At 42.2% G+C, this 71,585-nt stretch overlaps 2 protein-coding genes, 2 long non-coding RNA genes and 1 pseudogene across 6 annotated transcripts; 1 reads left to right on the top strand and 4 right to left on the bottom strand.

The window, feature by feature from the left end:
- Window positions 1-30,548: 30,548 nt before the first annotated feature.
- Window positions 30,549-34,489, top strand: LOC113037168 (uncharacterized). Its single transcript, XR_013901623.1, has 2 exons — window positions 30,549-30,654; window positions 33,645-34,489. It is a non-coding gene; the product is annotated as an uncharacterized LOC113037168 (long non-coding RNA).
- Window positions 34,490-39,875: 5,386 nt separating this feature from the next.
- LOC113037160 (alpha-1-antitrypsin homolog) lies at window positions 39,876-49,466 on the bottom strand. The gene is made up of 5 exons (XM_026193916.2): window positions 49,341-49,466; window positions 45,241-45,853; window positions 44,788-45,058; window positions 40,852-40,999; window positions 39,876-40,728 (listed from the first exon to the last, which is right to left on the bottom strand). Exons 1-5 carry the CDS (start codon window positions 49,347-49,349, stop codon window positions 40,537-40,539), a joined length of 1,233 nt encoding a protein of 410 aa, XP_026049701.1. The 5' UTR covers window positions 49,350-49,466; the 3' UTR covers window positions 39,876-40,536.
- A 5,914-nt stretch (window positions 49,467-55,380) lies between these two features.
- Window positions 55,381-61,904, bottom strand: LOC113037162 (alpha-1-antitrypsin homolog; annotated as a pseudogene). Its single transcript, XR_013901622.1, has 6 exons — window positions 61,079-61,904; window positions 60,370-60,573; window positions 57,532-58,040; window positions 57,022-57,287; window positions 55,739-55,886; window positions 55,381-55,634 (listed from the first exon to the last, which is right to left on the bottom strand). The product of XR_013901622.1 is annotated as an alpha-1-antitrypsin homolog (transcript).
- A 748-nt stretch (window positions 61,905-62,652) lies between these two features.
- Window positions 62,653-66,020, bottom strand: LOC113037161 (alpha-1-antitrypsin homolog). 2 transcript variants are annotated; one of them, XM_026193917.2, is made up of 6 exons: window positions 65,833-66,020; window positions 64,777-64,820; window positions 63,980-64,605; window positions 63,543-63,813; window positions 63,305-63,452; window positions 62,653-63,216 (listed from the first exon to the last, which is right to left on the bottom strand). In XM_026193917.2, exons 3-6 carry the CDS (start codon window positions 64,593-64,595, stop codon window positions 63,028-63,030), a joined length of 1,224 nt encoding a protein of 407 aa, XP_026049702.1. In that variant the 5' UTR covers window positions 64,596-64,605; window positions 64,777-64,820; window positions 65,833-66,020; the 3' UTR covers window positions 62,653-63,027. The 2 variants fall into 2 exon arrangements, with proteins under 2 accessions (XP_026049702.1, XP_080145574.1); XM_080289448.1 differs by lacking the exons at window positions 64,777-64,820; window positions 65,833-66,020 and having other exon boundaries at window positions 63,980-64,766.
- A 3,082-nt stretch (window positions 66,021-69,102) lies between these two features.
- Window positions 69,103-69,873, bottom strand: LOC145420324 (uncharacterized). The gene is made up of 2 exons (XR_013901621.1): window positions 69,724-69,873; window positions 69,103-69,562 (listed from the first exon to the last, which is right to left on the bottom strand). It is a non-coding gene; the product is annotated as an uncharacterized LOC145420324 (long non-coding RNA).
- Between the last annotated feature and the right edge of the window lie 1,712 nt (window positions 69,874-71,585).

Genomic DNA, 71,585 nt, shown 5'->3' with positions numbered 1-71,585 from the left:
ATAAACAGGATGTAAAAAAAATAAAAAATCTTATTAAATAGTCTTTTATTTTACTTTCTTTAAACTAGTGTCTATTTGGGGCTCTAATGTGTTTCTAAAACTTTTTCGCTGTAAAAGTTTGAATAATATTTTCTATTCGGTTTAAAGTTGTTCCCCAGTTCTTCAAAGGACACGATAACATCAGAGTTTGGATCTTTGGAAGTTTAAATGTAGCTTCTGCTCCTTCTGGGGTGAAAAACTGAATCCTAGGAAACTCCATATTAAACTATAGCGTAACACCTCATACCAAAGTTTAAGCACAAGTTTAAAAAATAGTTACTTGTCTCATTTTGCAGCTATTAGTCACCATGTTAGGAGATAAATATGTGAGAAGAGGTAAGTTGGGACCACAAAAAGTTCCAAGGATTCTCATTTGTGATAGATAAAAACCTAATGGAGCCCATGCACACAGCCAGATAATACGCTTAGAAGCCCTGTAACGCTCCGCCTTCAAAAGGCATGTAAGCAACAACTGAAATCAAAACAGAGATTTGTGTGTAACAGCCTGCATCCAGTACCTGAACTGCCACTGTAAAGTTCAGAAAAGCTTGTTCCTATTAAAATGTTCAGTAGCAGAAATTGCAGCACATAAGTGCAAAGCACATCTTACTGGGCCGTCACCATAACCAGAAGTCTGGACAATCAATCCAGATGTCACCCACAAACACACAAAAGGTTTGCAGAAAGAAGTGCTGCCATTATCATTATACATTAGACGGGGATCTTCAAATGAGCGTCTGAAGAGCAGTGTTATGGTCGCAAAAGTGCTTCACATGAATCAGGAAAAGAAAGTGCCTTACTCACTCACTTAATCAAGCCTGACCCTATTTACCATCCACCGTCCTGTTGCTGCTGAAGTTGAACCAACCCTCCCTCTGCTGAGTGGATTCAGTCCTCTCGCTCACTCTGAGATAAAAAATCAATGGTCCCCCACAGAGCAGTAATCAATAGCTTAGCTTCCACCACAGAGCCAGAGAGGCCTACAGGAAGCTCTCTCATTATCTGTGTCTGCCACAGATCTTATTCTGGGATAGTTGGACATCTCGATTGACCAAAAATATTACCATAATTTTTAGCTCAACCAGGGTGAAAAAAAGAAGATGAGGATGTTTGCTTTGAAGAGCTGCTTCACAGCAAGAAACAGTTTGGTAAACGTGGACGAGGGAAGTTATTACTCAGAAAGCCTTACATACTGCTTGTTGCTCATTTTTAAGGTAATCATATTTGATAAGGTGACACGTAAGCAGATGCTTGAAATAATTTCAAACAGTTACATTCGACATGGTAAAATCAGCAGGAGAGAAAGTCTTAAGGAACATGTTTGATGTTTGAAGTTATAGGTTTAATCATTCATTCATTTTTCTATATGCATGTTCTTTGCCGTCAAGCTCGTGTTGTCACGTGTGCCTCCCGTTATGTTTCCTGTTTCCTTTTGAAGAGGTCTGGTTTCACTTCCCCTGTGGCGTCGTTATGTTTGTGTCAGCTGTGTTTCCACTTATTATTATTATTATCTTGTGTTTAGCATTTCGTTTTTCTCAGTTTACTTTCAGTTAGTTTTGCCTTTTGTTTTGTACCTTTTACCAGCCACAAATAAACGTCTCGCCTTTTGTTAAATGATTGTTTCGTTCTAAATGTGCATTTGCGTCGTCCACCTCCCTCCACACAAACCGTGACACACAGATTGATTTACAGCCTCAAAAATAATAAAAACGTTATTTGTGAAGTCGTTTTTAAAACACAGTTGCCTGTGCTTCACAGTCATATAAAACTAACAGTAGAGACGTGTATGTGCAGTTTATACAAACAGTCTAACATTATCTATTCACTTGGCAAAAACATTAAGGAAATTCTAGCTTATAAAATATGACTTGTGTCAATGAACTGCAGCTTATATAATGGACAAATCCACATTTTCTTTTGGGGGGAAATGTGGATTCAGGGGTAAACAACAAATCTCAAGTTTCATTTTGTAATAATTTTTTGTTTAATTTGAAACATGTTGGTTTCTGAATTTCCAGCTGTAAAACAAAGTAGCACCACTGTGGGTACAACGCTGCCGTTGTAGACACTTTGGTTGTATCAGTCTCACATCACCGTGGAGGGATTTTGGCTCAGTCTTATTTACAGTATTTCTTCAGTTCATTGAGGTTTGCAGGCTGTTCCTCTGCACTTCGACAGGGTCACACTGATTCTTTTCTTTTTCAGCCATTCTGTATTAAATCTGGTGGTGAGATTGGGATCGTTGTCCTGTTGTATGACCTAATTTGCCTCACATTTGACTCTAAATGACTCTGATATACAGAGGAGTTCATGATCCACTCAATGACTGTAGGGTTCCCAGATCCCGTGACTGCAAAGCAAGGCCAAACAGCTGGTACGAGGTCGGTGTGCTGATGTGCTGTGTTTGGTCTTCACCCAATTTGGCCTCGTGCAGCCAGACATCCGCTTTGGTCTCGTCTGTCCAAAGGACATTGGTCTAGGAGTCTTTGCAAACCTGAGCTTTGTTGCCGGTTCAGTCCTACTGGTTGAGTCTTTTTCCAGCTCTGATGCTATGAACTTATTTATTTTGGTTTATTTTTTCTATGCTGACTGAGCCCAGTAAAGTCTGAGATGTAATTCATGGATTTCTTTTGCAATTGCATAGTCTGACCTTGAGGTGAAAGGTAAGATTTTGTCATTGGGGTAGCACCTAATTTTCTAGAGTTTTCCAGACCAGCAAAGTGCTGAAACTTAAGCTTTTACAGGGATGCTCAGAGTTAATAATCAGTCAATCAAGTGCACTGTTATGAGCACCTGGTTGATACTCTTTTAATGTCTGTGGAAGCAGTAAGGGTGTGCTTCCTTTCTCACAGGGCCACAGACTGCAGACAAACTCAGCGTGCTGACATCATCGTTTTTCTCTCGTGTTAATATGAAGCCGAATTGTTATGAAAAAAAGAAATGAGCCATAATTATTAAGGTGCTTGTACAATTCAGTGTGATATGTGTGTGTTACAAACAGGCTTCAAAATCAAATGTATTTATCGCAGATATGCACTACGTGTCTCCTTAGGCTGTCAGGCAAACAGTGCTAGCATGGTCCTGATGAATGTTTATGATTCTGACCGTTTACATTGTAGTTTGTTGACATGCAAACACTTAACACCAGTGTCCACAAAGTAAAACTGGTGTTAATGTGAGTCGCTGTGCAGGTGTTAATAAAACGTCCCATTCAGATCAAAATCTGACCTGAGAACAGTTAATAAAGTCTTTGCATATCCACGTGAAATAGTTTTGTGGCCTCATCTGTAAGGAGGTAATGTGCTGCCTGACTGTGTGTTTGGTGAGTGCACGTACAGAACAGCCACAGTTTATTTGCTTTCATTGCGATTGGTGTCCTTGTACAGCTGAATAACAATAGTCCAGCAGTCCTGCATGAGTAGCAGAAACATAATGGAAATCCAAAGTGTTTCCATCGTTCCTGTAACAGCTGATGTCACACAGCAGCCTTTTCCTGTGAGATCCACACTCATTCACAGCACGACCGTGAGTTTAATGCTTCTATTCAAACTATAGAAAAGGCAAACAGGACACTTTCAAACACTTTAACAAGAGTCAGATCCGTTTCTGTTTTTCTTTTTCTTCTCATAAAATTGCTATTAAATGTGTAAGTAAAAGCTATTCTGGGCCAAACGAGCTCTTTCTGTTAAAAAAAATTTCTATTCTTTCAAATCGTTGCTGCCAAAACCTTTGGCCATGACTTCACTGGCGAGGAGGCTCTTTGTCTGGTGCAGAGAAGCTTCTTTGTGCTGAAAATTTAATGTTAAATATTCTTTTCGAAACCTTACCAAGTAGCTTTGGTGCCTAAAACAAATCAAGATTTAAAAAACAAAACTAAACAGTTTTTGTTTTTTACATTGTGTGATAACAGCTACAACTACAGTTGTGCTATAAAATGACAAACACAGCCCACCTAACAATGACAGTTACTCAGAGTATTGCAACCAGTGTTTGGTGTACTGCTGCATGTGTGCTGTCGGGAGGCTGCAAAGGTTTATTTGTTTGTTGCTTCGTTGATTTTTAGAGACTCGCTTCCTCTTCACCGTGCACTTTCACAAATTTCATCTTTAAGAGCTCTGAGAATCGTTTCAGCTGATATCCTAACACGCTGTTTGCACCAGAACAGAGGGACTGGTTGGGCCACCAGCATTAAACTTGAACTAAATTTAAAACAGTGCTAAAGGAAGCAAACACACTAATAAACCAGTGAAAACCACTATAATATTTTACAATAGTGAGGCAACAAAGTGGAAACAGGAAGCTAATAAATGGAAACAGCAAACTCTTAACTCTTAATTAGCAAAGTAACATCAAACATCCAAAACTATTAGTAATAGTGTAACAACATGAAAACAGTAAAATGGTGATATCTGTGATAGCTTCGAATTTCTATATACTGACTCATGATAGTCGGCTCCTGATAATTAGGTATTACTGGCAGAATCTCTGAGATATTAGGATAATATTATAATACTGAAATTATTCCTACTTTATGCTTCCAGAAGTCTCCTTCGCCTGGATGTAATAATATATAAGTTTAGTGTTGCGGTTTATCGCCTGAAAACGCGCCTTAGTTTATGTGTAATAACCAGGAATCAACAAGTAGCTCCAGGCAACAACGACTTAAAGCAGTAAATATTATGACTATGACTCCTTTAAGCATCTGAATTCAGAGCCAACAAAATACAGTAAGTTTTACGCGCTGCCTCGTTGTTCCTCAAAATATTGATCAGGTATTGGTGACCATCATTATCAAAGTGAGCTGAAACAGAGCTGAACTCTGTTGCGTCTCAGCTGTTGCATTTGCTTATGTAACTCGTTATGTGCAGTTATCTAATCAAACACAGCATGCGTCTCTTTCTGTCACTTCCTTGTCTGCTGAAAAATGGAGGCAGAAAAATCAGCCGCTCGCTCAAAGCTCCTCTTTAAAATAAGTGAGCGACATAAAACCAAATCTGTGCGTCTGAAATGACAGCTGAAAAAGAACGAATCGTTTTATTCCCTTCACATTTATATTTCACTGTTTCAGCAAAATTAATACAATTTGGAAACATTAAAGGCTCCCTAAAAACCATCAGGTACCTACAGTAGGTGCAGTTTCACAACCAAATGCAGAAATGATGTCTGACCAAGTCTTTTATTTTAATTATCCTCGTTTTGCTGTGAAAAAAAGAAAAGTTGTAGCAGTCTGTTAAAAACCTGAGAATGTTATCTAAGGAAAACACGCTGTGCGATTCAGAGCGTCAAAGGACTGACTTTCCCACCTGCTCCTTAGATATTTCAAATATATTCTTTTTCCCTACAATCGTAGATGTTTCGAGGGACGGAGCACGTGTGGGTGCCTTTAATGAAAGATGAGGAGGAAGAAAAAGAGGAGGAGGGCCACAAAGAAGAAAGAGAAAGGAGCCGCTGTCAAACTCGTAACTTTGCCTTTACACAGAGGGAGTTAATTAAGTACCGTAGCTGTAGCACATGGCTTTGAATTAATCTGTCCTCATTACTGTGGAAAAGCTTGTCAGTTTATTCCCATCTTTTCTCTTTCAATCCGTTTCACTTCATTTTTTCCCATCAGCGTGTAACTCACTCACTCACCATTTTTGTTATTTTTCCCACTCTGTCCGTGGAATCATTGCTCATCCAACCAATTTAAACGGATTTCTCTCCCATCATCTTGTCACCTCCAGTTTTAGCTGATAGCTTTTTGCAAGTTAGCCTATGAGTTGGTGTCACAGTAGATTTACTGTAAGTTATAGTTTCCTGGCTTATGGGCGTGTAAAATAGAAAGTCAGAACTTGGCAAAAGGAAAAATAAGCCGGTGCAGAAAATACTCAGCGTACGACGCTGGTTCTCCAACTTCCCCAGAGTCCTGCCCGACTCTCAGGGAAATTTGGTTTGTTTCAAGAATTTATTCAGCTTAGTTTCGCTCTGTATTTTCCACTGCTTGTCCAGTCCCCACCCAGCCTCCAGGGTCTGAGGACCACTCCCATATAACCCCATAACTCACGTATGACACATCATTTGTTTACACTGTCACTTGGCCAAGAGTTTTAGTTTCAAACATTCAAAAACTTACCTGTAATTATCAACAAAATGCAATATCTGGAAATATGAAAGACACCCATACACCCGAGGAGGTGAAACTGGGACATTGTTAGATTGGCCTCAGTACTGAAAGAGAAAGTAGTGCTGCCCACGGAGAGTATTTTTCTTTTATTCAGCCCTTTTCAGACATTAATCTAACAATCTGACGGCTTCTCAGAGTGTAGGCATTATGTATGAGTGTGCACCATTTATACTTTTCCATTAAAGTCCCAATGGCAATTTACTTATCACTTTCAACACAGTTTCAGTACATGCAGTCATGGTCAAGATGATTATAATCATGCCAGTGTCTCCAACTTTAAAGGTTTGCTATGAAACACTTTCAGTCTGTGTCTGACCTCCCAGAGGCCTCAAAGCTGCCAGCAACTCACCAATAACAGTCGTTTTTAAGGCTACCTTGCTGTTGCCTTAAAAACTACTTTATTCTACGATGTAAAATATATTTTATTCAACAAGTTGCTGGAAATATTCCTCGGGGGTTGTGGTCCACACTGACACACAGTCGCATCCTGAAGGTGCTCTATTGTGACAGGTCCCGGGAGGCAGCTGTGTTATCCTGCTTCCAGCAGTTAGCAAAAGATCCTCAGGTCTTTAAACACCACTCACTTGATAATAAGGGGCCCAAAACGTGAAGAAAGTATCCCCATTACACAACCAATCTCCGCGTGAACAACTGATACAAAGCTCTGACCTCTGACATCAACGAGGCATCTTCTCCCAGAGAAATGCTGCTGAGTGGATGTTTTCTCTTTTTCAGACCGCTCTCTGCACACGTTAGAGATGGCTGTGTGGAGAAAGCCCAGCAGATCAGCCGTTTCGCAGTAGATCACATCTGGCATCAACCACTATACTGTATTCAAAGTCACAATCTGATGTTTCCTGATCCACCCTGAACACAACATCCAGAAAAGTCTAATAAGACTCGTTTTTCATTTTTCAGTTTCAGAAACAAAAAAACAGAAATTTGTTAATGGAATAAACTGTTGTGTAGATATTTCTCACAAAAACTGCAGATGTGAGCCTTCCTGTGCTAGAACAGCCTCGGGTTGGAATTGGTCTGGGACGTATGGATGCTTGTATAAAATGACCTGTTAATATATCAAGTTGATGGTTCAATATCTCACTAGCTCAGCCAAAGGTTTGGTTGAATAATGGGCCTGGTGAAAAAGCAATTCAATTCTATTCAGACCAGTTCAGTTTTATTATGGTAGTATATAGAGTACATAGTACCACCTCACAACAACAGCCTGCAACATTCAAGGGACTTCAATTGAAGGTAAAACCCAAAAACTCCAACAATCAGTGGACGACTGTGGGCAGGAGAAATTTGCTCTCCTTCGGTCGACCCAGGCTTAGGGCGGGGCAGCACAGAGATGGGCAGTAATGCATTACTGTAATCTAAATACAATAGATTACTATTGCAAAAAAGTAATTAGATTACTGTTACTTTCCCATAAGCACGCTGCATTACTGCATTACTAAACCGTGATTTTGTGAGAGTGCAGCATGACAGTGACGCACGAGAGTGTGACGTCCGTCGTTAAAAACAAGTAATCAGTAATATAACAGGATTACTTTTTTGGAGAAGTAATCAGTAATAAAAGACTAATTACTTTTTGAGCAACACTGGTGTTGAGGATCCTTGCTGTCATGATATCACATCAATCTTTGTTGGTTTGTTAAGAAAAACAGCAAAAACAAACATAAAATCTGAAACCTCGGGGTTCCACTGGGAAACAAAAACCAGTCAGTCCTCCTTTAGTGAAAGTCCAGAAGCAGTATCTGTGTTGTGATGTGGACCACAGCGGCGGCAGAGGGGATTGTAATTGTGCTGAATGTATTTACATAATTGGTCCGACGTGTCTTTTCCTCTGCTTTCACCTCAACCTCTACTTTGACTCTCATCTCCAGCAGCAAAAGGTCTTCCTGCACAAAGAGCGTCCACTCTGCAGTTATGCAGGCTGATATGGCTGCAGAACGATTTTTATTGGTCCAATAAAGCTGTGGCTTAATAAGTGTAATCTGTCCACCAGCCCAAAGGTTAAAGCCCAGCAATATATCAGTGTCCCATCACTATATTGCTGATGTGTAATTGCCTTGCTGGTGGCTTAATTGTTGAGGTGTACATGGAGATCATTTGGAAATGATCCATCACTTAGCACTGTAATAATGAGTTTCCAATGGTTGCCTGGGCTGAGGCAGCCTCCCTCGCTCCCCACAGAGGGAGTTGTTGAACCAGAGTGCGGCACTGTGTGGTGAGGTGCAGCAGAGTGGAAATGTAAGAGTGAGACTATGTGTGTGTGAAGGGGGATTGTAGGTTGGGGTGTGTGTATATATGTGTGTGTGAGGGAGAGAGTGCTGCTCAGTGCACCATTCCTTATTCAGACTCTATCCCCTTGCGCCTCCTGATTTGTAAGCACAAGCCTGCATCGCACAGAAAGCAGGACACATCGTGTTCCTCATCCATGAAGCAGCATCTCTTCATTTCATTAAGAGAAGAGGCTGAACTCCCTCTGTTCTCCATTTTCTGTCTCTTTGCCGTGAAGCATCAAATAAAGCTAAAGTGCCCGTGTCTTGCAAAAAAAGGGTGAAAAAGGGCAGCGCCACTTTAAGCGAGCTGCCTCTGGGATGCAGGCTGAGATCATTTCGCAGCAGATGCTGGCCTCATTCGCCACCACCAAACACCACTTTCACCACTTACCCGGTGGACACACATCACACTCTGATTTGCAATTTCCACGTTTTTAAATGTCAACCTGCGGTTGATTATGCAGCCTGCTTCGCCATTAAAGGAGCATCTCAAAAGAATTTAAAGCACTCGGAGGGCAAAGGTTCCAAGGTGCTGTTTTTGAAAGGCATCCATTACCATAATAAAGAGCACACAATTTCTCTAATCAAACAAGCCTGCTGTCGCCGTGCGACGACGACACAGCAGGTAATGTGGGCCGTTTGAGCCGAGATTGAAATGACTGTAATGTTGACTGGGAAGGAAGGAAGAAAGAGGGGGAATAAAAACCCATCCTCTGCTGGAACTTCATAATGTGACAGTTAATGATGGATGGGACGTCAGGGGAAAAATGCCATGAAAAGCTTAGGGGCGAGCGATAGTAGTTGCTGCTGTCAGAGTGAAATATTGTGTTGAGCTGTGTCCCCAAAAACTATGAAGGTGTCTGCTCTGATTGGAGCAATTTGCATTTGTTCGATGCTCTCTACAGCAGCGAGCCATCGCGCGGAGACGGCAGCGCTGTAATGAGATATGCTGCTTTATTTTGTTTACAGTGATATATGATAATCAGCCCGCGTTTCCTTACTGTATGTGCAGTCAGAAGTGGTGTTCCTGTAATATTTTCCTACTCTGTTCCAGCTGCAAAAGTACACAATGATTCACTTGTTTTATTCAGCCGAGTGATGCACAGAAGCTGCTGCCTTCGCTGTATAAAATATATTCCAACTCTGCAGTGCGAAAACTTAAAATGAGGTGGGAGTATTACCAGGAAACACGTGCCGGAGTCTGCTGCTCCTGAATTTCATCGCTGTCATCTCTGAAACTTTTTGTCCTAATGTACTCGTGCGTCTCAGAAATGAATAAAAAAGCTAAATGTTTATATATTCTGTATTTGTTACATGTAATAAATATTTCAAGCCTTTGTTTTTATTTAATTTTCATGCCTGTGGCTCGTGGAAATCCAGAATCTCATTTTAGAATATTTTGAAATAGAGTCGGTTGTTATTCTAACAGTATAAACACCGTGTGTCTCCACAATCACGGGAGACTGTTGTCCAGATTACAATCATTAACAGAAGCTGTTTGCTGAGCGCTCTATCAAAGCATATCGACGGAAAGTGAACTGGAAGGGAAAAGCGTGGTAGAGAAACGTGCACACGCTGCAGCGGCGACCGCAGCCTTGACAGGACTGTCAAAAAAAGTGGATTTAAGAACTGAGAGTTTCATAAAGAATGAACTGATGTCAGTCTGTCAAGAGCCACCATTGACAGATGTCTCGAGCAAAGGAGATACCAACTGTCACATTCCTAATATCAACCCACTCCTGAACCACGAGGGTCGTTCCTGGGCTGCAGCAGTGCTTAAAAGTCCTTTTTCCAAATGAAACTAAATGTAGCATCTTTTAGCATTTGGAATTTGAGGTCCTGGAGGGAAAAGTATAGAATCCAAGGTGTGAGACGTTTCCACAGTCTGTGATCATTTGGAGTGCCATGGCATCAGATGATACAGATGGTGATGGTTCATTCAAAGTCAACATGTCTGTGAAGGTTCTCAGTCATCCAGGTCGTTCTAGTCTAAGGAGCTTGGAAAGAAGAGTGCCTGGACTTCTTTACGTTACTTGAAGACGTTTCACTCTCATCAGAGAAGCTTCGTCGGGGTTTGAGCTCACCCGACTGACCTACACCCGTTTTCACACATGGGTTTGTGTGACCGAACACTTTGCTGACCGTGCAGTCAAATGACCAGCCAGCTTGCCTGACCTGAACCACGAGGATAATCTATGCGGTCGTCATTGTGAAGAGGAAGAAACAGATCAAACGACAGCCTGATCGAAGTCACCTGATCCTGGCAGATTGTATCGCTGTAATATATTGTTGCTGGCATTTCTGCTTGTTTTGGTGCATTACATGTTAATCGCCGTGCAGCCATGATAGACACAAATAAAATGCTTCCTCAGACTTTTCCCCTCCTGGGTGAAACAGATTTAACCCTTAGGTTGCCTCACATCCATGCTGATAGCTCCAGTAATCTCCCTCAAGGAATTTGTGACATTTGAGAGTCTTTATATTTATGTCACGATTATTATTCATTATGCCGAGAAAATGATTGTTATTCTCACTGACATGCACGGGAGGAATCGGCGGTATTAACCAATCACAGTGGTTGCAGGTGCTTGGACCAACGTGTAGTTACATTTCTAGGCAGGTGCACGTCTTCATTAAATATTATTCAACTGTTTTATGCACAGTCAGTATATTTCGGTCTCTTTACAGCCAATTGTTGGAAATAAAAACCATGTTAAACCTCCTTTGCTGTCCTTCACCAGCCCCAGTCCCTCACCCACATCAAACCTGCATTAAACCTGTATTTCAGCCTTTACAATACATCTTTATTTGGCCACTGTATGCTCTCTGAACCACGGCTACGTTCTGGTCAAGCCACTCATCTCTCTGTACAATTTAACTGTCTCATTTCTCCACCAAAAAACTGTGGCCATCGCACGAGTGATTTATATCTTCCATGTGTGTGTGTGTGCGTTTCTCTCTCTCTCCCCTTCCTCTGACTTTTCTGGCAGGCTGAAATTGCTTTATTATTCCCCCAGAGTCTGTCAAATCCCCCAGCAGCTACAAACTCATCACCCATCACTGGCTCTTTGTCTGAAAGGAAATAAAGTGTCGGGATTTCCTGGGTGACAGATTTGTGTAATCGTCCTTTGTCCAAGCTGGGGGAACAACTCAGTGGACACAGGAGGAGAGAAAAGGAGAAAAGGAGGGAGAGAGAAGGGCGATGTGACAGGGTGGCAGATCAGTCTGCCTTTTTAAGTGAAAATTGAGTTTCTTTGAGAGGAGGCTCCTCGGGTAGTGGAGGTCTAAGACCTATTCTTTTGACTCCAGAAAAGTAGAAAGTCACCCTTCCAGTCCCTGGTTTAATGCAACACTTTATTATAGACTGACTGGAAAAAGAAAGAAGAAAGGAAAGCAGGGAAAAGCAACATTCGCTGGGACTTTTCTCTCTGCAATCCTGGGTGATATCCAGCAATGCAGATCAGTCATGTGTTACTGCAGTCTTATATTTTTTTTGTTGTTTATTATCTTCATCCTGTAGCTCAGACGAGGAGACGGGTAAGTCAGAGTTTGTGTTTATTGTTTAATAAACTAGGAAATATATTTGGAGGTAGCAGAGCTGAAGATTTTCATCAGGACCGATGATGATGGACAAGATTGGAAAAGAGTGCATCAGAGAGACAGCTCATGGTCATCAGCTTGGAGACAAAGTGCAGAGGAGGGACAGCTGCTGAAGATGGAGCTGCCAGGCACGAGGAGAAAAGAAGAGAAGGAGGACATGCTTGGGTCGGTGTTACAGAGGAGGATGTTAGGGACAAGGTGAGACGGAGGCGGGTGATCCCTAAAGGAAGCTGCTGAAAGAAGAAGAAGGAAATATCCGGACATTCATTTCGTGAAATAAATATTTCTAGTAGAAGCTGCTCCTCTTGTCTTCAGTTTCTCATTTTTAAGAAACAGGTTAGCATTTCATCATCATTGATGGCAGGCTCATATCTGTCCAACATGAGTTGGAGCGATTAGCTTAGCTCGCCATGTGGAGAGGTTGTGGAGGCTTTGGCCTGGAGCTCTGCTTTGTAGCTGTGGTAGTTAAAGGAAAGTTTACATTTTTGGGCAATAGCTTCATGGAGCTACAGCTCATGAGAACTATTGATTACACTAATTATATTATATTATAAGAACTTATTATATACAAAACAGAGTTATAGCAACGGGTATCCTTCTTTTTCTAGGGCGGCCATTCTGCTCTATTTCCAACAAGACAATCCTGGCTGCTTTCTTACTTGTCCAATGGTGTGCCACGTCCAGGGTGACTTTCTGTCAATGAGAGAGAGCTGTGGTTAGATTTTTACATTTCCCTTTAAATCAATTTAAATGCAGCTCCAAACTGTTGATGCAGCTATGGGAGTACTGCGAGTGTGACACATCAAAGGTCCTGGCTAACAGCAGAGCAGATAACAAAATCTGTGAGGTGGAAACCTGATCGCTTTCTTGTGTGGGAAAAAAATCCCAACCACAAGTGCAGATGACCCACATCCTGATGCTGAACTCTATGTGAAAATGGAGGCTGCTAATCCAGAGTCCAGGATGCCCTCTCAAGTCAGATATCCAACTCAGAAAGCCAGAGAAGCCCCACCGACCCCAAAGCTCACATCCACGATGGTGGATGGTGCAAACAGTAGTAAAGCTGTAGAACTTGTAGTCTGTGCGGCAACTGTTATGTATTTGTGACTCAATATAAATAAGCACAGGGTGTGAACGTGCTGCAGCAGCGTGTTTCTGAGAGTAGCGCCGACGTCCAACCTCGGAGGTAAATGTTACACAGCACGCTGTACAGCAACACAGCTGTTCTTTGATTTCAGTGGGACAATGCTGATGGCAGCCGACTCGAGTCCAACTATTTTCTGGAGAATTTGTTGAATCCTGACTCGGTGCCTGTCTGGATTTCTTTATGCGCCTTCGGTGGAGGTTTTGAAGTATCTTCGTTTCCTGTTTCTGCATTTAACATAAACGCGCTTTCTGGTTCACACAGTCTTCTGAAGCTGGTGCGAACAAAGAAAACACGTGTTTCTGTGATTCTCGGATTGCATGTAAGCACTTCCGCCTTTAATAAATGCAACACCATCTTTCTTGTACCATTTGTATTGTGACTATTTTTGTTTGCCGAGCAAACCTTAATTACAATAGGCAGCACTAAGTGACTAAGAAATATAAAAAACTGCAGCTGAGCTCACCAATGACCCCTTGATGGGTGCAGTTGTTCTCTATTATTTTCTGAAAGGTTCGAGGTTAAACCCCGCGGCCTTTCATTAAGAGTTGTGGAAAACTGGGGCGCTTTGAATGGGAGTAATCAACCTGTCATTTATTATGCACCCGCCAGGCACAACTATTGTCTGTGAAAATCACTCACAGGGGAAACAAAGAGGTACAGAAATTCAACTGACTGTTGATAGATGAATACCATGAAGATTTCAGCCAGGGCCAACTTTTTCTCAGCTTGTTGACTCTTCACATGTCAGCCAATTCTCTCTGGGCCCCGAGGCTATAGGAAATAAGAAATCTGGTCCAAGAAGACATTGGAGACAAACTGAAGGACCAGTGTAGTATGGTTTCTCACAACAGGGAATAGCGCCTGCTGCAGCCAACTAAAAATCTACATGTTAGAAATTCCTTTTAAGAATCACATCCCGAGGCAAGTAAGTGTACGAGGCATCCAGTGGAAACAAATCCTTGTGTGCAAATCGGGGGATTGGCGCTGATTCCCTCCCAAAGCTCGGAGATATTATCCGCGCTTAAAAACATCAGCATTTCTCGTCTTCTCACTCATCGGTCTGATTCTGCAGTCCGACTGCCGGGATGTAAGGTTTCACACACTGCAGCCCTGCAGAAACAAAGAAAAACAACGTGTTCCTTTGAATACTCCTATAATCAAGTAAAACTTGAGATTTCGTAAAGTAAACTCTTGTCCTTCCCCGAGGAATACACAAAGTAAATCAAGACTTTCATAATTTATGCTTTGTGATGATTGTTATTCTCATTTATTCAAAGACTGAATTATTGGCTTTGTCTTCTTTATCCACAATCAGTCATCTGATGTGTTTCGGTCGGAGATTCATATTTATTTTCTTGTTTGCTTTTGATTTCATTGTCAATCTGTCAGCTTTCTCAAACACCATGTGCTTCTCATTTTAAAGGCCGACAATAGTTGCAATCATTTTTATTGTTCTCGCTGTCACACATCGAACATTTGTGTAGGCTGATACTGTACTTTTAAGGAAGTCCATATAAATAAATAGTCACTTTTTAAAGGAACTGTTTGTTTTCAGTCTTGACAGAAAATGCCAAGCCAGACCAATGAGGTCAGATTTTCTCATACGCAGATTAACCTTAGAAACTGTGCACAGAACACACAGTATCACGTAAGAGTCTATTAAGTCTTCAAAACACGCAAACCTCAAACAGGGGAAAAGTTGACATAGTTGTCCATGTCCCACTATTGTAAATGCTGTGTGTGAGTGTGTGTGTGGTTTGTATGGTGATGGGCCAGGTCCCCAAACCGATATAGCCATCTAATTTATAAACAAAGATGGACTGCCAACACGTTGATACCAAGTCAGCCCTTCCCAGTGACCACAACTCATCTCCAATGTGTCACTTTTCCAGTGTCACTGGTGTGAATGGTCCTTTGGCCTAGCTTAGCATCCAACAGCAGCTAACTCAGCTAGCTAGCAGCTGACTGAGTGAAGTTACAGAGCGAGTGGAAACGTTTCTGTTTGTCTTTGAAACATTCTCATCATTCTCCTATATTCTGCACTGTCTGTGCGAATAAATGCATCATGTAAACGATTTCTGAGACAAATAGGTGAAACTACACGGTTTAGCCTTTGTTAGCGTAGTCTTCCACTTTGCTGTGTCATAGTTTTTGTCACGGCGGCAGATGCGTGGAGTTATAGAGAAGTGGGCCCAAACGCAGACAATGTGGATGGTATAACAGAAAACGAGCCTTTATTGGTGGCTGAACGAGCTGAAACCTGGAACCAGAGCTGAAGAGAAACACCGGGGATGATACACAGACGATCCGACGAGGACTAAAGGGAAACACACACTATCGAGGAAAGGGCAGGGAGCACCGCTGAGACTAATCAGACAAGACCGGGAGGAAGCAAAAAAAAAGACTGCACTGGCACAGGATACGGATTGCCAAAGTAAATCAGGAAATACATGAACGTAGCGCCTAGGACACTAGACGTAACACAAGGAGCACACGGTTGGCACGATGGCAAAACCTTGCAACAGTACCAAAGAGTAACTGAGGAAACTAGAACCATGAAAGACAAAAACATAAAAACACCATGAAGTCATATAAGAAAACAAAAAGACTCCAGTATGAGAGTATGAGAGTGCACAGGCCCAACATAAACACCCAAATCGCTCTGATTTCAGTTTGTCGCTGATTAGCTTTGGTCGATTTGATGGAGCTACAGGGTTCATATTTTCCTCAGCCAGACTCACAGATCTGATTTTTGCATCTGTTGTGGTCACGGAAACGTTGTTGAGACTCGGACGATAAAGGGCGTTAAGCTTTATTAGTAGAAACATCCACCTAATGAGTCACTGACGTTAGATTTTTGGCGAGGTTTTGCGTAACCGAAATCATAAAGCTTATGCAAATCTGAATCAACCCATTTTTTATTTAGACATGAAGAGAAGCAGGAAATGTGATGTTTTCGAACTCCCCTCACGCTGATATTTCTTTCTGTCTCTTTTCTTGGCTTTTCAGACCGTTGGAGAAATCTAACTTCGGTTCCACGAAGAAAAGACTACGAGATCAAACAAGAAATAAAAACTGTATTCCCATCTTCCTATCACAGCCAGCAACACAGCAGGCACCCCAGGATAAAAAGGAGAAGCTTCTGGGTGAAGCTGTGCAAGCTGTCAAGATCCAGTCATTCCAAATGAAGCAATGCCCGGTAAGAGGATTTTGGTTTATGGGAATATCATCGTGGTTGGGATATTTGTTTGAAAACTGCTGCTTCTTCCAAATGATGTCCCTGGGGACGTATTTACTCATTGATAAAACTTGTTTTTTAAAGGCAATAATCAATAGAGGTGGGCAGGTGACTGGCTGAGCCATTCGAGCAGCTTTATTTTCTTTCTGTAAAACCAGCTGAGTTTCCTGGGCTGTGTATTCAGGATCATTATTGTCTTGTTGAAACATCCACCCTCATCTTCATCCACCTGGTAGATGGCAGCAGATTTGTATCAAGCATGTCTCGGTACATTTTTCCATCCATTCTTCATTCAAATATATGAAGCGTGTCCATGCCGTATGCTGAGAAACAGCTCCACATCATGATGCTCCCACACGCAGCTTCACCGTTGGTGTTTTGGGCTCATATGCAGAGCCTTTGACCTCCAAACCTGGTGATTAATATGGCATCCATAGGGTCTATATTCTCCCAGTATTTCACAGGCTTCACTAAATATTGTTTAGCAAACTTTAAACGCCCTTCAATGTGCTTTTTCTGCCACAGTGGAATGTTGAGTGGGGTTTGTGCATACAGGCCTGAGAGCATTACTTATTGTTTTCTTTGAAACAATTGTACCTGGTGATTCCAGGTCCTTCTGCAGCTCTCCACAAGTGCTCCTCAGCTCTTAGACAACTCCTCTGATAATTCATTTCTGTCTGAAATCTAGTGTGGAGCCTGTTTGTGGTGAAATGAACCTCAGTGCTCACTGGATCCTTCAGCAGTTCTTTGGTAACCGATGCCATCAGTATGTTTCACATCAGAAAGGTTGTGAAGGTCTTGAGAGCTCAGTGGTTTTGCTCATCAGGAGATGTTTCTTGTGTGACACCTTCGTAATGAGACACCTTTTTATAAGCGATCAGTTGGGACTGAACCAGCTGATATTAATTTGCTGTAAGTGTGAAGCTTGTTTTCTAATTACTGACAGATTTCAGCTGGTGTCATGACTTTCCTGTTTTTGTGTGATGGTGACTGTACGTAGGGGGGCTGTGCATTTGACCTTGAGCTTCAGTGTTAGTGACCAACGTTATAGCTGACATTGAAAAAAGTTAAAGAAACTGTATAGCGTGTCTTATGAAAGGCGATAAAGAGGGACAGAGAGCTGCACAACGTTTTATTTTTTCAACAAGTTGTCCTACGATGTCACACTGATGCCATAACAAGCTGACGTCAGCATGTTGTCATTAAAAACATCGTAAAACATCAACGTTTTAGTACGGCCCGTGCTTCAAATATATAAAAGCGACGTTCCTGACCGCCTCTCTCTGCCGTCCTGCAGCAGCTGGGATGCTATTTGTCCCCAACCGGATCCCGACCTTCAAGCAACCATGGGTGGGGGTGCACACAACCAGAGGGTTAAAGGCAACAAGATTAAGAAGTCTATTGTACAGTTGCAGTAATTTTGGTTAAGCCATTGTCTCCATTCACAGTTGTCTGTAGTGTGACTGTAACACAAACTAAAGTAGCTCACTAGGGTGGATCATTACGTGCTTTACAAATCAGGCCTGAATCTCTCAGGCCTGATTTGACCCTGAACTGGATACGCATTTAAGAAAACCGATATATTGGGATACTAAGTCATGGTAAAGATGATATTATTTGCCATCTTGACCTTGACATGTACATCAGCCAATCATAAGAGTCGCTATGACAGCGCAGGTACTGATGTCATCGGGGAAATCTCTTGTTTAGAAACTCTTAAATGTTAGACAGAAACACACACACACTTGGGGTGGGAGGTAAAAACCACCTCTATCAAAATGTTTCACTGTGTGAATTCTTTTAAAGATGATATATCAATAGGAAAATCCAGCCTGACAGCTGTGTGTTGTGAAATAACTCTTTGGAGCAAAGTCAGTGCCATGTAGTACTGAGACTGAATTAACTGGAGGCTGACAAGCAAGTTATAAATACTCTCATGTTGTAGATGCATGCGTGCTTTTATTATTGCTGCCTCCCTCTGTGTGGCTCACTCACTTTGCATTTATGCCTCTGTGCTTGTTTGGGCTTCCTTACTATACCATTCGGGGATTCCTTTGGTTTTGCAGTTCCAATGTCCACAAGCTATTAAAAATGATAAGAAACAAACCACTTTACTCTTTTTCTCTATCTCATTGGGAAATAACTCCACCTCTCTTGGACCCACAGTAAGTCACGGCTACATCTCTGCTCAGGGGTATCGGCAGATGACAGAAAATGGTCAAATATGAGGAATCGAATGAGGTTTTGCAAACTGTTTTTCCTTGGACGCGGTTTCTAATCCTCTATTTTCACCCAACAGTGTGATTAGTCACGACTGTTTATTTGTTGAACAGGTGAAAAACAGAATATAGGGCGAGTCTGCCTGTAATTTAAACAAAATATATATATAACATGTATGTTTTGAGTGTTGGTTTCATACTGACCCTGAAGACTTTTATTAAAATTTGAAAACGAGCACGCCCCAAAAACTGTAAAATGAAACTCCCAAGTGCTGCCCTCTAAAAATACATGTGCAGCTCTTGTCGTTTCCTGAACGGTTCAGAAGGGCTGCCTGTTCCACCAACTTGGTTTAATTACGCTGATGTGAGAAGCCAGCGAGAGCTTGTTAAGCCTCTCTGATTGTTCTCCTCCGGAGTCCTTCCCCTATCTCTCCCCCGACGATGACACTGCCCAGCATCACACCGGCTCAATTATCCGTGAAATATTCTCCCACATGTGTCCTCTGATGATGCATTATAGTGAGAATGACTCTCTGGTTGTGCTTTTTAGCTGTGCGACGATCCCACAGTGTGCAAATATAAAACAGAAGAAGGAAGACCTGCGTGTGAGATTTGGGCGTCTTTTTCTTACCTTTAATTATCCAGCTGATGTTACTTATGGCTGCTTGTTTTTGGTCTTTCTCTCTCTCCTTCTGTGGAGCAGATTGGCGAGTTGCTGGTCACGGTTGCTATGACAACAGCAGGAGCACCGGCGACTGGTGTTAAGTTTGCTTTTCATGGTATAGATTGGGCCCATTGTTCTATTTATCTACAAAAAGGGGTCGGTGTGTTGGACAATAGAAACGTGGCGTAAAAATAAGCTGTGGGCTGCGATGTGAATGGCATCTGAAGAAATTTGAAGAGATCCAGCTTTTTGTTATTCAGTGCCAGAACCACAATGTGATAGCAAAACTCCAGCCTCATCTTTAATTCATGTTTTACCACTTCACAAAAAAAATACACCCAGCTTTTCCAAAACAATCCAGCTCTACAAAAGCCCTGCATGTGTGTTCGAACTAAACCTGCTTCCTTGCTTGAATCAGGACAGGGAAGAAAAAAACAAGTAACAAGAAAGGAGCGGAGCTGCAAACGCTGTCAGGTGACCGAGGTTTTTCATCAAAGGGAGCGCTGTAACTGCCAGTGGCAATCATGCATGGAGCCTCTCCGGAGCCTGTAGGTGGTTGTCAGCGCCGGGACGAGAACTTCGCGGCTCATTCGTCTCCCGGTTGCTCGGATCGTCTCTGCAAACTGGGCCGCATTGCTGGGCACCGACGCAGACATGCAGGATCACTTCAGCTTGGGGACAAAGAATCATTTGCAGTACAGAGACACACTGCTAAGGTTGAACATACGGCAGAAAATATAAACTTGCACATGCTCACACTGTACACTCATTATCGCAAGTTTATGTTTAACTGAGTCCAAAGCAGTTGTTTGGTTAGAGGAGGGGGACGAATCCAGCATCCAGTGATTGATTACAGTATTTGGTCATGCACGCGGAAAAAGAACTGGCATATGTATAATAGCACTATTCTAGTCTCACAGGCAGCTTGAAGCTTCATTGACCTCACATCTGGACCTAAGGCAAACTTTGAAACACCAGTTAACCTACCGTGCACGTCTTTGGGCTTTGGAGGGAAGCAGGGCGCTAAAGCCCCAGGTGGTGCTAACCTCTGCACCGCTGTGCTGCTGATGCACAAGATGGAGATTGAATACATTAGATGCTTTGTCACTGAGCCTAAATAAACACCGTAAAATCTAAAAGTAAATTTAATATTTTCTGTCATTTACAGATATTGTCATTTAAAATCTAGGAGAAACGGCAGTTGTGCAGCTTTCCAGTCCTCAAAATAAGCCCCCAGAGGTACAAAGGTACAGAGCTGTGGAGACCGGGCTTAGTGCAGCTGAACAAAGCATCCGTGTTACGGTCTGCATTGCTTTCCATGTTTTTGCTCTTTTCTAATTATTGTTTCCATGTTCCACAAATTTATGGGTGAACAGGCTATTGCACAATCCGTTCCAGGAAACGCTGCTGCATAATGTTTGTTTTTAACCGCTGTCACCACAACGTAATGACTGTTACCGCACTTATATGCTCATTTAGAGCTGCAAGGTGTCCTTTATTGCAACGATTTAGGTCCCTCAGCTTGTCAGTCTTGTCCAAATGCAGAATAGATTTTGTTTTGTATTCATCTTCACAGTAGTGTTGATGTCATTCATATTAGGACAGTGTTCTGCCACCTAAAACTCAAACATGTGGTAAAACACACTGTGGCCGTTCTTCACTTCTGCTTTCACTCAAAATATTACAGCGGTGAAGTGTGAGTCTCTGTGTGCTACCTTCTCATCTCCATGTAAACTTGATATGCAGTCGGAGCACTCAGCATGTGTGGGAATGCATATGAAGGGATGCAGTCGCTGTGGGAGATTTTTGGCTCTCGACTCCAGACTGAAAGAAGAAAATCACTCTAAAATAACTTTGAGGGGAAGACTGCACAGGTTCATCCAAGTGGCAACCAGTGCAGCTGAATGTTAAAGCCAAATGTGGATGAAACTTAATACTGCACCAAACAATATTTCTTATATTATCAGTCAATCGATAATTGTGTTTGATGTGAAGGAGAGCTCTCTGGTTCCCACGCAGCTGTTTCGCTCCTCTCAGCTCTCTCTCGTAGTCTCTTAGGTCAGGCTAGCTGCTCAGCACAGGGGAGCATGCTATGGAGCCACACATTTCCTGTGAGAGTTGGTAAAAATGGCACTTATCTATATATCTATCTATATATGTTAAACTACTACAAGACTCACTCACATACGGGTGCTTTTGTTCTATGCCAAAGAGTTTTTAGAGACATCAACTCGAGGTTCATTTTCTCACCCAGTGATAATTTGACTTGTCGGTTGAGGGAGGTTATGATGAACTCCCCTGCTCTACTTCCTGAGCCACGACCATCACAGCTCTATTCTGGTGGAGACCAAAACAGAGCTAAAGGGAGACTGAACGGTAACTGTGAACCGTTTATAGTCTGGTATGTACAGTATTTTAGAGGATTGATTCATCTCAGCAGTGTTTTTAGGGAATTTGTCTAAATAAAACATGCTCTTATTTTGAAAAGGAATCTATGGAATATACTGTTCAAAAACATTTTTATCAGTTTTTTTAACAAATGCGAGCGCTTCGATTGCTCTAAGAATGCTTTTTACTTAATAATGTGATTTATGATCAATGCAGCTCAACAATTCACTCCACAGTTGTTTTGTATGAAGTGTTTTCATCATGTTGTGGAGTACATCTGCACCCAAATGACCAAAAATCCATTAATGCCACATTAAACTGCAATTTCTTTAATGTCCTCAGCTTAAATGTAATAGCTTACTTATTCCTGAAAGGGATTGTTTGATCAAGGGCACATTTACACTTCCATTAGCTGATGTCTTTAGCCACTCTGGTGCAGTTTCAAACAATCTGAAACTGTTGCCTAATTATACATCCAGCAGCATAAGGAGCAACATTAAAATTTATTCTGAATCATGTTTATGGCCAAAACTATTTTCTCTTTCCTTTCGGCTCCATATTCCTTTGGGTCTTTACTGCTAAATGCTGCACTATGTTGGGTGATTATTGATTGTCTGTTGTTTGCTATCAGGCTAGTTTTTGTTGTTTCTTTATTCATGGAGCATCTGCTGCTAAAAACCTGACGAGTAAAGCAGCGAGAGTGAAGACAAACAACAAAGCTGTGAGCGTCAAAACCAAAATTATTAGCTGAAAGATGCTAAAAAGCATTTGACAGCTGAGAGGAGCTTTACAGTCAGGTGGAAAGCTCTGCATTTCCCATTACACGCAGTCACTTTTCTATTCTGTCACTGATATAAAAGTTTCAAAAGTGCAACTTTAATAAGAATATTTTCTCTGGCTATGTGCTTTGATTAGCTCGTGTTCCTTCTGTGGTATTTCCTGCTTTGTCATCTCATTTCACCTCCGCGCAGCCCTGCCTCTGCTCTACAGTCCAAATTTTAATTTTGGATGAGCGTCACGAGCACAAATGTGTGGCTGAGGAGGAGAGACGGAGATCAATCCGAGCTGAGGGAACCGAGGCCGAAATCTGGAAAGCAATTCCTGCCGGTCAGGCCAGAGTTGGAGGAAGTAAAAAGCAGGCAACCCAGAAGGTCACAGCTTTTGTTGAAACTGTTGAAATGACATCTATTACCAGGGATCTGGAACACATTACCTTTTGTGCTCCGGGTAATAAACTCGGTTTAGCCGTAGATACGTTTCCGCTGTTTTCCTGCCCATCATGTCGGTCACATTCAAACTTTCAGTAACCTTGGCTTTGCCATGGGAGCTCATCATTAAAACCAGGTTCACGTGGAGCGGCGTGAGACTGTCGGATTCATCCGGTGTTACGTTAAGATGAGACGTGCGTGTGATGACATTTGGCTTAATCGAGGAGCTCCGGCTCACTTCTACATCTGAGAGGGAGAGGAGGGCGAATGTGAGGTGCTTTGTTTGCTTTGATGAATCATCTTTTTCCTAGATTAAATACATATCTGTCTCCAAAAGTGTAATTGACAGCGAGCAAGAGCATTTGAACTGTACCACCGGCCTCACTCTGCCACACTAATAAGCTACATTTCAGCTTTGATGTGCAAGTGTGTCACCTCCTGAGGAGAGCAGCAGAGGGAGGGGACGCACCTTCCCTCTCTCCCTTTTTCCAACTCCTCCACTCACAGATATTATCAGAGTATCTGTGAGACGCCATCTGAAGTGGGATACACACACACACACACAGTTCTGTACATCAAATTATTAATCACCATAACAAGGAATCGTCAGCAGCGCCCACAAACTGGCACAAAAGAAAGTGGCGGTTCTGACTGTGGCTAAAGGAGCGATATCCATAATTAACTGATTGCAGAGATGCCACATGGGACGGGCAGCCTTCCTGACAAATTGCAGAGCATAAAGTGAAGATCAATAGGATGGAAGGAATAAAAGTCACCCCGGAAAATTCATTTTTTTAGTCCGTCACAATGTTCCCGTCTGTGTGTGTCCATCAGTCTTTTCACGTCCCGCCTCTTTGTCATCCTCCCTCATTAGCATGCCTTTTAACGGCGACATATAAATGACATTTAAACATAAATCACAAACATTAACATTTATAAACATGAGGGTTTTATGATGGCTCGGTAATGAGGTTGTTATAAATCCCTAGGCCACAGTTCACAGTGCCAGCAGACGCATAAACTGCAAAGTGCACTTTAACAAGGGCGCAATGTGGTGTCTCGCCACCTCACTGTCCCAAAAGTCATTGACGTCACTGGATGACTGATTTATGGGCTCGTGCTGCAGGTGACACACATATGCATATATTCATATAATGCACATAATGAACCCAGATGTGCAGATTCAGGCTCAGATCCTTCTGAGAAGCCTTAGGCTCGGTGGGTTCTGGGGGAAACGTCCTGTTTGGCTCGGGCCTTTCTGTCTGGAATTTGCATGTCTGTCTGTGTCTGTGTGGGTTTCCTCTCAAAATCAGACATGCTGATTCAGCTAATGGGACGTAGGTGTGGATGTGAGACCGGTGGCCTGTACGGTGTGTACCCCATCTCTCACCCTATGACAGCAGGGGAGGTTTTCTTAAGCGGTTAGGAAAATGAATGGATGGGTTTTCCAGCAGAAGGCATCGGTGTTAACCACAAAGCATGTCTCGCAGCCATTTCAATGCCAGAGCATTTGAAGGTCATAGATCTGTTCCCCCACACTTGTTTTTTATGAATGTGGCATGAACACTGTGCGCACTGAAAAAGTCAGGACCGCAAAGAGCCTCGAAAAACCCGAGGATGTCCCCGAACAACATGACCCTTAATCGAAAATCAGTGACCAAGTTGGGAGTTTCACATCCAACTAATCTGCCTTATCTGGATACATGTGACGAGCACACTTAGAAGCCCTGTCTTTATATTTTTGAATACCTGAGATGAGATGGACCCTTTTTGTCAAAAACGATTTCTCAACTCACGATTAGATCAATGCTGACAATCCTGAACAACAAAGACGGAAAAATCCACAAAGAGTCCGAATGAAAAAAAGTCAGAGACACTGACGTGCACGTCGCAATTAGCCACCGATAAATATGTAAATACATAAATGATGAAGTTCAAATGATGTGGTGACACTACAAAATAACAAAATATTATTTGTAAGGACTGAGATGACATCAGATTATTCGAAAGTCTCCTTTATTTGAAGGGAGGTTTGTCTCGGACTGTTACACACTTTACTTTGAGCGATGTTTGTTCATCTACATTTTTATTTTTTGTTGCCATTATTCCCTCCCCATGTGATCAGAGTGTGATAGATCCCTGCGCTTTAAATTAAAAAACAGACGACCCCACACCTGATTGTCATTCCACTGACTGAAGAAAGTGGAAAATCAGAAATTAATCAGAAAATCGGGTTCTTTCAATCCTGCCAAATGCTGCTAATCCTCCAGGCTTACGCACACCCACAGATGTGCAACGGTTGATCCTCTTCCTCAATAAATAAATTAATGACCCAGGTGTTATATTTTATTTCACCTTTAATTCAATTCTCTTTCTCTGCTTTTGGGAGAAATTCTGATGATGTTTCACAATGATGCATAATGTTAGCAAATCTCAAAGATAGATAGATAGTAGGGGTGCAACGATATTCGTATCGATATTGAACCGTTCGATACAGTGCTTTCGGTTCGGTACGCATATGTATGGAACAATACAACATTTGTAATTTATTTGATCAACTTTCCTTCTGACGATGCTGTCTGTGTTGAGCGCTCAGTGGATCTGCGCTCGACAGTGCAGCCTAGGCGGAGTAGTCGAACGCAGATTCACTGAGCGCAGCACAAGCTAGCAGACAGAAGCTAAGCTCTCCTTGCAACATGGCAAATTGAACCCCCCCCACCCTCATTCAGATCTGGCGTTTGGAACTATTTTGGTTTTCATGTGACGTATGACCCTGAAGGTAAGCGAGTCATGGACTAAAGTAAAACAGTATGTTGGATGTGCCATGCAATGCTCAATTACATGGTGGGAGCTAGTGTGTTAGCGCAGTTAGCTCGTTAACGTGTTGGCCGTCTAGCCCCACGCACGGAGCGATCCGCGGTAGCTCGTTAACGGAGATTTGCCGTGTTGTGGCGTTAACGTCATTTCAGATTAACGCTGACAGCACTAGTGGGAACACAACGAGTATGACTGCACATTTACTCCGACATCATCCTAGTGCAAAGACAAGTGGAAGCAGACAAAACAACAAGTACGCATGCTACAAACTTTACCCGAGTCATTTAGACAGCCGTTAGCACAGGATTCTCCTTATGGGGACCTGATATGTTTAATATGCTGCTGAGAATATAGCCCAGAAGAAGCGTATAGTATAGCTTTTATTTTGAAAGAGCCATTTCTCTGTAATAAACTCTCTTTTCCAAAGATGAGTGATTCCTCAATCAGATATTTATTATTTTATTACTTTTTTGTTTCAGCAACATTAAATTTAAAAACTGTACTTTTGAGTTAAAATATATATTTATAATTTTAATAAATGACAAATTAAAAAGGCATGAACATTTTTTTTTGTATCGAAAAAATATCGAACCGTGAATTTTGTGTATCGTTGCACCCCTGATAGATAGATAGATAGATAGATAGATAGATAGATAGATAGATAGATAGATAGATAGCACTTTGGTACATTTAAGGATAAGTGCTGTAAGAAAGAATCGACGACTACAAAAACAACAGCAATAAAGTGCAGCTTGAATGATGCTTGTACAAGGAAAGCCATTACGGAGTGGGTCAATAGTGTAGGACAAGCAGCCTGCGTATTAAACTGATCATGACATCAAGCTAAAGACAGAAAAGGCCTCTGAAGACTTCCTTTTGGCAGCACTTTATTCATCTGCAGCAGAGCCTTTTCATTAGGCACTGGACATAATAGATGATCCATTGATTCTTTCGCTCTGTGTCACTCCGTCTATACCAGCGCCGTCAAAGACTCTGCAACATTTCTGAGTTTTCGACTGTGGCGAGCGATCAAAAACAAACATTAATCTTGATTATAGTCCACTCTGAGACATGAGAACAAGATCGTTTTTGTCTATTCATCATGCCGCCTCCTCTCTTAGAACCAGAGAACCGGGCCTCGGCTCCTTCTAAGCATTCAGTTCAGATTCTGTTTTCATGTGAAGGGTTAAAGGCAAGCGGAGAGGAGAAAGGAAAAAGGAGAAGATGCAATGAAATTTTGCCACCACCTATTTTCTTGAGTCGTGGCTGCACCTCAACAGTTTTGAGGATGTAATTTTTTACAGCTATGTGCTTCTGTGTGAACTCCCCGAGGAGGCAATAGTGGGCTTGTAATGTACCAGTTTACAGCAAGTACTGAGTGATGCAAGTCTTTATGGTTATATTACCTGTAGATGTTATTTAACTGCAACCACAGCGTCTAAGTGTTGGAGGAAAAGCAGATAGGTCTGGCCCGAGTTCGCCTTACAAACGATGCACGTTGAAGACTCAATTAGAGCTCAAAGAGGCAGCATTCACCGTTGCTAGGTGCTAAATGTTAGCAATCAAGCAAACATAGGACAAAATATATGATGAACAAAAGAACATTTAAATTCATACAAGTATATATAGATATACATTTAAAAAGTGTGTGACATTTAGCTAAAGCTACAGTAAAAACATTACTAGTGAGGTCCTCATGCTTAACTCCAAAGCCAAACTTCATGCTGCACAGCCCACACCAGCTGCCTGAAGGGCCGATGTCAGGTGGGTGTGAAATGCACTGCTGGTGGTATGAAAAGCACAAAAGCAGATGGATGACACGTCAATACTTCTGTGAAAGTAGCTCCAACTGGCTCAGTGTACCTGCCAGTGGCTCACCCCCCACAACCAGCCGAGTCCAATGTTTCACTGAGCACTTACAGTGTCATGAAGAAGAAAAAGAAGAAGAAGAAGAAGACATGTTTGTAACTCAACAACTGCAGAAGAAAAAAGCACTGATGAAAGAAGACAGGGGCGTGTCCAGATGGACGGCATGGGGTGGCACCGCCCCTCCCCACTCATTTAAGTGCAACAGTAAAGTGATATGCACAGTAATGAGTCTATCATTATAATCAGTGCATTAAGTCTAGTTTGTTGCTAAAATGTATGCCTTTAACTTTTAAGGGATCTTAACACTTGTTTTGCCAGTTTGTCAAACAGCCAATAAAGAGAAAATCATTTCAGAATTCTATTTTTTTATCACTATGCCTTGTTCATGGTCCACCGTGCTGATTGGTGGTGTGGTGTACTTTTTGTCCAAAATGTGCACCGTAACTCATTATGCAGGTACAAAGACTTCTCTTTGCATCAGAGTGGTTCGGTGATAGCTGCCAGTGCGTACAGCAAAAGGATAATGTGGATAGAAAATCATTCAATCTTATTAAGTTTCCACTCGCTCTCTAATGGCCACTTGAAGTTGGTTCTAAAAGCTCCCATGTTAAAAAGTCCAACTTAACAGCATTAAAAGGGATGTTTGCAGCCTGGTACATGAAGCAGTTTCAGTCTCTGTAGCTAGTTAACCCCTTTATAACCACTTTAACACAACTCACCTGTTTAAAATGCATTAAGACTTAAGTCACGCATTATTTGAGATGTGGCCACTTTAAGTGAAAGGGACTTACAGTGGCCTTGTTTGTGCTGTCGGTGCCTTTTGGAGCATTGTTTGTGCTCACTATAATAACTTGGTTTACTCCAGGTACTCTCAGCCTGTGTACGAAATTAAAATTGCTGTGTTATTCTTATATCTTTTCATATTTTGCATCTTATTGGCTGGTGTTCCTGAGTGAGTGATGCACCCATACGGTTTCGGTTCATGAATAAACTTGAAACCAAGCTGCCTATTACCAGCTGATAAATTAGCACTTCACACTCCAGTCATGTGACGGACATTTCTGGCTCCAAGCATACATAACATAGCATAACAGTCATACTGTGTGACTTATATATATATAGCTCTACCCATATGGAAAAGATACATATAAATCTTATAAAGTTTGTATCTGTCTTGTGTGAAAACAGATATAAGATCCCTTGAAAAATTCTATAAATGAAACTTGTATGTTTTGGATACTTCCTAAAACAATATATGAAAGTAATGAGAAAGTGGCCACTTTCATGAGTAATCATATCAGCCTTATGATTCACTGCAAGTCTTTTATAAGTGTTTTCCATATGTGTATATCCCAACACATTTCCTCTCAGGGTGCTTTATATTGTAAGTAGGTACCCAACAATAATACAGAGAAAGCCCAGTAATAATAACACAACCCCCTATGAGCAGCACTTTGGTGACAGTGGGAAGGAAAAACTCCCTTTTAACAGGAAGAAACCTCCAGCAGAACCGGGCTCAGGGAGGGGCGGGGCCATCTTTTATATAATGTGTATGATTACTAACTTCAGACCCAGCCCAGCTGTTTCCCTGCTTTAGTTAGTCATACTCAGCTAACTGGCTTTAGACTGAGAAAGGTGTGTTGTTTAAAAATAAGACACAATATATAAACATATTAACATAACCTAAAAAAACGTTTGTGTAAACAACAGGCCGTTACACCATCAACATGTTCAAAATGTCATACAGGTTCAGTTCTTAAATTGTGAAACTGTCAGATTTGTTTTCGTCCTTGTAGCAAAAATGTACATCAAATTACAAAATACAAAACAAACAAAAACAAATGACTAACCAGCTTTTGTTTAATCAGCTGTAGAGAACAGGTCAATCCAAACTGAGCGAAAACATTTTTCATGGTGATGTATAAGTAATGATTTCTAAGTCACTGAGTGTAAGCGATGTTAAATTATGATAGGACTGTGTGTTTAATGACAGTGCAGTAACTCTCATTAACATCTGACATCTGTCTGCATATTAACAACTCATTTAGTCTAAGGAGTTAAAGACACCTAACCGGCAATGAGACATAAAATAATACACGCCGAGTAGTTGAGATTTCTAGATTGTTACAAGAAATTCTTGATTACTTTGTGATATATGGCTTACTATTAATTACCCGTCAAGTAAAGTAGAGCGATGGATTAGCAGACCTTTCTTTCTTTCTTTTTTTTGGTCATAATTCAAGACAAACAGAAAGGAGACAAATGATTTGATTTACCAGAGTTCAGTTAATATTCACATCCATAAACCTTCTGAGGTATCGTCCATAATGTTAAAATGAACGTAGAAAGCTATTGGCATAATTACAGCCATATTAACATTATTAATTAAAATGTGTTGGGTTTTTTTAATTGTCTGAACCCACCATAAATCAGAATAGCTGTAACAGATGTGATAACAGAGCATGTAGCAGTTCACCAGTTAGCGTTAGCCGCTCGTTTGGCATACAGATGTGAATATTAATGTAAACATGCTCTGCATTGACAATGTTGTGTTTGTGTTGCTTTTTTGTTTGTGTTACTCGTGTATTAATTACGCAACGGGGGGCGAAATTAATTATTCAGCATTTATCTTATCTGGAAACCTATAAGCAGTGTATAAACTCACATACGGACTTGATTGTGTAGCTTTTGATTTTGTTCTTTTGTTTAATTTGATTGCTTCTCCTGATTCGTTTCCAGCTGGGTCTGCATCTCCTAAACACTCTGATCTTTGTCCCGCTGGTTTGTGTTCTTTTCAATGCTTTTTAATTGGATGGCGGCCATTTTTTTTTCATTGCGTTCCACGATGCTTTTAATGCGCTGCTGTTTCTCCTTGAAGACATTCACTGCATGTTTTTGCTCTGCAAGTTTAGAGTCGCAGCACAGCACATGAAGACTGTCTGTTGGAGATGTTCACGTTTGCAGAGCATTGTTTACAATCCTGTAAATCTTCACTGATTGCTGCTATCGTTCAGGTAGGTGGTTGGGTCATGTGTATGTATGTTGTGTGTATATATGTGTGTGTGTGCATGAATGTGTCTAGTAGCCCCGCAGCAATTTCACCCCACGTTAGATGTGATGGATCAGCCACACGCTGCCACACACCTTAGAGCTGCAGGTGTAAAAAACAGTCAACACATGTATCAAGGAGCCACAGAGAGCAGCGTGATTCTGCAGGGCTGATGCAAGACGACAAGGGAATAATAATGAAACACAGCTGCTGTTTTGCCACTGACCTGGATTGATACAGTACAAAGAGAGACACAGACGAGCTCAATCCTCCAACACAGCTGGTTCTCCGCTGAAACAAGCTGCCTCTAATCCCATTTGTCAACTGCAAAGATGCGCTTCGATTTTAGGGTCGTGGCGCCCAACAGCAAATTCAAACGCGTCTAAATGGCAGCCGTCACCACTCGGGATGGCTTTCCAGATGCGCGTGTTTTCGCGTGTAAGCCCAGACATATAGGTCAGCACAGTTTACGAGCGATGTGCTTTGGACTGTCAGCGTAGCTTACTGTAATAAGACATCACAAGCATGTGCACGGCGCATACAAACATGAGTTTATCCCCTTTCTGCCACAGAGGCCTCAACATTAAAAGGGGCTCGATCGCTCACTGTACATCTCTGCCTTTGTGCGTGAAGGCAGCATAAATAATACACATGATCAGTTTCCTTATTGTTTGTCTTTGATGCAGCAGCAGCCTCCTTCTGTCAACCTGGCTTCTCTGCCTCGTCTTTGTTGGCTTTGATGCACATTTAACGAGGTTGTACTCAGTCGTTCGGCATGTTAAGTGGATGCCACTGTGCGCTGTATACTCAGTGGATTGTGCGAGTGAGTCTTGTGTACTGGGGGACCGCTGGGTTTTGTTGTTGATGTGTCTCTGTCCTGGCAGTGGCAAACAATACCACAGATCTGTGTGAAGAAGGAGTCCAGGGTGCCTCTTTTGTGAGAGCTTCACCCTGAAACAGAATTTTTTAAACTATCCATGCTGTGATCTTGGACTTTATATTTCTCTAAATAAACAAGCTAGTTTTAGTTGTTGCAAACTGAAATTAGGCGCTAATCTGTGATCGACGCGCTGCCTTTTTTCCTCTGCAGAGACAGATTAAAGCTTTGGCTCTTGTTTGCTTGCTGGGCCTGTTTACACTGTCCAAGTTCTTTTAAAGCCTCTCGCGTTTTGTGCAGATCCCCCCTTTAATGTGTTTTCCCTGGCTGAGACTGTGGCACAGAAAGCACACAGATGATAACTGATGATAGGAGCGTGAGTCATTCCATGACCTTCCAAGCATTCAACTCATTTGACTTTGATGTGTAAAGTAGACCAATGAATGGAGCAGCGGCTGCGCTTTAATTTTGGTCTAAATTACAAACTCGAATGAGTAAAGCGTTAAGTGAACAAAAGCAAGGTGCAAGGGGCCCACTCATTTTCCCGTGACACAACAGTGCCACCTACTGGTGTCTACGTGTGACTATGTGTAATTGTGAGTCCTAGGAAGCGTTTGATTTTCTTCCTTTCACGTTTTTTCTCTAATGTTTGTTCATGAGTGTCTCAATGCTTCTGTCTGTGCGCTAAAACTCCACTTTACAAAGTTTTGAAAGCATGTAACGCTCTGTGTTGTGAGCACTCACTGCTTTCTTTGTGTTTTTCACCCTGAAAAAATCTGAAGTGCTTAAAGAAAATTCCCCCTGATTGAAATCGAGAATCTGTGAATATGTGCACATGCAGTATCTGCACAGCGTGAGTTCAAAGGTCAAGTGAACTCTAATAGATTGATTAGAAATAGGATGCACAGATGGGGATGGGAGCACGCTGATTGATTGACAGCCTTTAATTGTGCAAACAGACGGCGCTGCCTTTTCATGAGACCTTCGATTTCATCATATTCTGAGGCACACGTGGGTTTGTGTCGAAGCATTAGTGTGTTTGCACATTTAAAAGCTTAATTAATCAGCGCCCTGCTGTTCCCTCTATCCTCTCTAACTTTGCTATCTGTAAGCTGAGCTAATATAACTGGACTTTGGTGGACGATGACTTTTTTCCTTCTTTTTTGTTGTAGTTTTGCCTCGATTACACGATCAACATGTGATCGAAGAGCAGACTTCCAGCTCTAATTCCAGGGGTTTAACAGAAGTATTGCTTTCAATAAAACACTTTCATCCCTATAGACAGATTTAAATCCACAATCTCTTCTTTTCACCAAGATTTCCAAGAGCTGGACACCACGGAAAGGAGGGAGCGACTTTTAAGGAAAAGTCACGTGACATAAATAAGGAAACTCTGAAGTTGAGCTTCGTAGGTGTTCACGTTTCACCTGAAATATAATGGAGTGATACTATTATTAACTGTAACCTCTGAACATCAGTGAATTTCTGATTGCAAGTTCAAAAATAAACCCATAACTGAAAGTCCAAAGAAGGCAGGAAATCACGAGGAGTACTGGGAGATGTGTTCGTAGTCGAGCAGCCAGTGACAGTGACAGCCAAATGCCTTCCTGTAACTTTCACTTGCAGTGCTGTTGCTAGGCTGCCTAAATTGGCCTGTTGTTTCCTCATCAGTCAATGTTACTGTAACAAGAGCAACGCATGCAAATCATTGCCTGGAGCAAGCAGAATACAGTTTTCCTCTTATCTCTCTTCACTGGTCCCCAGATTCCTGGTAAATGAGATTAAATCATCACGAATCAACAGTCTTCACAGCCTGAATCTTATTATGTAATGATTGAAAACCTATGAAATCCCTTGATGCTGTCTCCATCAGGGAAATGTCTTATCAGGCACCAAGCTTCACTCCCTGTGCTTCAGATGTGTGCTACTTTTGTCAGCCAAACACAGTCACTGAAATGTCATTTATTCCACATGCTGATCTTTTCCCTCTCAAAATCAATACTGCACACTGTGCTTAATTCAAAGAGGCAATACAAATGTTTTTGTCTTAACGCAGAAATCGCTTTCCTCACCAACAGACCACATGAGGCTTCAGCACTGTGTGAGGAGGTGGTATCAGGTGCTCTCTTCCTTCCTCTTTACCTTCAGTTATGTCACCACTAACTGCCACCTCCAGAGCTTCTCAGAGGATGCAGGCTTCGTTGGACGTGGACCTGAGGCGAAACGATCTTGAGCATAGGAAGGTTATCACACACTCACTCTCATCTGGTGTAACTCGACAGCCTGCACATCAGCACCAGCGTATCAAAACAAGATGTTGGTTGATTTCTGGAGAAAGCCAAGCTCATCGGTGCGCTCGGTCTCGGCTTCCTCCACAGAATTTCTCCACAGGTTGGACTGGTGCAAATTGCCAGGTGATAACAGATAACACTCGTACTCTGCTCAAGAAAGGCCAAAGTTGGCTCCCTCTGCTGGACAGGCTGAGCTCTTCTGAGATGTGCAGGACAGTACTGAAGAGCTTTCATGACGTAGGTCCTTCATCTCCTCAGACTGTATAATACCCACACAGGATAAAGGTGTTTTAAAAATGCATGTGTGTTATCATCACTCTCACTGTGCTGTATGTACATATTGTTTTACTTTATTTTACATTTTATAGAAACCATCTGTACATAGTTTAGTATTGTGGCCATTGTGCACTATTTGTACTTTATATCTCTCATTCACTGCTTCTTCCTCCTCCTCGTGCTCCTGTAACAAGGGAATTTCCCCAGTGTGAGATTAAATAAAGTCTATTTGATGTGATAGACATAGAAATAAACATTAATCACACAGTGTTTCAGGTATAGAGTAATTACACCATCAGCTGTTGGTTGATTTCCTGCTAGCCTTGCTACAATAATAAACGGGTTCTTATGTCGCACTTTTCTATGCTGGTTGAGCTTCAAACCCTTTGGTGCAACATGCCTCGTTCACACTTAGATTAATGTAACAGAGAGCAACTCTGGGTTCTTTATTTTGCCCAACGATACTTTGGCATGCCAGGAAGTGAACCACCAACCTTCCAGTCAGAGGATGGCCAGCTCTACCTCCTACTGAATTTCCCGGAGGATAAAGTTTCATCTAATCTATCTAATCTGAACCACAGGCAATGACCAGCAGATCACAGGCATCCAGTATCTTTTGTTGATGTCATATGAATATGATGTGATATCCAAAGTGCGATTTACCTCTGAGAAACGCTCCTCCTCTCCTCGTATTACTGACCTGCTGCCAATTAACCTTTTAAAGCTACGATAATTAATTAGATTTGCAAATCATTGCATTCTGATATTATTATTATTAAGTCACAGACATTTAATCCCATATTATATTAGATATTAGAGAATAATCCCACACTGGGAAAATCCACGTTACAGTAGTTCACCGGTCAGGAAGAAAAGGGGAATTTGGGCTCTAGTTGTTGTCTGCGTGTCTTGGGCGGCTCTGCTTTAGTGTTTCTTTGAAATAGTTGAAAATAGCTGCCTGCCTAATATAGAGAACAACATTGGTATTCTTGATACAGTGCACTGGGCTGCTGGGACACGCTGGGTCCTGATATTGCATGTACTGCAGATAAGAATAGTTAGACACGTACCACTCACCTAAATGTTATTGCAAACCAATCTGTCTCCATGGCAAAAGCACTCCTGGTGGCAGTGGCCTTTCCCTTTTTCATCAACAGCATGCACTCTAATATATATACAACAAAAACCAAGGCAGCTCCAGGGATGTCAGTGTGATCGAGCATCATTGGCAGAGGACGTCTGACGTGCAGAGACGCCGCTCGGCGGCCCACAGGTCCAAACTGGATGTGCCACTGTCCTCGTGCAAAGCGGCTCGCGGGTTACACATCCACGTCTTTCGTCTGTGTTTGGGAGGACGTGAGCAAACAGAATTGTTTTAAAGAGTTCCCTTTTTTAGATCACAGCAGTGTCTTTCCTGAGTGGCATGCATGTGCTGAGCGTTGGTGTGTTATTAAGCATGATGACTAAAGCCGGAGAACACCCAGTTCTCTCATCAGTTCATGTTTCCGATGCGCCTGTCTGTCAGTGTCACTGCAAAGAGACATGCTTTCCTTCCTCCTGTTGCATTACAAGAAATGCGCTGCTGTGTGAGAGCGGCACACTGAAATAACTGCCATTAGGACCCACACACTCTAACCCCGATGGCGAATGCATTATAGATGGCCACTTCACAATGTGTCAAATCATATCTTGATTTGCATGTGTATCACACATTTGATCTTCTTCAAGCAGGAATAACAACCAAAGCAGAGAGATCTGAGAGATTTTCAGCGCTAGAAGAGCGAGAGACATGGAGCTCAGCACTAATGAAGACGTCTTTCTGCTGAGGTTCAGAAATGATGTTGGGCTTGTGATGTTTTCCACAGCGAATGTGTTTGTGCTACAGAGCAGACTTCGCCTGTTCAAATGAATAGCAAAGGATGCTTTGCAGTGAGCGTGTGCTACTTCCCTGACTTTGTTTTTCAAACCTAAAATGAAATATCTGCAAAAGCCAGTGTTTAACAGCGATGACACCTACACCTCTGTAAATGCACAAAAGCCATCTGTTAAGTCCGTAGCAATGCCGGCAGTCTTGTATCCAGAGCACATCGAAGCACAAGCTGTGGGAGTGGTAATAAGCCTCTCAGCGTTTGCCAACACTGTTGTGTTGTACTTTGTACAATTAGTGCAGATAATTTCATTCATGGTTTAGTCTTCTGTCTACAGGAGCTTTCTTGGAGCCTGCCAGGAGGATTTACTCTAATCTATGGGTCTGTCTGGGATGCTACCTGGGTGCATTGTGACAAACGATTAATGCACAGCCGAATGTAGTTCTTAGAGACACTGGTCAAAATAAAATAGAGTAAAACATACAGTGAAAGACCAGAACACAAATCACATACACACTAAGAGCAATTCGCCTGTTTAACCATTTATGTCAGAGAGCAGAGCTGTCGTGGTCTGGGTGGTTTTCCACAGCATCAGCTCCTCCCCACTGGGTGGAGTCTTTGTTGTTCCTCACCTGATGGCAATCATACCAGCAGTATTTATGACCGGCGCACTCAACTGGTCGTCGCCAGATTATCTGCCAACTTTAGTCAGTTCTCGGCCTCACGTCAATTCATTGGTGACTCATCATACGTATTAATCGTATCTCTGTTTTTCTCGTCAGCCTCGGAACCCCACCTACCAAGCTCTCCTGGATACCAGTTTGCTGCCGCCGGAAATCACTCTCCGTGTCGGAGCTGCCACTCTTTCCTGCCTGCCTCCCTGCATTGCATGCAGCACCCACCTGGACCTCTCCTGCCTCCCCTCTCCACGCAACCCTCACCTGCAAGTTTTGCCCTGGCCCGCCACAGTTTCCCCTGCCCAGTACCTGCACTCCATATCCCTGCCATCTAGTTATTATCACAGTATTTTCTCTCGCCTCAGACATCTAGTTTATGTTCATTGATTCTAGTCTGCACTTTCTGTTAGCTTTTGAACATTGTAAAATAAAATCTCGTTTCGTTACACTTCACCCCTGGCCTCCGGGTTTGAATCTGCACTTGAGTTCATTCCATTTCCACGGGCCACTGCGCCTGACAAGAGCGTGGCGTCGTCTTCAATCACAATTATCTTGAGTTTGTCTAGTCCAGCCTCCTCACGTTACCCTCCAATAATCCTTCGACATTTCTCACACCTGAGTTTTTTTCCCAACCTAAAATACCAACATCGTTTTCTCATTTATCTGGACTGTAAACAGGCTTTTATGCTTCTTCGATCTCACTGAGCACGTAACCAAAATGAAACATAAACCTTTAAACTGAGGACAACCGTCTCTACCCAACCAACCCGGTTACCCGAGCATTTGTATTCCACCGGTTTCTTTACAGTTCAACATACTAATTAATCCTGTTTGACAAGCAGACGGGATTATTGCGTTTCCAGTCACACTCTGATCAACTCATCCAAAGAGGCTACACACACTCCAACGTGTCCGGCTAAGTGTGCAGTGTTTGCCTGTCCCAGTGGGATGGAGCGTCTATGAATTTCCACTCCTGGAAATTAGTCGTAGTTTTACTATCTGTGTGCACACTCGCATAGGCCACAGAGATTTCAAGAATTTATGTGAAGTCCTGATCAAATTTAAACTGGTGGACTGCTCGTACTGGGACTTTCTGCCCAGTCAGCTTTTTGATTGGGAAACGTCCTGCCAACTTTCTTTACAGCAGCGATTGTATGTCAGCGCCAACAAGAGAGACAAAGTGTATGTGTACTCAATGTGTAAACACTCTGCTGCAACTTTTCCACTGACGGGTCAAAGAGCAAAGGGCTGTTTGAGGCCGATGGCCGTGGGGGGCACGTACTGTCCCATCTGAATCTGTTACAACCCTTTGAAACCTCTGGGATTCACCAGTTAATTCCCAAAAGTTTGAATCCATCTAATCTGCTAACCTGACATTTCTTTATTTGTTAGTTGATTTATTTAAAAAATGCTGGAATGATGCTTCCATGAGTTTAATCCATAAACAACATGTTTTATTTCATGTTCTACAGCTTTATTATGTAACTTGTTTTTTACATTTTTTATTGTTTTTAAGTGTTTTGGTGTTTTTAACTTGTATTGATATGCATCAGTTTTATTTATTTATCTCTTTATTTTCAAATAGCTGTACAGCACTTTGTTTGAAAGCGCTTCATAAATAAAGTTATTATTATTACTAACTTAAGCAAAGTGTTTTTAACAGTAATTTAGTCAAATATTAAAATGCTTCTGTGAAGACTGGTAGCCGTTACAAATATTTCTATAATGTAAATAATGTTTTCAATCGTGATCCTCAAAATGACATCATTACAGTGGCATCATCTCACAAGCAGCTGCCGTTATATAACTGTCAGGTTGGTGATATTGCCCATGAACAGTAGCTCCCAGCAGAGTTTTCAAAAATGAAAGCCAAGGAGGGCCCGTCATTTCTGACTGATGGTGGAAGGCTGAGCCAAGCTTTGGAGATGTGATGGCTGCTGAATCTCTTCCTGTCTCAGTGACACTGAGGGGGCAGTCTGGGGCTGTTTTCTAACTCCACTGTTAGTCTCTTTTAGTGTCTTAGAGCAGCGGTCCCCAACCCCCGGGCCTTGGACCGGTACCGGTCCGTGAGTCGTTTGGTACCGGGTCGCGAGAGTTGAGGCTCAGGTGTGAAATGTCTGGTTTTCAGGGTTTTTATCGGTTTTCAGCGTTATTTTGTTATCGTTTTGATCGTTAACTCTGTTTCCCTGGGTCTTTTCACGTGTGTTATGAATAAATCGTCTTTTTTTCGGTACCAGTACTAGTTTTATTTTGTTGCATTTATCTGCGACACCTTAAAGGCCGGTCCGTGAAAATATTGTCGGGCATAAACCGGTCCGTGGCGCAAAAAAGGTTGGAGACCGCTGTGGTAGAGTCCAGCAAAAGTAAAGGAGTGGGAATGTTCTAGCATTATTCCCTAATAAGAATTAAAAAAGAAAGTCAGCATGAGAAGCAGAGACTGGTGCATGCTCTTTTTATGGGGTTTCTGGGGCAGCTGTAGATCAGAAGTTAGAGCGGGTCATCATTGGATACTAATCAGAGGTTTGGTGATTGATCCCCGGCTGCTCCAGTCAGCAAATATCCGTAGGGGAAGATACTAACCCAAAGTTGCTCTCTGATGCATCCAGAATCGTCAATGTTAGATAGAAAGCTCTTAAGCATAGAAGGTTGGGCGTGTATGGATGGGTTAATAATAGATGCTGTATATACAGTGATGGTCAAGTTAAAAAAAAGTAATTAGATAACCTTTCAATAAACCTGCCAGTCCTATTTTTTGCAAAATCCTTCATATAAAATATAATCAAATGAAAAACTCTCTTTTAAAAATGCTCGTTTGTCATTGTGTCATGAGACACTCTCACAAAATCATAACCGCATGTTTGGATAATGTGGGGATTCTTGTTTGTCGCCTATGTTGTCAACACTTGCACGATGTGGACATACAACAGTTAATCTCTCTATTTTTAAACTACTTTTACCATTTCTCTCACATTTCAAAATAATATCAGGGAAAGATGGAAGGTCAGAATGACACCCAAATGAGTCTTTAACTTGTTTTAACAGGTTTCATTAAAAACTGCCAAACTGTTAACTCAAAGCCTAAAAGGATTTGAGTTCATTTGATCGTAGATTTGGGGTTGATGTCCACCTGAGCAGTTTCCCTTCCTTTTTTAACCTTGAACAGCCTGAAACATGAAATAACTACAAGAATATTCACATTTTTTTAAAACTTAAATGTTTATTGAACCTTCTGACAGTTTTTTTTAGAAAGAGAGTGCAATTAAACATCAGTTTTCACATATGGATCTTGATTTTTCATATTTTTGCTACATTTGTTCCTTAAAAATGTGCAACTTATTCAGATTCATTCATAAGTGGACGAGAGATGAGAATATTCTGAATATTTATTAGAATCTGTTGAAATGCTACTCGGCATCTAATGTCAGCGAGCGGGTTAGATAATAACCTTCTCCCATTGGAGGGAGAATTAAACAGAGATTTTCCTGGAGCAGTCGGGACAGTGACCCCCAAACTGAGCAAGTGGCTTCTGTAAACCCCAGAGTGTCTTTGTAAGTCTGGGATTTAGTAACTAGTTTTCTTGCCCTATGAGCCACATCTTAGTGGAATATCTCAGAAACAAACCACAGCAAATTTCTCATTTATTTAGTATCAATATTTTTAGTTAAAACTATGGTAGTCTTAAGATTTCTTCTTTTTTACCTGAGCAAAATGTCCTCAATATTACTTTGTAGACCACATAAATTAGTGTGTGCAGACTGACAAATATGTGTTTAGTGTGAGCGCTCAGTCTTTTATATCATGAAAGGATCCTTATGATGACAACTGTGATCAAACGTGTCATCTCACAACTGTGTGCCGTTATGAAGCTGTTGGTTTGTTGATCCTGCCCATGAAGAGGATGCTTCCAGTCGAGTTTTCTACAATGAAAACTAAGAAGGGCCTGTCAATTCTGACGGGTGTTGGTGTAGTCAGTAGGATCCATTCAGAAATGGTGATGGCTGCTGCCTCTGTTCCCATCTCGGTGACACTGATCGTGGCCTTGTGGGATGCCTGTGGGAAAAAATAAGAAAGCGGGCAGATCAAAGCTAATTTCTCAGAATTCAGTTTAACCAAAAGAGTAGGCATGCTCTAGTCCTGTTCCCTAAAAACAAGTAAAAAGGAAACTTCGCCCACCTTTGATACTTTAAGTGGAAACTTGTTTGACACAGCAGAGAAATCCGCGGTGTTTTCAAAAGCACTTGTGATGCCCATTTCTTGCAATATATTCCTCAAGGAGGCATTAGTGGCAATGGAAAATTTTGGCATATAAAGTTCCACATACCTGAGAAACAGAGAAACCATAATTATACAGTTACACTGCTGGTGGTTCCATCTTTTTCTAACTGGCTCAGCTCAATCTTCACTGCAACAGTCTTGAACAACACCCGCATTCCTGCTGACGCCAATCCGCCAGTGCAGCTTACACACCACCTTCACATCACTCATGAGGAAGCTTGCACGATACTTTAGCTCTCTTGCTTGAAGCTGGAATTGTTTCTGGGTCATTGACTTAGTGTTTTGATCTTTTCTTTACTGCTTTTGTAAGAAATGGTTTTTGTTTCTAGATTTTGTTTTCAGTACTTGGTAATTGTGTTTATTATAATCCTTATATCAGCTTTTGCTGCCTTCCCTGTGTTTCCTGTGTGCAGCTGTTAGGTCTCCCTCACTGTAGGTTGGTTTCTTCCCTTTTTATTTTGCCAGTCTCTGATCCCACCTGCTGTATGTGCACATCCTTACTACTTGGTAGTGTGTTTTCCTTGCTCCGGATTCTCTTGGCGATAGCGGGGTGTTAATCAGCCAAAGACCTGTCTCATTTTGGTTCAGCTCTCAGTTGAGAGGTGTCCCATCACCCTTACCATTAGCCACACTGAGGGTCTTCACCACTTACATCGGCCTGCAGCCAAGCCGCCTAAATTCTCTACATGATCATCGGCCTGTAACAGCCACCAGAAGGTCTTCTACACCTTCGTTGATCTCTGGCTGTGCTGCCAGAGGGTCTTTGCAGAGACCCTCAGCCTCCAAAGGACAAAGCTTTCAGTGGTCTCCTATCAGACCCTCCATCCCTATCATCCAGATTCATCTCAGCCACCAGGGTTGATTTGTTTCACAGCCAGCCCCTGACCTGGCTTCCCACTTCTGCTGGTTCCGTGGCCAGCACCCAGAGCTGCTCCACTCAACACCACTCAAAGAGTTCTTTAAGTCTCCCCTTTGCATTTCCATTCCTTCTCATGAGTCCTGCATTTGGATGCACATCCTGTCAACTACACTGGCAAATTGTGACAGACGCAGCCTCATTCTCCCAAACCAGAGGGTGCATTTCATTTGGGTGCAAACCACTCCAGTGCATGATGAAGGTGACACTCTGATGAAGCCAACAGTATCACATCGTCCACAAAAAAATACAAATACGTCTCCTCAGTCACTTCTCCAAGTCAACGAAACACACGTATACTGGAGGGTCAGCCTGCCATGATACCCCAGAAGTCCTGCAAAGGGTAACAATCTGGTTGAAGGTTCAATGATTGCCAAGAGCCTCCTTTCCAGCAGTGTAATAAAGCTATAACTTGTTTTTTTAAATGCACAGGCGATATAGGAAACGCTCGGGTCACCAGACTCAAAGTTCCTCAAAGTGCTCTTTCCATAACCCAAAAATATCCCCAGTCCAGGTCAGCATTTCTTCTGCCCAAACATGACCCGAGCCCAGCCCTGCTTTCACATTTATTCATGTAATATTGAGATATTTCAGTGTTACCTCATCATACCAAAACAAAGAACACACTTTTCCTCGGTTTGGGTTCTGTTAGTACACGTAATATACAGTGTTGAACTTACACAGTGTGCAGATTTATACTAATCAAACACAGAAAGTTGTTCTACTATTGCAAAATGATCATTTTGACTCCACAATCCTACAAGTAGCCACATCTGCAAATGTTTCTAGCTTGTTGTGCATCTGATCATATACAACATTAGATTATTCTACATACAATGGGAATTACTTTTTAACCTACATAAACGATGGCACAACACGTAGCATCAAAACCTGATACACAGCTGCCCATTGCGCCTGTTTGCTTCTTTAGCCGTCACAGTTGTTGTCTGAAAGCCAACAAAGACGGATTTTTCTTTACCAAGTGGATCATCACAGCCTTGCCGTGTTGGTCCATTTCACCGACTTTTATGGTTACTATTTTTATTGTTTTATTTTCTGTTGTTACAGACGGGACAGACATGACTGGGGGGAAAAAGGGAGAAAGAAAGATGAAGGAAAAGAAAAGCAGGGGGGAAGAGGGAGAGTGAGGAAGGACACTTAAAAAGAAAAGAAACTCCCGGATCACCTGCTGAGAGAGAAAAAAAGAGAAAACAAGCAAAACAAGAGAGCAACATAATAAACACAACACCATCGCATTAATCTAGCTAAGTGTAAATAACAGTAAATACTAAATATTGAATTTTGTTGTGCAGTGCGGCGCACAATGTGCTATGAGGTAGTAGCCAAGAAAGGTGTAGTTTGTGTCTGTGAACACCCGTGTGCACACCTGTGTGGATCAGCACGCTTGTATTCAAAAAGCTAAGGAGCTTCTTAGACTACGATGACCTGGAGGACTGAGAACCTTCACAGGCATATTGTATTCAAAAGGTTTCTCCACATAACGATCTGCTAGAGCAGGGGTGTCGAACTCCAGGCCTCGAGGGCCGGTGTCCTGCAGGTTTGAGATCTCTCCCTGGGTCAACACACCTGAATCACATGATTAGTTCATTACCAGGCCTCTGGAGAACTTCAAGACATGTTGAGGAGGTGATTTAGCCGTTTAAATCAGCTGTGCTGGATCAAGGACACATCTAAAACCTGCAGGACACCGGCACCTCGAGGCCTGGAGTTCGACACCTGTTTGCTAGAGGGTGTGGGGAGCTATAGCCCCGTCCCCCAGGGCAGGCATGGAGGAGATCCAGGCCCCAGACATCTACATGCCCCCAGAGTGCGAGAGCCCAAGGAGGACCGCCGGAGGGACATCCGAGCCACCCTCCTGGGAAGAGCTGAGGAGAGCCACAGATGAGGGGTCACCCAGCAGCCACAGAGCAGAAGCCAGAGGAGGGCTGCTCTGCCGGCAGCCAGCTGTGCCAGAGTGAACTGAGCCCCAGGCCCAGAGGCTGGAGGTCTGAAGACCCCCACCCCCCGGAAGGGGCCCGACTGAGCCATGGGTGGCAGGCCCTGCCATGCAGCCACCGGGAGTGAGCCGGTACATACCCAAGCACCCCAAGAAACAAGATCCACCAACGCACCTACGCCTGAGGGCATCAGCCACCGGCAGGGAGTGTGGTGAGGGGAGATAGGCCTCCATTCTTTGGAGGGGCTGAGATGTTCCCAGAGAGGTGGAGTCTGAGACCCGACCTGACGCATAGACAGACAAACAGGCACACACAGACACAAACTTGCATTCCCCCCTCATGCACACATATACAAACACTCGGCACTCAACCAATGTGGAGACAGACACAAATGGACACTGTACACACAATCACACTCCCCAAACATAGTCTATACCCCAGGTCCAGGTACCCTCGCCCGCAGAGAAGGAAACTGCACCTTGACCCAGAAGATGTTACCCTTCCCCCGGGGTGGAGACAAGCAGACCCTGCCCTGCAGCAGCAGGGAGGCCCAGCATCCCAGACCCCAACTGGACGGCCAACACCTCCGTCCAGCCCCTCCGCCCCAATGGCTATCAGAGAATGGGGGTGTGTGAAGACCCCATACCTCCCTCCTTCCGCTCAGTGTAGTGTTGCTGCGTGTTGTTCTAAAGTGCATTTAAAACATGGGTGGGCATGGTAAAATTTAGAAAATTATAGCCAAGATGACGACCGTTAAGGGAGAGAAGTGTACAACCTTCCAATGGTCACAAATAAACTCTATACCTTTAGTGCATTGCTCATCCATCTGATTCTCAGTGTAAATAAACTTTGGGTCTCGTAATAGCAAAGCTAAGAGCAGTTTTATGAGACACAGAAATGGGTAACACACTTCAGCTACTACCAAGAAAGAATAATCAGCCATAATGCAATAAGTCTTACATCATAGATGCTGAGTTTTGCCAGTTTCTTATATGGTCCTTGTTGATGTTTTCCTCTACACTCCTCATCCAGCCTTCATCAGGAAGGACAATCATCATGGAGGTTTGACTCTCGTATGGCAGCAAGATGATGCTGGTGTGGTTCGCTCTGTCCTCAAAGATGTGGTAGTATCCCGTCCTTACCATCATGTCAACCTGAACTTTGGTTCTGCTGTCAACATGGAAGTCCGCCTTATGTGTCATTTCACTATTAAATGGTTTCTTCCAGTATCCTGCCCGACACAGTGGAGAGTGGTGATGACAATATTGGGATGTGTCAGCATGAATCATACTACTTGTTGAAAGTATATTTCAATCATCAGCTGACATCTAAGCTGACCTTTTTTATTTAAATATATGTAATATTCATGTTTGTCTGTTGTAGCCTAACAATAGACTTGATCAGGCTGCTTACCTTTAAAATAGACATAGTTAATGAGCATCATCATGGTTTCAGGGTCAACATCGTTCACCATATCTTTGATCTTGTCCTGTGTTTTATTGGCAATGTGTCTGTTGATTTTATCTGCAGCCTCAGCAGGGTTAGTAAAGTTGATTTGTAAGACCTCACCAGAGTAATGCTGCTTGACATCATTCAGAAACTTCTCCAGGGGACTGAAACCTGAGTGCACTGCAATGGTATTGCCAACATCCAGCTTTTGGTTCTCCTGGCTTTGTCCAAGCACGTGGAAAAGATGTTGGTAGGCTTCATTGACCTGAGTCTGGTTTAAGGTGCTGTAGCCCAGGCTGGAGAACAGCTGGCTGTGGGTTTCACTATGGGCCCCAGTAGACAGTACGGACAGGGCAGTGGAGATGCCCAGTGGTGAGAAGAAAATGTTGTTTCCAGCAGCAGTCCTCGCATTCAGACGTTTGTACAGGGCAAAGGCAAAGTCAGCATTAGGAGCAGAGAGCTTGTGGCAGCTCATATGGTCTTCAGAACCACGGTTGTGGTGGAGATGGTGGTCTGCCGAGGCTACAGCGAGCAACAGTGCAATGAGTGCACAGCTACAGAAATGCATCTTTAGAGTCTGTGGATTGGAAATCAAAGAAGTAATACAAAATGAGTTCCAGTTAAAGTTTTTCATTACAGGCAGTTATCTATCTGTAAATCATAATTCCTCAACCTTTGGTAAAAAGAAGTAATCTAATTAAATCTTTCATCTACCACCTTTACAGGGGCAGCAGTCTGAGCAGAGAAGTACACACTTCCCTTACCCCAGCCACCTCTTCCAGCTTATCCGAGATAGACTGACTTGTTCCCAAACAAGGCAAAAATTATAATCTCTCCAGCAACTCCTGGGCCTGCCCTGTAGCCTCCTCCCAGTATGAGATTCAAACAGCTCACCTAGGTTTCCAGTAGTCATCCTAGTCAGATGCCTGTACCACCTCAGCTGGCTGTTTTCCATTTGGAGGAGCAACAGTGCTGCTTTGAACGTCAAAGCTCCCACCCTATCCTTAAGTAAGAGCTCAGACATCCTTTAAAGGAAACTCAGTGCTGTTGTTTGTATCCGCAACATCGTTCATTCGGTCGCTTCATGGGATCTTGTGACAATAGGACCATAGATTGACTGGTAAATTGACAGCTTTGCTTTTATGCTCCACGCTCCTCTCACTCATAAACAACACCTTGAGACCCAGGCCTGAGTAAGCTACCCCACCCTTTTCCTTCGGAGAACCATGGTGCTGATTCTCATTTCTGTTTCTTCACACTTGACCGCAAACTGCCCCCGATCAAGCCAACAAAACTCCATCATTGTTGTGTACATCCTCCACCACCGTGCAACATCGAAATATTCTGTCCATAAGAATTATGACCAGAATTGTGACAAGCTGTAGCAGAGATGGAAGCAAGTCCGGTTTACTGCTGAAGATACAAACTAGGCACTCGCCATGGCCTGCAACAACAAGCCAGACACCTCATAATCTCGAAGCACCGCCCTGCTCTAAGTCCACAAAACAGATGGTTGGGCAAACTCCCATCCCTTGAATGTCCTCAAGAGAATAAAGAGCTACTCCAGTGTAGGGATGAGTACCGGTATCCGGTGCCATCATGGCACCGGTTCTGACATAAACGGTAGTAACCAGACCAAAAGCAGCGCACATTTCGGTGCTTTTTTTCGGTGCTTTTTTTTCCTGAGCTGTGATACACTTTGAATTCTAGCCAATCATTTTACCTTTCCGAGGATAGTAGGCGGGTCCAGGTACGTACGTTCTTTTAGAGCAGAGCTACAGATTAAAAATGCCCAAGGCGAAGCGGTCAAAAGTCTGGCTGTACTTCACAGCAAAAGATGCAAACTCAGCAGCAACAAGTGCTTTAAGCTGATACTGTGATACTGTCAAAGGAGGTAACACCTCAAATCCGATGAAACACCTGGCGACGCATAGCGTTTTTTTTAAAAGCCGAGAAATGCGCCGTATTTGATAGCTTGCTGCGAGACCTCACACCGAGCACATCTACTGCGGGTGTGGTGCCTGTTATCAGACCCGGAGTTAGCAACATCCCCCAAGAACCCGAAGAGGAGAGTCCTGGCCCCTAGCCCTGCCAGTGTAGCAGAAATGATGAGGATGATGATGCAGCAGCAGCCGTTCTTCTCTGCGTGAGTAGCTTCATGTTGTTCGAGTGTAATTTACGTTGAGTAGGCTAACCACGTTATTACATTAATGCATGTAAGGTGAACTAGCAAACATCATCATAGCTACATGAGGCTGTCTTCTTGTTTGATGGCAGATACTCCCTTCACCCTGGCCAAAAAGGCTAAAATGACCAAAGTGGAAAACAGTTAAACATGAGAGGTTTTTGGACAAAGTTTGTGTTTTCCATTGTTTAAGCACTGCTTCCAGCCAAGAGTGATACCATATATGCCCCATAGCTGCAGAAAAGGCTAACATTGTTATCTTTTCACAAAAAAACAGCTGAACATGAGAGGTTTTTGGACAAAGTTTGTGTTCTCCAGTCTTTAAGCACCGGTGTGAGCACCGTTTGAGCACCGGCACCGTTTCAAAAGTACCGATTTGGTACTGGTATCGGATAAAACCTAATCGATACCCATCCCTACTCCAGTGTTACATGGGCAGAATGATAACTTGTCCTGAAGGTATTCGAACCTGAAGGCACAGAACCACAGGCAGAGAACCAGGGGGATACAAGTAACCTACTCCTGCTCACTGCCTCTCAGCTGGGGCACCTCCAGAGTGGAACAATTATATTTTCTAATGAAATAATGCAGTTACAGTATCTGAAGTCTAAAGGGAGTTATTATTGTTTACCTTTATCTTTCATACTTTAGCAGACTCATTTTCCCAAATATTTCCTGGTAATGTAGTCAAAGGAGCTTTTAAAGAAAAGCGTCTGGACTTCTTTAAGTTGCTTGAAGACGTTTCACCTCTCATCCGAGAAGCTTCTTCAGTTCTAAGGACTTAGAACTGAAGAAGCTCCTTTGACTACAATGACCTGGATGACTGAGAACCTTCACAGATATTTCCTGTTAATCTACTGTCAGCTTACATTACTGTGGCTCAATGAATCACTCAAACATTATTTGCCATTACAGTAGCTTACAGTTGTACTATGATGGCCACACTCCCCTCGAAATACGCAAAATATCTGCACCTACAGTCAAAGAGGCAGAAAAATATAGCAGTACACCTTAAGAAAACTTGGTTGCGCTCTATTACAGCAGTAATGTTGCAATAGTGGGTGGAAACAAGGTAAACATATGGAAATAGCGAGTTACTATCACTTTATTAACAATGTAATATTCAAGTAATAAGCAAGTAACATCCTGCACCAGCAGTGGTGTCAGCCGCAAGTAGGTAGCAGGCGGCCACAGCACAAAACCACAAAATAATAGCAAAGTAATGTTTTGGTAAAACTTTTAAAACCTGCTGCCAGCAGAACAGAAACATCAGGGAAACTTTTCTATACTTACTTCAAAGTCGTAGCAGTTTTAGCATTTTGCAGTCCTGGTTGTTTTTGATTACACAGAAATTAATTCACTTTTTTCTAAGTAATCATCAGACTTTATGGATTTTGCTTGAATGCGTTATTAACATAGAATTAAAGCTGTATTTGTCAGGCTGGATTCTCTGCACAGAAAATACCAAACTTGCTTCCACATAACAGGAAACCAAAAATGAACAAAGACAAATGCTGGAGATAAAAGCATAAAATCAGTTCCGATATTATATTGTTGTAATCTGATCCTTAAAATGTTGGAACATCTACAATGATTAATTATTTATTTTGAGGTTTAAATCATTTTAATATTAGGAAACTCGAATGCACAGAACTTGATGTTTCCATATCTTCCCCTTCTCGTTTGTGCCGTATTGCCGCACTGTCACCTGTTACTGAAAGTCAGTGTCTCTGCCACAGTAGATGTTTGACTTGTACATACGGATAAAAACAAAGAGCAGAATGAACTGAAATTTTGAGAACAACTCATAACACCGTAATAAAATACAACGAATGAAAAGAATGAAAGAAGCAGTCAATTAATGGAGGCTTATGCTTACCATTAACATCTTATTTAGTGCAGTTTCCAGAAACTCTGTTTTTTGTTTTCAGCAAGATTAAAGACAGTTCGCTGACATTTCTGTTAAAGATTAACACAGATCAGCACTCTCTTTACAGAACTTTTGGATTGATTAATTTGACTTTGTTCATGCAACAAGACTTGCTCAACAGCACAGGTAAATAACTGAGTGAAGAAATGAAAACAACTGTTCGAAAAAACAGAAGACAGCAGAAATCTGGAGCCTTTTCATGAAATACATGGTACCTTCTTTTCAACAATCATGTTTAACTGAACTTGCAAATCATACAGGCAACAGACAGCAAAACTTTATATTGATATTTATTTAACCTCCTAGGACCTGGCATCCACATATGTGGACATCACATTTTGGGTTATTTAGACCAAAATACTCAATTTTGCTCTACAAGGGCCTGATATCCACTTACGAGGACATTATATGCTACTGTTCTATCAACATTTTAAATGAATATCCTCATATGTGGCTCTCATTTTTCTTAAAAACAAAAATAAGGTAAAAAAAAATCTGGTAATTCTTTGTTTTTACATTCATCGGGCCCCAATCAGCCCAAATATCAAAGAGAAATTAAAAATGCTGCTGTGGAAGAGTCTGGGTCTTAGGAGGTTAAAGATGAAGATGTTAAACAACATTTAGAATATATACACAACACATGCAGTATTATTAACCATGTTGTGTTTGGGGTGAAAATGATGGAGCAACTAAACGAAAACCAGACTGGATGGCATGTTGCTGCAGGATGCTGTGGTGGCCATGCAGGTTCAGGTTCTGGGAACCATTCCTGTAGAGACCATCCGTTGACCTTTTCTGCATCGCACAAAGACATTTCAATTCAATTTTATTTACACAGCGCCATATCAAAGCAGCAGTCACCTCAAGGCGCTTTATATTGTACAGTAGATCGTACAATAACACATACAGAGAAAAACCCAACAATCATATGACCCCCTATGAGCAGCACTTTGGCGACAGTGGGAAGGAAAAACTCCCTTTTAACAGGAAGAAACCTCCGGCAGAACCAGGCTCAGGGAGGGGCGGGGCCATCTGCTGCGACCGGTTGGGGTGAGAGAAGGAAGACAGGATAAAGACATGCTGTGGAAGAGAGACAGAGGTTAATAACAGGTATGATTCAATGCAGAGAGGTCTGTTAACACATAGTGAGTGAAGAAGAAACACCCAGTGCATCATGGGAATCCCCGGCTGCCTACGTCTATTACAGTACCTGTAATACCTACAGCATGTTCTAATCGCTCTAATAGGATATTATGGTCGACAGTATCGAACGCTGCACTGAGGTCTAGCAGGACAAGCACAGAGATGAGTCCACTGTCAGAGGCCATAAGAAGATCATTTGTAACCAGTGTAGGGACTAACGTGTTACTTAATAACGCGTTAGTCCCTACACTGGTTGGGACTAACACGTTATTAAGTAACGTGTTACAATAACTACGTTATTATTGTGGTAACGAGCACGGTAACTAGTTATTATGCCAAAACCAGGAACGCGTTACTCGTTACTGGGATTTAGATAGGGTCGTTATTCGTTACTTTGTGTGAAATCGAAACACGGACCTGGGAATAATGTCACACTCGAGTAAACGGCGTTCTGGTTAACCTCGTCTGAGAAGTCGGGATTCCAATATGGCAATGCCCTCGAAAACGGTTGTTTTGCTGGCCCTCTACAAAAAGAAATTACTGCTAAACACATATGCAGCCATAGCTGGACTCGGTGGGCCGATGGTGATATTTCGTTTTGATATGCTGGGGGGGGGTTTGTAACGGTATAAACAGTGAAAGGTGGTGGATTGGCCAGATGCTGGCAGATGTGTAAAAATAACTCAGTTGTTTGGTGGTGGCTATGGCGGAGCTTCCACAGATTCAGTAACATTAGCAAGTGGGCCTTTTCCCCTGGCTTCTGCTCCGCGGCTGCTGAGTGAGCCCTCATCTGGGACTCTCCTCAGCTCTTACTGGGACAGTGGCGCGGCTGCCCCTCTGTTGGTCTTCCTTGGTCTCTTGTGTTCTGGGGGCCTCTGGATGTCTGGAGTCTTGATCTCCTCCATACCTGCTTCATGCCCTGGAGGACGGGGCTGTGGCCCCCCCACACTCCCTAGCAGATCGTTACATGGAGAAACCTTTGGAATGCAAGCATGCTGATCCACACAGGTATGCACACAGGTGTGCACACAGGTATTCACAGACGCGGACTACAGCTTTCTTGGCTGCTGCCTCAAAGCACATTGTGCGCTGTCGATCTTGTGTGCTGCACAATATCGTTTATTATTTAGTATCTACTGATATCTACTGCTAGCTAGTTTATTGTGATGGTGCCGTTTTTTTTATTATGTTGCTCTTTGTTGTTTGCTTTCTCTTCTGTTTTTTTCTCCATACAGGTGACCCAGGTGTTTTGGTTTTTTTGTTTATTTGGTTTTTTTTGTTTGTTTGTTTTTTCTTTCTTCTCCCCCTTCTCACCGTCTCTTCTGCCCTTTGGTTTTCTTTCTCTGCCTCTCTTTCTTTCATTCTTTCTCCCTGTCCTATCCCCCAGTCATGTCTGTCCCGTTTGTAGCAACTGAAAATAAAATAAATTCATAATTATAACAAAGGTCAATCAAATGGACCAATATGGCAAGGCCATGATGATCCACTTGGTAAAATAAATCCGCTTGGCATCTTTCTTGGCCTTAAGACAACAATTCTGATGCTAAAGATCCAAACGGGACACAAAAAAAAAACAAAACCATTAGCAAGTGGGGGAGGCCATCAGGTGGATGAGGGAAAGGGGAGGCAAGAGGAGGAGAGACCCGAGGTGCCGGCAGGTCCGAGTGTCAGGTGAACTGAACTTCAGGTAAGAAGTTATGAGCTGCAGTCTATCTGGGTCAGATATAAACCAAGTTTAGGTGGAGTTTATTTTCGTTGTGCTGACTTCTTACAGTCAGTTACAATAACTCGTACTGCTACTAGCTAGCATGAGGGAGTTTATATACAGCTGGGTGGTGCTATGATGTTACTGATAGTGAACTTTATTTTTATTCATAAGGTTAGTTTGTAGAGTTGCCAACGGCTCCTTAAAAAAACGGAATCGTCTTGTATTCGTAAGTAGTCCGGACTTGTAAGTCCCGGACTTCAGCTAGAATGGAAAAAAAAGACACAAAGCTGGATTTATTCTGTGTGTTTACGCTGCAGCGGCCTCTTCTTCTCTCATTCTCTCCCCCTCCCTCTCCTGTTGCTACTCAATCATGAAACTGATCAATGATCAAGATTTTCTCTCTTGTTTGTTTATCGCACACTTTGCGCCAGAAAGAGGAAACCACAGCTGTAAAGCTGCTGGTCATTATGTCGGTTTGGATATGTGGTGAGAGGGAAACATGAGGATGAAACCAGGAGATGTCCTTACTGAATCATCAGAGCTGAACAGGTGATGGAGAAACAGGTTTACCTTTCAGGTGACATGAATGAGTTGAAGTTATGAACTGTTTCTGAGAGACAAATAACACCAGGATCCTTTTCTAAGCAGCTGACAGCTGGTAACTGTGCAGGGGCGGGTCTAGCAAAGTGTTGCCAGGGGGGCAGGTAGGGCATTAACAGGGAAAGGTGGGGCACAAAGCAATACTTTTCTTTCTTATTCTCATTTAAAATGTCTCACTTTTATTAAATAATTATCTGAATCTTACAACAAACGAATGATAGATTGATACATATATACCATCAGAACAGTGTACATCACTGTCACAACAGTGTTTTCATTCAAAGGCTTTATGATTTTTCCTATAATGGCGGCCGGTCTGTAGTCAAAATGCTCGGGCCGATTTTTTGTTCCAGTCCAGCCACCAACATGGTGTGACCAGCTCAGATCCTCGCTGATGTTGATGCCCAGGAATCTGAAGCAGCTGACTCTCTCCACCCTTGCTCCTTCGATGTGGATGGGGGTGTGGCCTCCTCTCTGCAGTCTCCTGTAATCCACGATGAGCTCCTTGGTTTTGCTGACGTTGAGCAGCAGGTTGTTGTCGCGGCACCGTGATGTCAGGGCTCTCACCTCTGCCCTGTATGCCGTCTCATCTCCATCAGAAATGCAGCCGATGATGGTGGTGTCATCTGCCAATTTGATGACGGTGTTGGAGCTGTGTGTTGCTGTACAGTCGTGGGTGAACAGGGAGGAGCTGATGTTCAGGTCACAAAGTTTCATGACTAGTCTGGATAGTATGACGGCAGGGAGTGAAGATGTGATGTGAGCTTTGACTATACGCTCAAAGCACTTCATGACAATGGAGGTGAGTGCTACTGCGCGACAGTCATTTAGGCAGCTCGCATCAGGGACAGGGATGACAAGGAGGACGGTGCTTGCCCATGTGTCCATGCAGTTGCTGGATGACATTGATGTGACATGCTCACAGAAGAACTGCGGAGTCATTTGAGTGACAGAGTGAATCTAATTCCTCAGACAAGCAGCAACTCCGGACAGCACTGACTGAAGTGTGGGTTGCCACCCCAGAGGATGACATCCCGAAATTATGCTTGTCCATATGGAGGTATATTAATGCCAAAATCAAGGGGGACACTAATTACTGATTGATTCTTTTATTGTTACCTGCAGTTATTTCACTTCAAAAATGTATTGTGCTTATGTTTCTTGGTATTTACTGATTCATTCCTTAAAAGGTAATGAAAAGCAACACACGAGTTTTCATTTGCATATAACAAAAAAGTGAATTTACAAAGAAATGCAGTGGCATGTTATTAAGTCCCTTGAGTCTATTTTCCCCCTTTTTGATTTCTTAGTATTTTTGCATATTTGTCACACCTGCACGTCTCAGATCATCAGATTAGTTTTACTACTAAACTCTCAAAGTAAACACAAAATGCTGTTTTTTAATCATTAATTGTATTAAGGGAAAAATATAGCCAAACCTACCTGGTCCTATGGGACAAAATAAAAGTAACTCAAAACCAGTTGAGATGCTTTGGCATGAACTTAAATGGGTTCAAATCCTCCAGTGTGGCTGAATTAAAACAATGTCACAAAGAAACGAGTGAAAATTCCTCCAATGGATCAAAAGAGTCATTGTTAGTTATTGCAGATACTTGATTGCAGTAGTGCTCTCAAGGATGGCACAACAAGTGTTGGGGAGTAAAGGAATACGTGTACCGGTTAAAATATGAGCAACTGTATTCCATTACAGTTACTGTTTAAAAAGGTGGTATTCAGAATACAGTTACTTTGTTGAAATAAAAGGTTTTCATATGTTAGGCTGTCCCCTCTCTATTTTTGGTAATTCCACGCCAAACAAACCCAAACAAAACACACATTGAGAGGCTCTCATGTCTGTGTCTCAACCTCACGGCCCATGTCACCTCTATTTGCGTGAAGAAAGACTTTTATTTATTTTATTCAAAAAATGTTTTAATATGAAGGCAATAGAGTGTTATAGGCATCGCCCTAAAGCATGCAGCCTGATGGGCAGTGTAGTCCGTGCTGCAGGGAGGATGGACCCGTTATGTGTCTGTGAGCGAGGGAGGAGAGAAAGGAAAAGTACGAGCTGTCACCGAGCAGAAACGGGAGCTGGAAGCATGTAAATATAATAATAACCACTGCAGCCAAACAGAGAGCCTGACGAGCCCAGCTGTAAGTAAGCTGTTAAGACTCGACTGTACGCTGTGTTCCTGTTTCCTCTGAAACAATAAGTTCTGTTGGAGCCTTTCAACGCCTCTCTCTGTCTCTCGCTAGTAAAGTCGACCCAGACAACAAAGTAAAGCTAGTTTTCAGCTACGAGCCGACACGAACCCGACGTATCAGCCAGAGGTCCTTTACTACGGTTCAGAGCCGCAGACCTGTTTTATATACGCGCGGAACAGTTTTCTATACGAGCAACCTTCAAATATAAATCAAATATTTGACATAATGTTTCCAAACTTGCTATTTACCTGAAAGAAAATGTCACTAATGTCGTTTTTGTTGACCAGAAAATCAACGTGTGCAGACAGATAACCTCATAAATAAAGGTCAGTGTTTTTAATCATGACAGGATCTTTATTATGGCAACTGTGACCTTAATATCATCTCACAAGTATGTGCAATTATGAAGCTGTTGGATTGTTGATCTTCCCCATGAAGAGGATGCTTTTAGTGCAGTTTTCCAAAATGAAAACCAAGAACGGCCTGTCAATTTTGATTGTTGGTGGCGCTTCGAACATTTCAAAGATGCTGACGACTGCTGCCTCTGTTCCCATCTCAGTGACACTAAGCGTGGCCTTGTGAGATGCCTGTGGGTGAAAAAGAAAGGAGACGGTCAGATGCTAATTTCTTACTCTGTAATGAGTCTTTAAGTGTCTCAGAATCAGAACCAAAAAGAGAAATGTTTGCCCACCTTCGAGACTTTGAGCCGACTGTTATTGGACAGACCAGAGAAATCGGCATGGTTCTCAAAGGCACTGGTTATGCCCATTTCCTGCAATATGTTCTTCAACGAGGCATCAGCGGTTATAGAAGATTTTGGAATCGTAAGATCTATATACCTGAGAAATAGAAAAACGGACTGTTAAATTACAGGTTGTTCCTCTTTTACTAACTGGATCAGGATCATAAGTCTTCATCACTACAATGTCCACATTACTGCTGACACCACACAAATCTGCCACTTCAACTTCGCATCACTCGTTTCCTGCAAAGAGAGGTTCTGACTCTTGTTTTATCTAGTTCTCACTAAGCCACCAACCACTCCTTTTTATTTGGAAAGACGTGCTCTGATGACGCCAACAGCACCACATTATCTGCAACAGTTAGGAATATTACTCTGAGCTTCCCAGAGTAGACGCCCTCTTCACCCTGAGGTCCTGTCCATGATCTCAGGGTGAAGCCCTAACAAGAGTAATCAGAGAATTCAAATCCTTCTAAAGATTTTTACATTTGATGTGACCTTGACCCAATTTTCTCCAAAATTCAATGTAAATGAAATGTGTTTGAGCTGCTATTATCTACCATCACACAAAATCTGAAAACTGTGAATGCTACCTGCCAACAAACAGACAGGCAAACAAATGGAACTGATTACATACTTCTTACCTTCTTATTATTGTTAGCTTTATCAAAAAGGTAAGTTTTTAGCCTAATCTCAAATCCAAATCCAAACTGGAAGCTGGTTCCACAGAAGAGGAACCTGAAAGCTGAAGGTTCTACTTTTAAATACCCCTGGAACCACATGTGAGGAGAAATTTGCTCCTTCTTGCTAGTCTCTGTCAGTACTCTCGTGACAGCATTTTGGACGAAATGAAAGGCTTTTAGGATAACCGGATAATAATGAATTACAACGATCCAGCCTGGAAGTAATAAATGTATGAACTCGTTTTTCAGCATCACTATGATACAGAACGCTTCTCATCTTTATGGACATTGTGGAAAGCACAAAAACATCCCTACATATCTGTTGAATGAGCACATTGAAGAACAGATTCTGGTCAAAAATGATTTAAAGACTATATGAATACATCATACGCTTGTAACGCATTTCATCTACAGTACGCATCAATGTAAATGTACTTGGACACTCAAAGTTAATAACAGGAGTGATATAAAACAGCAATAGGTCATTTTGACAACAGTCTCCATCTACTAGCAAGCAGGAATATTCAGACATAATGCAATAAATCTTACATCATAGATGCTGAGTTTTGCCACTTTCTTATGTCGTCCTTGTTGCTGTTTCTCTCCACAGTCTTCATCCAGAATTTATCAGGAAGGACAATCATCATAGTTACTGTTGTATGGCAGCACGATGATGCTAGCGTGGTTAACTGCATCCTCATAGAAGTGGTAGTAATCCATCCTCATCATCATGTCAACCTGAGCTTTGGTACTGCCGTCAACGTGGAAGTCGTCCTCATGTGTCCATTCTCTAATAAACGGTTTCTCCCAGTATCCTGCACGACACAGTGGAGAGTCGTGTTGACATTATTGGGATGTGTCAGCCTTAGTGCTGTCAGCATTAATCTCGCTGATACGACGTTAACGCCATAACCGCATTAACGCAGCAAATCCTTGTTAGCAAGTTAAGGCAAGCTAACCCTAACTCGCTAGCGGGGATTTGTCGTGTTAATATGGTTATGGCGTTAACGCCATGTTTGTCTGTTGTAGCCTAACAATAGACTTGATCAGGCTGCTTACCTTTAAAATAGACATAGTTAATGAGCATCATCATGGTTTCAGGGTCAACATCGTTCACCATATCTTTGATCTTGTCCTGTGTTTTATTGGCAATGTGTCTGTTGATTTTATCTGCAGCCTCAGCAGGGTTAGTAAAGTTGATTTGTAAGACCTCACCAGAGTAATGCTGCTTGACATGCTTGGTAGGCTTCATTGACCTGAGTCCGGTTTAAGGTGCTGTAGCCCAGGCTGGAGAACAGCTGGCTGTGGGTTTCACTATGGGCCCCAGTAGACAGTACGGACAGGGCAGTGGAGATGCCCAGTGGTGAGAAGAAAATGTTGTTTCCAGCAGCAGTCCTCGCATTCAGACGTTTGTACAGGGCAAAGGCAAAGTCAGCATTAGGAGCAGAGAGCTTGTGGCAGCTCATGTGGTCTTCAGAACCACGGTTGTGGTGGAGATGGTGGTCTGCCGAGGCTACAGCGAGCAACAGTGCAATGAGTGCACAGCTACAGAAATGCATCTTTAGAGTCTGTGGATCAAAAAGCAAAGTTAAAATGATACAAAATGAGCTCCAAGTAAGGTTTTTCCATCATCAGTCCTTGAGTCATAATTTCATGACTTTATGAGTTAAAACCATTGAATTAGATTGAATCAGGTAGTTTCAGGATATGGCATTAAAAATAAGAAGAATGCTGATATTACTTATTACATTATTTATTTACTTATTTTTATGAGGTCACAATCAAGTCATCTTTTGTGATCCACAAATATTACTATGTTATTCCTAACATGTTATTATATTGTTATCAGTATATTGGTACATATAAGAGTTTTGACTCATATATATGGCGTATATTTGTTTCCACATTTCTGGATAAAACCACTGCTGATACAATATATTATTTGGTAGTTTCCTGGATTTTACATTGTAATTTCATAGTAATGATTTAATATTTCCATATCATTGCTTTCTTATTTCCACCTTACTGCACTATTGCCACATTATTACTGAGCTGTACTGAAAACCACTACTGACAAGTTCATCAGATGAAAAAAGTAGAATTTTCATGAGCATCTCTTATAACAGCATATTTCTGCAAAGCTGCTTGTAACAGATCCCAAAGCTACCAGCTGAGAAGTCACTCTGTGCAAACAACAAAGGCTGGATTTTAAACCCAAGAAGTTACCTGGACTGTCAGGCAGACAACTCGACTAAACGGTCTGATTGCCAGTAATACAGCACCTGTAAGTAGTTGAGTTACTGCCCATTAGATGACTGCTCAAAAACACCCAGTGAGTGTAGGTCACCACGGATGTATTTCAGCTTCCTCAACACAGCAGGTATTATAATAGAGATTTAGCTCTAAAAGATATTTGAGGGATTTGAAAGTGTCTCTCCCACAGCAGATGTACAACTGTGAGTTGAATCATGAGCATCACTAAAATAATAAAGTCATATGTCTGTTATTGACAGAATAGAAATAGATATTTAAAGGTAAAGGCACTTCACCCTTCAGTGATTTTTTGATACACTGGTAAAGTAGTAACCAGTAGTTCAGCTGTGTTGTAACATTGTATACAATATAACTGATGATACCAACGAAGGAAGCAGACAATGAATGCTGAGTAATGTCATGTCTGCTAAAACCACGTGATTACATCCTAAAAATCATCTTTAAATCTCTTAACTGTCGTTTACTTCTTACATTTAAGTACCTAAAACGTAGAACTAATAGAGACTGATGCTTACCACTAACATCTTCTGCAGTGACGTTTCCAGAAACTCTATATTTAAGCAAGCTTAAAGGCAGTCAGCTGACAGTTTACAGATTAACAAAGATCAGCCTTCTCTCTTCTGGATCGATTCTACTGACTTTGTTTAAACAACCTAACTTGCTCAACAGGACATGGAAATAACTCTGGGTGGGTCAGGGTGTTTTTGGTAAAAACAAAAAATCAGAATCACGCAAACATACAAGCCTGGAGAAGTCCTGGCAAAATACTCAAGATGGCAGAAATCTGGAGCCATTTAAAAATGTGGGAAAACATTGAAATCTGTCAATTCAAATTACTTCCAGTTTAAATCATTTCTGGAAAATAGACAAGCTGGCTTCCTTTTAACGATCATGATCAACTGGGAAGAGAAATCATACTGAGACCAGACAGCAAGACTGACCTTGGTATTAATATTCATTGAAAGCTAAAGGAGTTAAACAGCACGAACACTATCAGCTGTTTTGTCTGGTGGATAATAATGTATTAGGCAAGTATTAATGCAAGAGTTCAGATGACTGCTCATAGTCAACCTGTCATGCTTATTTAAAACTAACCTTTATGTTATTTGTTATTTGACTGGTTGCTTGTGTCATTGAGCAAACTTAATCACCTCCCCGACCGACTAAAGATCTAAAGGCCTGACAGAAGTAAACATATGCAAAGGTGAAAAGAAGACAAGCGATGCTGCTGTAGTTGTTCAAAAAAGATTGAAACTTACCAATGAACTGATGTTGTCCTAGGCAAAATTACTTATACTTTATATATACTTAAGTACATAATTTTTGACTTGGGCGCCCGCCCCCCAGAATATCTGTGCATGACTCTGTACCTATACTAATGATCCCTTGTTGTGGGTCTCCTGCTGTGCTCAGGTGCTGCTGTACTATATACATGTTTCTGTAGATGTGTCCATGTTGACCTCATAATATATGATAATTAATTAAAGGAATTTAAGGAATGTGTGTGTGTGTGTGTGTGTGTGTGTGTGTGTGTGTGTGTGTGTGTGTGTGTGTGTGTGTGTGTGTGTGTGTGTGTGTGTGTGTGTGTGTGTGTGGAAACAGCAAACCACTGTGAACACTGACAGAGGCCCTGGTGTGTTCAGGGAGCCCAGCTTAAATATGCAGCCATCATTCCTGTTGAACATGTTTACTGTGGTCGTTGACCTCCTTGTCTACGGCGGTGGTGATGATCCGAACTTTAGGGAAGGCGTAGGCCACCGAATGGACCCCCATCTCAGCCATAAGCAGGGACAACAGGAAGATCTTATCCTCAGCTACATCGTGGTCCTTCATGTGGAGAAACACAGAACTTATTTCTAGATGATGTCGGTGAAAGAACACATCCAAGCAGAATGAATAATTTCATATATTTACATAATAACTTCAGCTTCATTAACAGCATCACAGGGTAATAAATACTAATGACCTGAGCCTGCACAATGTTTGATAATGGATAAAATAAATCACCTGCAGCACTTTTATTAAACTGATGGTATCTTTTAAAAACAAGCATTTCATTGTTTGCCTACCCTGAAACAGACACTTCAGCCCTGAAGGGTTGGAGCTGGCCAAACAGCCTAATCCCTGCAGTAATCACACTAAGGTAGCTTAGAGAGAATTTAAAAACATCAGCACTTTTTAGGACACCAGTTTTCACCTTTATTTAACCAGGAAGTGAAAGTCTGTTAGCATAACAATGTCTTTTTGCTCTTGGGTCAAGAAATGCAATATTAACCTAGCACGTATTTTGAGGTACGAACAACTGAGCTGTGAAGACGTGGGGCCAACCTACCAGCAGAACTCTGACCGCCATGAGCGCAGCAGCTCCAGTGGACACGGTGCTGTCCATGAGGATGACGTAGTCTTCACTGATGTCTTTGGGCAGACGAAGGTAATGAAGCTGAAGCTTGTGTCATGTCGGCGTGTGCTGGGAAAACACACCTGCTGTTACTCAGTTTCAGGAAGGAACACTTCTGTGGAATGTGAGTAAAGCGCTTTCCTCATTCTATCCTGTGCAAATGTAACCGGGTCATAAATGACATATTGTTATAATTACACAAAATGTGTTCTAGACCCCAAACCCTTCCTGTTATACCCGACTGTTAGGACCTTCAAGCCTGTAGTTTTGTTCATTCTCAGTTGGAGCCCCTCCTCACTGTTCTTCTTCTTTGGTGCAACCCTATAAACAGTGCTCCCCTTTGGCCTCTCCCCTTTTCTACAATTCCCCTGTGGGGGAGGTCGGTGTCGTCCCCAACACTGCAACACATAATGTATATTTAGCCACCCTGATATTTCTGATTGTGTGTCTTTAGTTCAGTCATTGTGTCTGTCTTTGCTAGATGCTGTAAATGTAAATGTGCAGTACGTGTGTGTCACATGTGTTATAGGCACAGTCAGTGCTAGCATGAACAGGTCATTCTTGCTAGCTTGGGAGTTGTGGTGGGTGGAGCTGACCCTCTTCCCTACTGTTTGCATTTGGTTGTAGGAGCTGGAGCGAGGTCTTGGTTTCTTTTACCCTTCATTGTCAGACACAACGCAGGAACACACCGGCTACACAAAGCCCGGGCTCGTGAGCAACGTCTCAGCTTCCACTATTAAAGCTTTCCTAAGACTAAGTGATGAACGACAGTCACTGTACGATTCTGTGTGTGTGTGTGTGTGTGTGTGTGTGTGTGTGTGTGTGTGTGTGTGTGTGTGTGTGTGTTACTGTTGCAAACCTAAAATGATACAGATGTCATAAACTTTGTAAAGGTTACAAATGGGTATTTTTAGCCTGTTGCTAGGTGGCAAGTTGTTTCCTCAACACTTGCTGTTCACACCATATTTCATGGAATCTGTTTCTTATTTTGAAGAGTTAGATTTAGATTTAACTGTAAATAATATAAATCTGTTTGATAAAATCATATAATAATGATGATAAAGTAATATCTTCTTTTTCTTTCATATATAAATATTTAGAAAACGCAGTCTGTGGGCATGTGGGTGTGTGCGAACAGGCTGGTGTCAGGTGTGAACGAGTTCCCGGGCCTTACAGAACACGTTCAGGTGAGGATGAGGACTGACTCTGTGGCTGGGATTTGATCGCAAACTGATCTTTGATGATGACTCACCAGGCAAAAAAATCCCCCAATTAATCTCAACCTTAAGTCCGAAATTAAAACGGCAGCTTCTATGGATACTCGGGGACTGATGAAATCTGAATGAAGTGTCTTGAGCTCCATCAGCAGGTCAGAGTGAGATCATATTTTTAATTCTGCCTAAGATTAACTGTAAATAACAGATAAGAGCCTTACAGCAATGACACTGACTTCATTGTAGAATAATAAAGATCACTGGACTGAAACAAATGAAATAATATAACATGGCCTGTGTTCATGGAAAGTTTTTATTTCACTTCATGTTGAACCAAATTCAAAACACAACCGGCCACACAAAAGCTGATGTGCTGTGTTAGTAGAGGCTTCTTTGACTTGTGTTTGTTTTTTTTTCAGACATCTTTGCCTCTGGCCAAGTTCGGTTTTTAGTAATAAATGTTTGATGCTGACAGACAGATTCATTTCTGTTATGTAATGACAGATGTGTTGTCATATTCATCACACTATTGGCTAAACATCATTTCCCCAGCATTCTTATTATTACAGCGGCACCTCCGCATCATTTTAAGATCCCGAGGTAAAGATAACCCCCGGAGCTACTGCTGCAGCGTGAAAATGGAACAAATGTGGCGCACTAAGGGCATCCTTAGGCTGTGGGGTTGTTGATCTTGCCCATGAAGAGGATGCTCTTTGTTGAATGCTCAAGGATGAAGAGCAGGAAGGGTCTGTTGAGTGTTATGGCTTGGGGCAGACTCATTGGCATGATCTCGACAGTGGTGGCAGCAGCAGCCTCCGTTCCTGTTTCATCCACGCTTAGCACCGCCTGGTGAGACACCTGTTGGAGGAACCAGGACACAAGAGCCAATGTCACATTTGAGTCCATGAAGTGGACAAAACAATGAAGTCATATTCAGTGATCCTACCTTTGAGACTTTGAGCGGGACCTCATTAGACATGCCAGAAAAATCAGCTTTGTCTCCAAAAGCGTCCGTTATTCCACTTTCTTTCAGCGTGTCATCCAGGGAGGCTTCGGCAGAGATGGAAAACTTTGGCATGCCAAGATTCACGTTACTGAGAAACAAATACAAGAGAAAAACACCCGTGTAAGAGTCCCAGAAAAATACGCAACCACAAACAGCCACTTACGAGGTGCTCTCTTACGTCCTGAAGAAGGAATCGTGCCAGCGCCTGAGCTGATCTTTGCTGATGACAGCCTCCACCTGATTCATTTTGTCTTCATCGGGGAAAACAATCATCATGGAGGTGTTGCCCTTGTACGGCAGCTGCAAAATCGTGGCGTGGTTCCCGTCGTCTCTGTAGAAGTTGTAGCGTCCCGTCCTCCTCATCATGTCCACCTCAACTGTGGTGCTTCCATCCACATGGAATTCCTCTTTGCGTGTTCTGTTACCGTCGAAAGGTTTCTCCCACTGTCCTGTAACGGGTCACATCAAGTCGATATTGATAGTGGGTACTTATTTGAAATCGTTGCATCCTTCAGACTTGTTTGTTTCGTGTATTTGTGCTAATCTCTATCTGTGAAAACCTTGAACCAGAGAACACCTGGCTGACACTGTCTGTTCTGTCTGCATGCGTCTTACCTCTGAAGTAGACGTAGTTGATAAGGACCATTGCCATTTCAGGGTCCAAGTCCTTCACCATGTCTTTGATCTTGTCGTTGGTTTTGCTGGCAATGTGCTTGTTGATTTCAGCTGCAGCCTCTTCAGGTTTGGTAAAGTCAACTTGAAAGATTTCACCAGAGTAGTACTGCTTGATGTCATTTAAGAACTGCTCCAGAGGACTGAAGCCGGAGCGCACCGCAGCAGCATTGCCAACATCCAGCTTTTGGTTCTCCTGGCTTTCTCCAAGCATGTGAAAAAGATGCTTGTAGGCTTCGTTGACCTGAGTCTGGTTTAAGGTGCTGTAGCCCAGGCTGGAGAACAGCTGGCTGTGGGTTTCACCGCGGGCCCCAGTAGATAGCAGGGACAGGGCAGTGGAGATGCCCAGTGGCGAAAAGAAGATGTTGTTTCCAGCAGCAGTCTTGGCATTCAGACTTTTGTAGAGGACAACAGCAAAGTCAGCATTAGGAGCAGAGAGCCTGTGGCAGCTATCTTCCTCCTCGTTGCTCTGTGCAGAGCTGTGGTGGTGGTGGTGGTCGGCCAAGGCTACGGCCAGGAGCAGTGCAGCGAGCGCACAACTAGCAACGAGACCACGCATCTTTAGAGCACTGTCAAGAGAAATACAAGCATTTAAAGTTAACACTTCCAGGGATAACAGTGGGAAATGAATTAGGACACAATCAGAGCAGGATCTGGACTGTCTGCACTTCATTTCCAAACATAATGTTTAAGTTTCCTGAAATCCATTCAGTGGTTGGCTAATAAAGCAATGTTCTTACCTTTAAAGTCCTCTCTGCTGCAGGCAGCTGCTCTGAAACGTCCTCTTTATATACAAGAGCGAGAGTCAGTTTACAGTCCAGTTAAAAATTAACCAAGAGTGATCTCTCTGCTCTGTCCCATGCTGAGAGGCTGAGCCAGCTTCAGTGATGCAACACAGCTGATAAAAACGAGTGTAAATGCGTCTAATCTATTTTTTATTTTTCATTTCGTGCCTGCAATAATCATCAGAGAAGATCTGACAAATCAGATGTGGAAGTTGAGTTAATTCTATCTTAGTGCAAATTTTCCTGTGAAAATGCATTTTGGAAGCAATACATTTTTTAAAAAGGGAGGTTCTATTAATTGCATTTACACGTATTCTTAGCGTGCAGCCGTTTTATCTTGTTCGTGTTGGTGGCACCCTGGCACAGTTGTCCTCAAACTTTAGCTACTTCTCTGTAAATACTGATGTTAAACTGAGCAAAGTTGATTCAAAAATCTAGAACGAGCTGGTTAGTTACGGACAGCAGACGACCAGCTGCTGTCAGCTTGTCATTTAAATTCTATGATCTCACATCTGCCATAAAAATGTGATGCAGGCTAAATGACTGTTTTTAATAAAAGAAAATGCACAGCTCTGCATGATTGCAGTACCGTGTTGAAATGTGTCTCCATGTAACACAGTTTGAGGTTGTTGGTTTTGTGGCCGTGCAGCCGGTGCTCGTTTTATCAGTTTGAACTCTTGTCTCTTCTATCGATAAATTAAGTTAATAAATAATGAAGGACAGTAAGGAAAAAACCACTGAAGCTTTTTCACAGACAAAGGTGGCGTGAAAAGCATTCAGCTAAAGAAGCGTGTGATGTAATAATCATTTAAACATGAAGACGATGTTCAAATCTTCAGCTGCTTTTAAAAAGTGACAGATTTAACTGGAGGACAATAAGGTCGCCTGGAAAAGTAGCTCGAACCCTGCTGACCATCTCACAGAGCGCGTCCTTTGGTGGAGACAAACACAGTAGTTATGGAGCTTTGATTTTATCTTTGTTCACTTCCAGTTTAACAAGTTCAAACTTACCTTTTCAGGGTTTTGTGCTACCAGAGTTCTACATGAGTTAACAGCTTCCTGTTTCTTGCTGCGCTTTGCATGTTTGTTTGTTTGTTTGTATCAGGGACACTTTTTCTGTTACCACCATTAACTCGTCGGTTTCTACCTCTCCTTCTGTGAAAGGTTTGGGCGCACGTTATCCTTTAACTCTCACATCACTAATGTCACTCGATCAGCTTATTTTCACCTCCGTAACATCCGTCGCCTCCGCCCCTTCCTCACTCCACATGCCACTGCTATCCTCGTCCACAGTCTCGTTACCTCTCTGATCTTATTATATTGGGGCGACCATGGCTCAGGGAGTTGGGAATCGCATCTGTAACCGGAAGGTCGCCGGTTCGATCCCTGGGCTCTCTGTCCTGGTCGTTGTGTCCTTGGGCAAGACACTTTACCCTACTTGCGCGATATGGCAGCCTCGCCTCTGTCAGTCTGCCCCAGGGCAGCTGTGGCTACACCTGTAGCTGCCTCCACCAGTGTGTGAGAGTGACTGAATAGTGGAATTGTAAAGCGCTTTGAGGGGTCCCGAAAAGTGCTATATAAATGCAATCTATTATTATTATGATCAACTACTGGAACTCACTCTTATCTGGCCTGCCAACAAAAATCCATCAACAAGCTCCAACGTGTCCAACGTGTCCCGTATTGTGTCCCGTATTATTACTAGGACTCCCTCTACTCACCACATCACCCATCCTGAAGCAGCTTCACTGGTGTTCAACTCCACATTAATTTTAAAATACTCCTCTACACATTTAAGGCGATTCCTTCTCTCTCCCCACCATATCTCTCTGATTGGTACAGATCTCCATCCCATCCCGGTGCCTCAGATCCTCCTCTTCTCTTCTTCTTTTTGTTCCTTCCTCTCGTCTCGTTTCTGTGGGGGGCGGGGCTTTTAGCCGCTCTGCCCCTCGACTGTGGAGTTCCTTACCCCCTGACCTCAGAAGCATCAGTTCTTTCCCCTGTTTTAAGTCCACCCTCAAAACCCACCTGTTCAAGAACCAGAGCCGACTCTGTATAACTACTGCATGCTCTTAAACCTTTTATTATTATTCTGTTTATTTCCTGTTTTTATGCTTGTCTTATTTGTTCTGTGAAGTGTCCTTGAGTGTTTTGAATTATTATATTACATATTATGATTATGATGATGATGATGATGATTATTAATACTGTAGCTTATCGAGCTATGTGAAGCTTAAAGTCAGTTTTCTGAGTAACTCTCTGGCTGAAGCACAAATGAAGACCAGCAGCACAAACAGCGTGTCGCATTGGTGCTATAATTTACACTGCATCATTTAGTGATGCAGAAAATGTGAAAATGTTTTTATACTTGGTCCTAATCAGATGCTAATTTTATTTTACATTGACGGAAATGCCGCTGCCAAAACACATAATAATGTGCTGGGCTCAAAGAAAGCCTGGCTATGTTAACACACACCACAAAAACCTGTTCAGTCACTAAGAGTCTTTTCACTTTGACCTGCTGACGAGCGAGACCGTGTCCTGCTGTGGGACTTAATGCTTGAATGTTCAAAGAAAGGAAAAGTGTCAGAGCTAACTAGAATTAGAATTAATCAGTATGTATTATTATTGCTCTGTGCACTGAATCAAACAATAACTGTTTTTCTGCAACATTCATTCCCACTCTTATTTACATTAGGAATCATTAATGTGCTCTTATGTATGTTTTTAACTGCCTTCAGTCTTGCCCCGCCTTACCTCTCTGAGCTTCTTCTTCTGAGCTGACCAGCTGCTCCTGGAGGTACCGAGATCCAGGAGGAAGCTCAGAGGGGGCGGGGCCTTGTCTATCGTGGCTCCTAATTATGGAATAATTTGCCCATGCATGTTAGAGAGGCCCCTTCACTGTCCACTTTTAAATCACGTCTTAAAACCCACTTTTATTCCTTGGCTTTTAACCTCAGTGAGACTCAGTTTCTCTTTTAATTGAAGTAGTTATTTAATTAATGATTTCACTCTTCTTTTATTTGTGTTTTATTTATATCTCATGTAATTTTATTTTACAGTTCCAATGTACAGCACTTTGTGTCAGCTGTGGTTGTTTTAAAGTGCTTTATAAATAAAGTTGATGATGATGATGATGATTAACAGCTCAAATTTAATTAACGTGTAAAAGTAGGGTCACCGGGGGCTCGAACCTGTTACAGCCGAGAGGCGGGGAATGACCCCGGACGGGTCACGGGTCTGTCGCAGGGCTAACGCTGAATTGTCGGCACTACATGCCATATTACCTCCACTCCAGCTGCACGTTATTTATGTTTTTTATCATATTTTCTCATCTTTGCTTTGGTCTGACGGTCTGGGCTCACCATCGAAATTTAAGCATCTGAGATCCTCAAACAAACAAATGTTGAAGAGAACTGATAAAAATCCTGCTCAGTGGCAACACTAACAAGGTTCGGAGAGTTTTCCTGTATTTATGGTTTTTTTATTAGTTGTCAAATATATAAACAGTCTGGCCCAGAGTGTCATTCTACATACAGAGATGGTAATAGTAGTAGAGTTGCTATGACGGCACTGCCCACATTAACATTAAAATTAAGCAGCCTTTTATATCACTGTTCATTTGTTATCACTTGAATCACCGTTTCATTGTCATCGTGACTGCCCTGGTGTTTTTGGTTCAGACGGCCCGCCATCGCTCAAAAAACGGCAGATGGTGCCGTTAAATATGTGCACATATTTGTGCAAAGCAACGACAGAGCCGAGTAGCACATGCAAAAAGCAGAAATAGAACAAACATATCAATGCAGCCGCTTTAGGTGAAACTCTTCCTTCCTGGACCAGGACAAAGGTGAGCTGGATTAAAGGATCCATGGAAGGAAAACCCGGATATTTTTATCCAGATTACACCTCTGGAACACTTTGGTCTGGGGTTTCCATCAGTCAGTGCTCCTGATTAATAGGCTGACATCTGTGTTGCGTGTGATAAATCTGTTGTCCTGTTAATCAAACTATTATCCATTCATCATCTTCTCAGTCAGCTTAAGATCATCACAATATCACACAAGACCGAGTGAGGTGAAAAGTACGAGCCGCTGTCACAGAGCTGCTAAACCTTAGCGTGCTAATGTGACACAACATCGTGAGCATTTCTCTTCTGGTGTTGGAGAATGATGCTATACGCTCTTGCAAAACAATTTCCAGTAATTGCCAAAGATGATGAAGAGATGTTACAGGAGGAAATAGCTTTCAGAGTGAAGAAGTGACAAAAAGAGAAAATGCTTTTGTAATGAGAGAAAAGCATTTTTATGTTTTACTTTTGCAAGAATAGCAGAGATTCAGTCACGGGGATAAATTGCTGCCATTTAAATCTCTTTTCATCATTTCATGAAAATGGAGAAATAAACCATAAATCACCCTGTAATGTTTGAAAAACCAAACTCCCTCTGCAACTTCAGTGAAACTGCTGTAAACGCCTGTTTTCCTGCCAGGAAATGATACGACTGTCACTGTGTGAAAACAGTGAACACAAGAAAAAGAGAAGAGTGTGATGTTCACTCATGACATCGGTGGGATCCACGAGTCTTCCAACAAGCAGGATGAGCCCCACGTCACAGATCATGAGCATGAACGAGCTGCCAAAGGTTACTCATGGGGGGACAGAGAAGTCGAGCATGGTGTCAGGTCTCCCCCCTTCCTTTGCTTTAGTTTCGTCCACCTTCAGCGTGACCTCATGGGGTGTCTAAATGTAAGGACATGGAAAAAGGAGCAGTTAGAGGACAGAGTGAAGAGAAGTGGATCTCTAAATGAGGTAAAGGAGACAAGGGAAAAGTAAAAATCCTTTGTTGTGTTTCAGTGTGTTTGGCAGCTTCATGGTATTCATTTATTTGGTTCTTTCTTAACCTCGAGGAGTGACGGCATCTTTCCCTCCAATAATCCAGAGAAGTTGGCTGAGTGGGAGAAAGTGGATGATACCCCAGCGCTCCTCAGGAGACTTTGTAAACTGAAGGATTTCCTGAGTTGAAACTTAGGGAAACGGATTTCTGCCCACCTGTGGAAACAACAGTCAGTCTGTTAATGCGTTTGCTCTGAGAAGCCTTGTTACAACCTGACATTTCACTCACTGACAGTAATTATATCCGACTAGTAAACTACTCCACCTCGTTCATCGTGATACCTGACAACAGGAAGCAGTTGGACTGACACAGCTCCACAGACTGTGGATTCAGGAGTGAAAACTCTTATCAGTGAACATATATCACAACGGGGTCACACCTGGACTCACCTCTGCATAAATATGCATGTAACGTGGTTGTGGTGTTCACAGTGTTTTCACCTCACTGTTTCAGAGGTGCTCTAAGGATTATCCACAACGACACAACGCACAATCCCAGTTTGTGTACCACTTTAAGAAAAGTGATTGTTTTTAATTTGATGGCACCAACAAATCTGATAAAAGTTGGGAGAGATTAACAAAAGGCTGGAAAATAAGACGACTGGTTGTTAAAAGAGCATCTTTGAGGCAGAGGTTCACCAATCTGCAAAAAAAAGAAACACGTGTGTGAACACAGTTTCCCACTGCGTCCACGGTGGCAGGTTAAGGCTCTGTCATGCAAAGAAGCCACGTGTGAACATTATGAAGAAGCAATGATGTCTTATCTGTGCCAAAGCTTGTTTAAAACAGACTGAGACAAAATGGAAAACTGTTCTGTGGTCGGGCGAATCAAAATCTGAAATTCTTTTCCAGCAAACATGGACACCACACTTTAATCCAGACACTCACCACCTGAAAATAACAACAGCTGCTCAGTTGCACAGCAGTGAAAATGTCCCGATCTCAACTTTTATGAGATGAGTTATTGCCATCAGGTTAACAATGAGATATTATTCTTTCTCAAAATTTTACATTTTCTCCATCTTAACATTTTATGTTTTCTAAATTCTATTGTGTATAAAATATAAGTTAATAAGATTCATAAATCTTTCCATTCTGCTTGATTTATATTTTACACAGCATTCAAACTTGGGTTATCAGGTAGGATTCTGTGTACAGGTACTGTTTCCTGTGTTTGGATGAACGAGTCCACATTTTTACATTTTTAGATTTAAAGCCTTTATTTTGCAAACTGTGTTGGAGGAAGTACTCTGATCCTTTAATTGAAAGTATATTAATATCAGAGTATGAAAATACTCTAATAATCTAATTACTTTTATTTTAATTTAAAAAAAATACCTAAATTATGACACATAAAAGTGCTTACATTATTGCATCAATATTCCTGAATCATTCTTTGGCTCTTTGCTCCGGTATTTTGCTGGTTGGAACTGTTGTAAATAGTTTTTCATTTATGACATTACTGATTATAAATTTTGTAAAAAAAAAAAAAAAAAACTAGTACGGTACAGAAAAAAAGAATATATATAAAATATTAATATATATATATATATATATATATATATATATATATATATATATATATATATATATATATATATATTAGGGGTGCAACGATATTCGTATCGATATTGAACCATTCGATACAGTGCTTTCGGTTCGGTACGCATATGTATCGAACAATACAAAATTTGTAATTTATTTTATCAACTTTCCTTCTGACGATGCTGTCTGTGTTGAGCGCTCAGTGAATCTGTGTTCGACTACTCCGCCTAGGCTGCACTGTCGAGCGCAGATCCACTGAGCGCTCCACACAGACAGCATAGTCAGAAGGAAGAGCGCAGGGCAAGCTAGCGAGACAGAAGTTAAG

Source organism: Astatotilapia calliptera, chromosome 15, assembly GCF_964374335.1.
Source record: "Astatotilapia calliptera chromosome 15, fAstCal68.1, whole genome shotgun sequence".
Lineage (NCBI taxonomy): Eukaryota > Metazoa > Chordata > Actinopteri > Cichliformes > Cichlidae > Astatotilapia > Astatotilapia calliptera.
The sequence above is the reverse complement of the archived record's forward strand: the minus strand, read 5'-3'. Positions and strand labels throughout refer to the sequence as shown.

Excerpts from the sequence above, each read along its gene's own strand:
- LOC113037160 (XM_026193916.2), bottom strand. Across the intron at positions 41,000-44,787 it reads CAAAACTCAGCATCTATGAT|GTATGTGGAACTTTATATGC; the intron begins GTAAGACTTATT and ends TCTGTTTCTCAG. Across the intron at positions 40,729-40,851 it reads TTCCACTTAAAGTATCAAAG|GCATCCCACAAGGCCACGAT; the intron begins GTGGGCGAAGTT and ends TTTTTCCCACAG.
- LOC113037161 (XM_080289448.1), bottom strand. The coding sequence starts at position 64,709 with ATGAAGTGCAGACAGTCCAGATCCTGCTCTGATTGTGTCCTAATTCAT. Across the intron at positions 63,453-63,542 it reads CACGATTCCTTCTTCAGGAC|TAACGTGAATCTTGGCATGC; the intron begins GTAAGAGAGCAC and ends TTTGTTTCTCAG. Across the intron at positions 63,217-63,304 it reads TCCCGCTCAAAGTCTCAAAG|GTGTCTCACCAGGCGGTGCT; the intron begins GTAGGATCACTG and ends TTCCTCCAACAG.